Source organism: Diospyros lotus, chromosome 12 (genome assembly GCF_014633365.1).
Source record: "Diospyros lotus cultivar Yz01 chromosome 12, ASM1463336v1, whole genome shotgun sequence".
Lineage (NCBI taxonomy): Eukaryota > Viridiplantae > Streptophyta > Magnoliopsida > Ericales > Ebenaceae > Diospyros > Diospyros lotus.
Genome location: NC_068349.1, coordinates 20,623,109 through 20,695,197, shown reverse-complemented (window position 1 = coordinate 20,695,197; position 72,089 = coordinate 20,623,109). Strand labels below are relative to the sequence as shown.

The 72,089-nt window shown below is 38.4% G+C and overlaps 3 protein-coding genes across 5 annotated transcripts in view; 2 read left to right on the top strand and 1 right to left on the bottom strand.

The window, feature by feature from the left end:
• The window catches only part of LOC127787218 (uncharacterized), a 21,404-nt gene extending 12,946 nt beyond the window's left edge, over window positions 1-8,458 (bottom strand). For both annotated transcript variants that reach the window (XM_052315146.1, XM_052315147.1), the window contains exons 1-2: window positions 8,173-8,458; window positions 7,913-7,983 (exon numbers count right to left, since the gene is read on the bottom strand). In XM_052315146.1, coding sequence (XP_052171106.1) covers window positions 7,913-7,983; window positions 8,173-8,417 — 316 coding nt within the window. In that variant the 5' untranslated portion in view covers window positions 8,418-8,458. The remainder of the gene's footprint in view (window positions 1-7,912; window positions 7,984-8,172) is intronic.
• Window positions 8,459-16,249: 7,791 nt separating this feature from the next.
• On the top strand, window positions 16,250-24,814 carry LOC127786618 (pentatricopeptide repeat-containing protein At4g33170). 2 transcript variants are annotated; one of them, XM_052314126.1, is made up of 2 exons: window positions 16,250-19,688; window positions 22,094-24,814. In XM_052314126.1, exon 1 carries the CDS (start codon window positions 16,462-16,464, stop codon window positions 19,507-19,509), a length of 3,048 nt encoding a protein of 1,015 aa, XP_052170086.1. In that variant the 5' UTR covers window positions 16,250-16,461; the 3' UTR covers window positions 19,510-19,688; window positions 22,094-24,814. The 2 variants fall into 2 exon arrangements, with proteins under 2 accessions (XP_052170086.1, XP_052170085.1); XM_052314125.1 differs by having other exon boundaries at window positions 20,487-24,813.
• LOC127786619 (uncharacterized) lies at window positions 22,116-55,736 on the top strand. Its single transcript, XM_052314127.1, has 4 exons — window positions 22,116-22,142; window positions 31,185-31,239; window positions 50,106-51,243; window positions 54,981-55,736. Exons 3-4 carry the CDS (start codon window positions 50,245-50,247, stop codon window positions 55,314-55,316), a joined length of 1,335 nt encoding a protein of 444 aa, XP_052170087.1. The 5' UTR covers window positions 22,116-22,142; window positions 31,185-31,239; window positions 50,106-50,244; the 3' UTR covers window positions 55,317-55,736.
• The last annotated feature ends 16,353 nt before the right edge of the window (window positions 55,737-72,089 follow it).

The window sequence follows — 72,089 nt, the reverse complement described above, 5'->3', positions numbered from 1 at the left end:
CAATCCATGATTAGGCCTCGCCATAGCCCTTTTGCCTCTCTCGTCCTTTTGGTTAAAAAGAAATATGGGACATGGTGTTTTTGTGTTGATTATAAACAACTCAACGCCATCACCATCAAAGACAAGTTTCCAATCCCTATCATCAAAGACTTGCTAGATGAGCTCAAACATGCATCTGTATTCTCTAAATTGGACCTAAGGTATGGCTATCATCAGATTCGGATGAACCCACCTGATATACCAAAAACAGCCTTCAAGACATACCATGGCCACTATGAATTCACTGTGATGCCTTTTGGCCTAACCAACGCCCTAGCCACATTCCAAGCTCTCATGAACCATATATTTGAATCATACCTCAGAAAATTTGTATTAGTCTTCTTTGACAATATCCTAATCTATCCTTCATTTGACCAACACCTTGAGCATCTTAGGACTACTTTTGAGATCTTGAGATTCAATTAGTTGTACATCAAACGGTTAAAATGTGCCTTTGCACATAAACAAGTGGAATACCTTGGGCACATTATTTCCAAGGTAGGAGTTGGCACAGATCCTAAGAAGATTGAGGCGATAATTGCATGGCCTAAGCCCACCAACATCAAGGTACTAAGGGGATTCTTGGGGTTCACAGGCTATTATAGAAAATTTGTAAAGAATTATGAGCTGATTAGCAAGCCACTAACAAAACAATTGAAGAAGGATGGGTTCAAGTGGGACCACAAAGCAGAAGAGGCATTTGAACAGCTTAAGAAGGCAATGAGTGAGGTGCTTGTATTGGGATTACCAGACTTCAACAAACCTTTCACGTGGAGATAGATGCCAGCAACACAAGGGTAGGGGCAGCCCTATCACAGGATGACAAGCCATTGGCTTTCCTTATCCTTGCCCTAGCCCCAAGACACCAAGGGCTTAGCATCTATGATAAGGAGTTGATGGTAGTCCTAATAGCTGTGGATAAATGGCGGCATTACTTAGAAGGAGGACAATTCATCATCAAAATAGATCACGAAAGTCTCAAGTTTCTACTATAGCAGAGGTTGCATACCCACTTACAAAAGAAAGGGATAGCCAAATTAATGGGATTAGATTATGTGATACAATTCAGGAGAGGGAAGGAAAATGTGGCAGTAGACACATTGTCTCACTACAAGGAAGAAGGAATGACAGTTGCAATTACAACAGTAATACTGGATTGGTTCCAAGAAGTGACAGATAGCTATCAAAAAGGGGTGTGGGTAAAAGAGTTATTGGAGCAGTTGAGCATTGATGCTAGTAGCAGTCCAGACTATGCTTTGATCAATGGGTTGATAAGATACAAGGGCAAGCTGGTGATTGGGGATTGTGAGGTATTGAAGAACAAAATCCTTTAGTCATTGCATGGATCACCACTAAGAGGACACTCAGGCATACAAAATACTTATCGGAAGGTGAAGCAAGTTTTTTGTTGGCCACAACTGAAGAAGTGCACATGGGATTATGTGATGAATTGTGACGTTTGCAAACGATGCAAACATGAGACAGTGGCTCACCCAAGCCTCTTATAGCCCTCAGCCATTTCGGAGCATGCATGGACTAATGTGACCATGGATTTCATAGAAGGGTTACCAAAATCTGAAGGGAGGGATTGTATTCTGGTGGTGGTTGATCAATTTACTAAGTTTAGCCCTTTCTATGGCCTATCTCATCCTTTTATAGCACTGGAAGTTGCTAGATTTTTTTTAGATAATGAGGTGAAGTTGCATGGGGTACCACACTCCATAGTATCTAATAGAGACAAGGTGTTTACCAACCTATTTTGGAGAGAATTAGTACGATCTATGGGCACTAAACTACATATGCCCACCGCATATCACCGGGAGACAGAAGGTCAGTTGGAAAGGGTTAATCAGTGCTTAGAGTCCTACCTAAGATGTCTATGTTTCCTGCAGCCAAATAGATGGCATAAGTGGATATCAGTGGCTCAATGTTGGTACAATTCAAGTTACCACAATTCAATCAAAATGACGCTGTTTGAAGCCCTTTATGGATATAAACCAACCCTCTTACTAGCTATTGGGGGGCAATCCACAGTGGCAGCTATTGGGGTATATATACAACAAAGGCAGGATGTTCTACGATTGTTGAAGACAAAATTAGCTAAGGCACAAAATAGGATGAAGCAAATGGCAAATAAGAGGCGAAGTGAAAAGGAATTCTCAGTAGGGGAGGAAGTTTACATGAAATTGAGCCACCCACATCTTAGGGCCCTAACTTGCCAACCAATATCTAAATTGAGTCCCAAGTTCCATAGGCCCTTTCCAGTTCTTGCAAAGATACGACCAGTGGCCTATCGATTCCAATTACCTAAAGGATCACAAATCCATCCTGTATTTCACGCCTCCCTACTCAAGAAAGTTACTGGAACACAAGTAACCAGCCAAGCACTTCCTCCAATCCTCAGGGAGGAAATGGAACCAGTGATACCAACAACTATCCTAGACAAATAGGTTGCTTACAGGCAGGGAGCTCCTCTCACCCAAGTGCTTATTAAATGGTCTTCCCTCCACTTAGACAACAACACTTGGGAATACTTGCCAGATCTCCTAAGGTAGTTTCCCAACATTGCCAGCCTACTACACATTTCTTGAGAACAAGAAATGGCTAAAGGGGGGGAAAGGGGGGGGATGTCACGTACTTTGGCTATTAGGCCTTATGAATAAAATAGTATATTGCATAGCTAAAGGAATGTTCTAGCTTGGCAAGTGGTGCAAGTTGTATTAGATGGGTAACCACTTTGGCGCCTAATCTATTGTTGAGGATCAGTATAAAATGATATGACCTAGCAATACCAAAGCATGAAAGATCAATCAAAGAATTCAAATTCCCCCCCCCCCTCCCTCTCTCTCTCTCTCTCTCTCTCTCTCTCTCTCTCTCATCTTCCCTCTCAACTCTCTAGTTCTACCCCTCTCCCCCTCACTTTTCCTACCAAATTCATTCCCAAATAATGGAGAATTCTCTAATCAAATCTAGGATCTGACACAAAGGTCTTTCAAAACCAATTTGGTTTTATGCCTAATAGGTGAACAATGGAACCCATCAACTTATTAAGACATCTAATTGAAAGGTCTAAAGATAAACTAAAAGATTTGCAAATGGTATTTTATGGACTTGAAAAAAATCCTATGACAGAGCCCTCAGATAAGTGTCTTGGTTGTATGTTGTTTGTAGAGCTAATGAAGTACTCATTGTGTGCCTTTATGCAAAAGATCTCATTTATAATAGTAATGTGTTGGTTTGCTGTAAGTGTGTAAAAGTCTTAGGATTCATAAGTTTGAAATGAGGAATGAATTTTTTTTTTCTCAAAGAAAAGTGTGTAAACAATCTTCTTGAGAGGTTCATATTGAAAGAACAATTCTGAAGACTCCAAGAACAATAATAATGAATGATGGGGAAGAAAAGGTTGACGAGGTTATGTATAGGAGTTTGATAGGAAACTTGTTGTATGTTCTAGAGACTTGTTTTATGTTACAAACAACTAACTTGACATTTTGCAATCGGTTAGTCACCTATTACCATCAAGTACAAATTTCCCGTTCTAAGATTGGAAGATATTTTGGATATATTGGCTAGTTCTAGTTGGTTTTCCAAGACAGATTTGCGTAGTGGGTATCATCAGATTCTTAGCTGACCTGGAGATGAATGGAAAACTGCCTTTAAAACCTAGGATGGACTTTATGAATGGTTAGTTAAGCCCTTTGGCTTGTCCAATGCTCCTAGTACCTTCATGAGAATTATGACACAAGTACTCAAACCTTCCATAGGAAAATCCTTGGTAGTCTACTTTGATGACATCTTGATCTTTATCAAGTCCAAAATGAGTATCTAAACCACCTCAAACAAGTTTTCCTAACGCTTAGGTTTGCCAAATTGTATGTTAACCTTAAGAAGTGTTCCTTTCTACAACCTCAAGTGCTCTTCTTAGGCTTCATTATCTCTGCCAAGGGTGTAGCTATTGACCCTGAGAAAGTTCAAGCTATTAGAGAGTGGCCTAAACCTAGGATAGTGTTAGGGATTCATATTTTCCATAGCCTAGCTACTTTTTATAGGAAATTTATAAAGGGATTTAGTACTATCATGGCTCCAATTATAGATTGTTTGAAGAAAGGAGAGTTTTTGTGGCCTAGTCTAGCTGATAAACCTTTAAGGAAATCAAAGAAAGGGTGGCCACTACACCTGTCTTAGAACACCCTGATTTTAGAAAAGCTTTTCAGGTTGCTTGTGATGCATATGGCATTAGTGTTGGAGGTGTTAGCATTCTTTAGTAAGAAACTCAATGAAGCTAAACAAAAATATTCCACCTATGACAAAGAGTTCTTTGTTGTTGTGCAGTCTCTTCGCTATTAGAGGTACCATCTATTGCCACAAGAATTTGTTCTATGTTCTAATCATCAAGTATTAAGATACTTTAAGTCTCAAAAGAAGTTGAACTCTAGGCATGCTAAGTAAGGTAGAATTCCTTAATGAGTACACCTTTGTCCTTGAGCATTTTTATGGGGTTGACAACAAAGTAGTTGATGCCTTTAGCTGAATAGTTAGTCTTCTTCAAGTGATGAGTACAAAGGTTCTTGGTTTTGATAAGGTTAAGGACACTTACCCTAATTTCCAAAATTTTAGCTCTATTTACCTCAAGGTTAGTCAAGGTAATCATCGTCCCCTTGTTGATTTTGTCATTCATGATGGTTATCTTTTAAAGGAACTAAATTGTGCATTCCACGAACTTCATTTAGAGACTCTCATATGGGAAATGCATAAAGGGGGATTAGTTGGTCATTTTGGGAGATAAGACTATTGCACTTGTTGAGGATAGATTTTATTGGCCGTCTTTGAAAAGGGATGTCTCTAGAATTGTTTCATAGTGTTGCACATGTTAACTAGCTAAGACTAGGAAGAATAACATGGACTTGTACACTCATCTTCCTATCCCACATACCCCTTGGCAAGATGTGAGTATGGATTTCATTTTAGGTCTACCCAAGACTGTTAAGGAACATGACTCAATTCTAGTAGCAGTGGATAGGTTTTCTAAGATGGCACATTTTCTTCCTTATAGTAAGACAACATATGATTCCCATGTTGCTAAATTGCTCTTTAGATAAGTTGTTAAGTTGCATGGTTTGCCTTCTTCAATTGTATCTGGTAGAGATGCCAAATTTGTTAGTTATTTTTGGAAGACTCTATGGAAACTATTTGGAACAAGTTCAACATTCAATTTTTCCTTGCATCCCCAAACTAATGGACAAACTGAAGTTGTGAATCATAGTTTGGGAGACTTGCTTACATATCGAGAAGCTTGGAAATTGGGATTTGGTTTTGCCAAATGCTGAATTTGCTTATAACAACTCTGTTAATAAGTCCACTAGTAAAACTCATTTTGAGATTGTTCATGATTACTCACCTCGCACCCCTATTGATCTTATACCCTCACCCCATATGCCAAATTTTTGAGCCTGCTAAATATTTTGCCTAATACATCCAAGACTTACATGTTGAGATTAGAATGAAAATTGCAACGAGTAATGTTGACTATAAATTGGCTATGGATGTAAATCATAGGGCTTGAGAATTTAACAAAGGTGACTATGTCATGGTTCGTATTCGCCCCGAGCACTTCCCTAAGCATTCCTTCAAGAAACTACGTGCTCGAGCTAGTGGCCCCTTTCCTATCATTTGAAAACTTGAACCTAATGCTCATACACTTGACGTACCTAATAATATGAATATTAGTCTTGTTTTCAATGTGGAAGATGTAACTCCTTACCACAACATATTTGAGCCTCCTCTCTCTTGCCTACTAGTGTTCCTATAAGTCACTCGGTTCCTTATATCCCACACATACAGCAGCAAAAGGATGTTATTATGTCGTGCTTCATGATGAGATTGTGGTTTCTTATCATGGTGGTGGTTATCACCATTTTCTTGTCAAATGGAAAGATCAACCATATTCAAATAATAATTGTATCACTGAAGAGGATTTTCGAGTCCTAGATCCCGAGCTTTTGGAGTGGTACTAATAGTCCAACTCGTCGAAGCTAATTCTTTTCAATTAGGGGAGAATAATGAAGATCATGGAGACAAATATTTTGAGAAACAATATTGTTGGATCTTCAGTTTTCACAAATATTTTAGGCATAAAAGTAGAAATTGATATTGTTTTATTAGTTTCTTTATTTTAATTTATTTCCTAGTTTCTTTTAATTTCTTTTATTTCCTAAAATCCTAATTAGATTGGGATTACCTTTATAATAATAATTAGATTATATCAAGGAATCCTAGTTAGAATAGGTTTTTATCTATTAGTTATCTACAAATAATCCTATAGTGAAGTATTGAAGGACAAAATTTGATGAATAATATTGAATACTGATATTGGTTTTGAGTAGTTGGGATTACTCTTGTTTATTTGGTTTGGGTTCTGCATCACTAAGCAAGCTTCATTATGTTGTTGGAAGAAGAATTCTAAGATATGTAAAAGGAACAACCTCGTATGGAATTTGGTTTACTAAAACTAACAACTTATGTTGCATGATTTTTTTAGTGGCAATTGGGTAGGTTCAGTTGATAATTGAACAAGTATAAGCTATATTTTCTCTTTGGAATTAGGTGTTTTCTCTTGGTGAATCTGAAAAGCAACCACCAATTGCATTATCATCCTCAAAAGTTAAATATATGGCTATGACTGTAGCAGCTTGTAAAGCAACCAGGCTGAGAACAATACTGGAAGACATGAAGCTGAATCAGGTAGAAGCAACAACAATATATTATGATAATCAAACTACAATTGCAATGACAAAGAACTTAGTCTACCACAGCCACATAAGACACACAGAGACCCGAAATCACTTTGCAAGGGAGCTGGTAGAAAAGGAAGCATTTAGATGGCATATTGCAGTGCGACCTACTCTCTAAACCATTTCATTTGGGGGGGAAAATGTCTATCTAAGAGACATGCTGGGAGAGAGTTATAAATTCTGGCTTTAGTTGGGAAAGAGTTATAAAGAATTAGATTGTGATTTAGTCAAATGCCAGTGGATGCTCATGAACTAGTGGTTCCGTAGTTTTAGTTAAAATAGTTGTTCATGATTTAGTGTATGGTTTATGCATTAGTGGTTTGTTAAGTTGTACAATGGTCATGTTCATGGTCTAGTGGAGATGTAGGAGCTATTTTCCGGAGCTAGTAATGTGAATCTTATCTATTTAAGGGGCATTTAGAGTAATAAAGATATAGCATTTTTAGTCTTTCAATTCTTTATCTTTTCTATTTGACGAAGTGTTCTACCTCTTGGTCTTGAAACCATAGAGAAAAGGCTAGTTTGTCACATCGCAATTCCAACTTTTTTGGTGGTTGGTTTTATCAAGAAATACTAATCTTGTTGCACGTTACAACACAATTATAAGTGAACTTGTAATCAACTTTCCTTGGCCCAATAAGAGTGCTAGTTTGCTTAAAGATGAGTTTATATATTAATAGTAAAATGAAAATTATATATGAATGAGAATCAAACCACAAATTCTCACTATAATATAACCATATATTACATATATGGAGCATTAATTTAATGAATAAAAAAAATAGAACTGAAAATGCAATGAGAACTGAAATAACAGAAAACATGCCATGTCTAGCTATATATAGTTCCTAATTTGTGAACTTCTATTTTTTCGGTAAGTTTGATTATACTACTCCAGACCTAGTGAGGGAGCAATTGAGGTTCACAAGACCTGAACCCGAGACCTTAGGCTCACCACCTACAACTAGGATGGCCCATTGTATTGATCTATCCCATATTTGTTTTTCCACAACATTCTGTATTCCTAATTTATAAACTTCATCGATTACGAAAGAAGAAGAAAGCAATGGAGTTAACATTACCTAAGTCCTCAATTTGCAACTGCGTCAAAATAACAGCAGGCACATAAGCCTCGAGCGGATCAAGCTTCTTCCTAGCCAATACATCCGAAGAAAATAAGAATTCACAGAATTATAAATTACAGGAAAGCACGCACGCATTAGAAATTAGAAAACTATCGACTAATCGATAAAATCATGGGAAAATGCCGCAATATTAGCTCTCCGGTGGTCGAGTCGATTGCATAAACCGATGGCATAAATGAGTAATACTAGTGATTTACCTTTTGACGTACTTATCCAAGAAGCTGCCGGCAATGGCGGCGTCTGTGCACAGAGACACGGAGAGGGAAGAGAAGAAGGCAACCGAGATGGAGACCAATCTTCTACTGGTATTAGTAGTAGTATTTTCCGGCTTTCTCGGTGGAGCTGACGATGAAGCGCAGCAGCAGCAGCAGAAGGAAGGCTGTCGACGGGAGAAGATGATGGTATTGAATTGGGCAAAGTTGATGGGAGAGGCCATAGCCATTGCCCTTTCCCCACAATCCCAACACCGCCACCTTAGCGTTAACCCCCTCTCCTCATCTTATCCGTGGACAATGATTATTTCGAAATTGGAGGGACAAAACGGACATTTCACCGTCATGAAATCCGAATTCACCCTTGGAAAATTCTATTAGTAGCCACTTTTTTACCGTTGACAGCCACTTCCTAATATATCTAAAATACCCTTTTTTTTGAAAAATTATATTTACTCTTACTATTGCAGCCATTTTTTCCTTCAATTATCAATTAACTGCTCGACAATCATGGCGGTCCATTCACTCTAAAGACGATGCAGCAAAGAACAAAGAGTAGATGAAGATAAAAATAGAAGAACACATACACAAATAGACATATATGTATACATCCCTAAATACACACACATATATATATATGCACACATAGTGGAGTGCCATGGCGGCCATACCTGTCGACGGGGCCATGAAGGCCGCCCCTGAACCCTGGGGTTGGGAGGCGCCCATTTTTTGTTCTTGTTAATTGGTTCTACTTCTACTGCTATGCTATGCTGTGCTGCTTCATTCATTCATGCTTCCAATAAAGACATTTTTAGAAAGCTAGCTTTAATTGGGTGGTGGCAGTGGCGGAGCCACGTGTTGGCCAGTTGGGGCCTTAGCCCCAGCTGGTTTTTTTATTTTTTCAATTTTTTATATATATTAGTATGAATAATTATAATTTTTATAATTTGGCCAGGGAAGGCTCCAACTGGTTTTTTTATTTTTTCAATTTTTTATATATATTAGTATGAATAATTATAATTTTTATAATTTGGCCAGGGAATTTTTCAATTTTTTATATATATTAGTATGAATAATTATAATTTTTATAATTTGGCCAGGATTAAAATTAGCTCTCGACTCGAACTAAAATTCTTTCTTGGCTCCGCCACTGGATGGTGGTGTAGTGCAGGTGAATGAGTGGCCCCATATGCATCATATCCAATTGCCACCACCAGCAGCAGCTCCACCTCATCACTAACGCCCAAGCACAAATGTTATTCCCGCGTACACGCAAGTTTAGTAAATAATTTTCACCAACTCATGTAGTACAAATAATCACATACAACAGCAACTAAGCATGGCTCATACAATTGTAATTTGTACTTTTTTTAAGTATATAATAGTTAATTATAATACTTTTTAAAAGTATACGGCACCCCCGAACCCTAGGGTTCGGGGCGCCTTGAAGCCCCCGAACCCTGGGGTTCGGGGCGGCCTTCATGGCCCTGCCAGTAGGTATGGCCACCATGGCCACTCCACTGTGTGTGTATATATACATATGTATATATGTATATATATATGCGTATATGTGTATCTACTGTGTGTGTATATATATATATTTATGTGTATATCTGTGTGTGTGTCTACATTGTATGTGTGTCTATGTATGTATATATGTGTTTTTAATTTTGCAAACTTATTTTGTGAAGATTGTATTTGTGGATTGAAATTGTTGAGGTTTGAAAATGTGTTACGGAGATCAATGTGTGTGAATGGTTATAGCTGTGTAGAATAGGGTATTTTTGAAAAATATTGGCTGCAAAAAGTAAAAGAATAAAAATAAATTTTTAATGGTTAGGAAGAGCAAAAAAATAGTTGCGAATAGAATTTCCCTTCACCCTTTTCTTTCTGGATTATTTTAATAGAATATTTAATGTAAATTATTATTTAGTTATCCATTCTATCATTTAAGTAAACATCTTATGGCTCCAAAAGGATAAATTAAGTAGTCAAATAAATAATATGTAAATGTCAATTCGGTGGGTTGTGAGTTCGATCTTCGTCCTATGCAAGGACCAAAAATCGAATCTACAATTTAACTCTCCTGACATCATCAAGCATACAAACACCGAAAGACAGATAAGAACGATCATCCCAAATAAACATCTTATTATCCAAATGGCATTAGAAGACATTTAAATATTGATTGTGGCAATCAAACAAAATGGTTAAACGTGACCCTTTCTATAAAAATAGGAAAGTTTAGTTAATTATTTAAAAAATATATTAATCAATTTAATCCCAGAATAAATTATAGGGACCATCTTGACACCTTACCCATTCTTGTATCTCATTTACTAACTTAAAAGGGTTCATAAGGTTTTATTTCACAACTCTCATTATTTTAATTTATTTTTGAATATCAAAGTTATCTAGTTTGACCATTATATGTGACCTCCTATCATTGGAAATATATTTTGGCAATAAGTTCGCTTATAAAGGGTGAGATTTTTTTTTTCCCACTATGACTAATTCCCGACCCGTGGCTGCCTTGCGATGGCCTTGGGTGGCAAGAGATTACCCCTTGTAGAAGCCATCTCCTACTGTGGTCTCCTGTCACTAGCCTAGAGGGGTGCGACTTTCGCATAAGACCCTTGCAACTACTGTCAAATTATTATTTTTATTTATTATTATTGTTATTTTTAATTAATTTTTTCATGTTTTTTCAACATAATATATCGCATTTCCCAAATTGGGAAATATGGAAAAATAGGACTCCCAATACTAAAATTTGGAAAAATATAACACTTTGAAAATCTTTGCAAAACTAGGACTTTTGAACTTTCATCGGACAAAAATGTCCCCGCTTTTAATAACCCCGCTATAGGATTCTGTCTTATGGTCTTCTCTTCTCTCACTCACATTCTCATTCGACCGCCGTCAATCTCTCACGCTCGTCTTTTTCTATCTCCGTTTGACTATTGCTGTTTCTTCATCAATCATCTTATTCGCGCCCATTGTTGTTATTCCTTAAGCGCGTTGCTTTCACACATCAATCGGCTTCTCTTGATCTAGGTATTTAGTTATTTTTCAATCTTCGAGAAGAGCGTTGGTCAGCGAGTCTGAGTAGTTTGGGTGAGTTCAGGATAGTTTATCCTCTTTTCCAAAGTTATGAGTGAAAAACTATGCATTTCGCTAGTTTGGACATATATCGGTTGATATATCGACAATTTACGTCATGATATATTTCAACTGATATAGGTTTAAACACAAAAGCATCATGAAAATGATATATCGGTTTCATTATCGGCTTTGAAATGATGTGTATGTACCAACATCCTTTAGTATCATGTTATCAGTTGAGGTCTTATGTTAACTGATATATATTAACCGATATAACCTCTCACAACCGACATTTAGAACAGATATACCTTAGGAAAGCCGATATGTTTTTGTTTTTTTTTTTAATTTAGAAATCGTTTCAATGTATGTTACAGGAATGGAAGCTCGAAGACCTGTCTTTATTGTTGTGATGTATGGAGGTCAGTGGCAATATGATGTTGATGCAAAAGAATATAAATACATGATCGAAGAATATGGATCAATAATATGTGTGAAAGAACTTGCTCCAATATTTGAGAAGCCTAGATTTCGATATCTCTGTATAAATTACAATGTAAACAAAAACTTAATATTTCTTTGGCCGATATCATTTGCATATGGTATCTATGTATAAATTACAGAGTAAACAAAAACAACTTGGTTGCATCGGTTATGTTGTATCGGTTACCTATCGATAAATTGATTGATATAAATTTCATCTATAATAATACCTGAATATATTGAAAATTAAACGCACTTACTTGTAGGAATTCACCGATATCGTATTTGTTTTATCGATTTCAAACTGATATTAATTGACCGATATAAATTGCACTACTATCGTGATATCTCAATATTTTGAAATGTAAACAAATACTTACTGATGAGAATGAACCGATATTGTTTCCCAAACAATTTCATACAAAAACTTACCGTTAGGAATTCACCGATATTCTTTACAATAGAGATGACTTTCCATGGGTTCTCAGACACTAGGGCTTGTTCTATCACAGTTCGGATTCCAAGTACATTACCAATGCACTGCCAACCGATAGGTTCGATTATTTAAGGTCAGTAGTGCATTGGCAACATACTTGGAATTTAGACTAGCAATAGGACGCGGTGCAATCCAATATCTGAGAATGCCGAAAAAAGTGATATCTATTGATGGACTTGGTCTGGGATTCTTACAAATATTGTGAATGTAAAGAATGCGTACCAAGAGAAGCACAAAATAAAAGGCAAACCCATTGATGACTGGGTTTGCCTTTGTTTTGCACTTTGCTTGGAGGACGCTCATATGTTGTTGCTGCTACTCTCAGAATCCAATCTTTTTGTTTCTGATCTATATCGTATATATATAACGTGGGAGTGGTGGGTGGAATAAATTAGCTAGTAAATAAGGGATACCAAAAGTCGGGCAACTGAACGGTCACAAATCAAGAAAATATTATTGGTCGGTCGGTTACGTTATATCATTGGATACACATCTATACGTTTTTACCGATATTATGTATTGAAATAAATGAATTAATAAAGAAGGGATACCAAAAGTCACGTAACTAAACAGTCACAAATGACGAAAATATTATCGGTCGGTTCTGTTACGTTATATCAAATACATACTGATACATTTTACCGATATTATAGAGTGGAATAAATGAGGTAGTAAAGAAGGGATACCAAAAGTCAGGCAATCTAACAGTCACAAATGACGAAAATATTATCGGTCCGTCAGTTACATTATATCGGATACACACGGATACGTTTTACCGATATTATAGAATGGAATATATGAGATATTAAAGAAGGGATACCAAAAGTCGGGCAACCGAATGGTCACAATTCATGAAAATATTATCGGTTGATTATGCTATATCGGCTATACATCAATACATTTGATCGATATTATAGATTGGAAAAAATGAGGTAGTATCAGTTATGTTATATCGGCTATATACCGATATGTTTGACCGATATCATATAGTTGTAATAGTATCGGTCAAACATATCGGTTTGTATCTGATATAACGTAACAGATTGATAATATTTTCGTGATCAGCGACCGTTCGGTTGCCTGACTTTTGGTATCCTTTATTTACTACCTCATTTATTCCACTCTAGAATATCGGTCAAACATACAGTATGCCTTTCTAAGTTAGGCACCGACGGCTGGAGCATATTGCTCGAACTCAATAAAGTATTCATAAAATTCTGATTGTTGATATGCCTTCGCAGCCTTATAGAAAAGAGCATGCACGTTTTCCTTTTCGAATTTAGCCTTTACGTTCTGGCCAATATAATATATACATGAAACATGCAATGAGTTAGGGAACACAGTCGTGGCCGCCTTATGGATGCTCTTGTGCTGGTCAAACACAAATACCAAATCAAGTATCTCATCACCAAGTGCAGAGCGCAATTTATTGAAGAACCATTCCCATGAGGCATCATTCTCAGAATCTCCGACTCCCCACGCTATAGGATAAACATGATTGTTACTGTCTTTGCATGTGGCAACAAACAAACTACCAAGATACTTTCCCTAAGGAAGCAAGCGTCGACTGCAATGACAAGCCGCATCTTGCTATGAAATTTGACAAAGCATGCACCAATGGCTATGAAAAGGTACTTGAATCCGCTTCCACTGTTACTCTCGAATTCTACAATAGTCTCGGGGTTATTCAACTTCAACATGTACAGAAAAGATGGAAGCAACTGGAATGATTCTTCCGCATCCCCCCTGATCATGTCCAAAGCCGTTTCCCGCGATCTCCATGCCTTATCATAACTTATGTTGACCCCAAAGTCCTTGCGAATATCATGGGCAATGTTCTTAGGCTTATAAATACACTTAACATCCTTGAAACTGGTTTTTATATAAGAACCAATTATTCTGCTCTTCGCCTGACAATGATCGTGGCGCATTATTGAAGATGAACATGAATGAGTATTTATATATTTCCTAACTGTCCAACCAAAAGAAGTGCCAAGTGTAGCTGCCCTAAGCCGCCATTTACAATCACTGTGCTTACATTTCATGTAAACTACCTTCTTAGTTAACTTGACCACTTTTTACTCGTAATTATTCTTCAAAGCCAACAAACTCATTCGTTGATGCAATTCTAATTTTGACGAAATTTTTTTGTTCAACTCAACTTCTGACACGGATGATGATGTTCCCGCACTAACCCTTGATAATCTCGAAGATGGGAGAAAACTAGGCTACTCAACACAATCCCGTGAGTCTACATTGATATTATCCAAATTTTTAGCATTATCAACATTGAATACATCTTCAACCCCATGGCGAGCATCATCCCAATTAACAGCTTCAACCCCATGTCCAACATCATCCCATTTAACATCTTCAACACTATGTCCAACATCATCCCAATTAACATCTTCATAACCATTTCCATCCAAAGCATCATCACAATTAACCTTGTCTTTCAACGATGTTGGACTATCACTGCCCAAGCGTGTCACAGGAGAATTCTCTGCAACCACTTCCTTATGCCTAAAACCAGAATTAGGTTGTGTCTGCAGTAGTAATCTGTCCACAAAATCAACACACAATGGGCTTTTGAACTTTATCCGAGAGCATTCGAATAGAAAACACTCAACATCTGTATCATTATGTATTTCCAATGGAAGTGCGGATAGAACCGAGTGCTTATACTTGTACTTCAACACAACTAACTTTTCAGCCGTACTAATGCTGAACTTACTATGTAGGGAACTTACTAGTTAGTCGAATGTGCAATTTGGTTCCATACATATTACCGACACACATTCTTTGGTCACGTATTTATATTCTTTCGCATCAACATCATATTGCCACTGACCTCCATACATCACAACAACAAAGACAGGTTTTCGAGCTTCCATTCTTATAACATACATTGAAATGATTTCTAAATTAAAAAAAATATATATATATCGATTTTCCAAAGGTATATTGGTTTCTAAATGTCGGTTATGAAATGTCATATCGGTTAATATATATCAGTTAATATAAGACCTCAACCGATAACATGATACTAAAGGATGTCGGTACATACACATCATTTCAAAATCGATAATGAAACCGATAAATCATTTTCATGATGCTTCTGTGTTTAAACTTATATCGGTTGAAATATATCATGACGTAAATTGTCGATATATCAATCGATATATGTCCAAACTAGCGAAATGCATAATTTTTCACTCATAACTTTGGAAAAGAAGATAAACTATCCTAAACTCACACAAACTACTCAGACTCGTTGACTAACGCTCTTCTCGAAGATTGGAAAATAACTAAATACCTAGATCGAGAGAAGTCAATTGATGTGCGAAAGCAAAAATGCTTAAGGAATAACAACAATGGACGCGAATAAGACAATTGATGAAGAAGCAACAATAGTCAGACGGAGATAGAGAAAGACGAGCGTGAGAGATTGACGATAGCCGAGTGAGAATGTGAGTGAGAGAAGAGAAGACCATAAAACATGATCCTATAGCGGGGTTATTAAAAGCGGGAGCATTTTTGTCCGATAAAAGTTTAAAAGTCCTAATTTTGCAAAGATTTTCAAAATGTCCTATTTTTCCAAATTTCCCTTTCAAATTGATCATTACACACTCTTACCCTAGGTCGGGTTTGTCAAATTTAGATAAATAATTTTTTTTTAAAAAATTATAATATAAATAACATTAGATTATAGTGTCACAAACTGAAGTGAGATTTACATGGTAAATTTTATTTAAAATTCTATAACATGGATAGGAATTTTCAATAATGATTCGATGGTGACATATCTCACATAATAAGTATGAAGTTATGAATTTAAAACCCAGTTGCCTAAATGTCAGATTTTATTTAAAACATATAAAAATAAATTGGGAAATTTTGAAAAAGTTAGTTGCTTGGATCAAAATTTTATTATCCAACGATTTTTAGTAATAAAGTTTGATTGAAATAAAGAAGGAAGGAAAATTTCACAAGAGGAATAGTCCGTTCTTGTTGCAGACTTGTTCTCCATTGGCATGTTTTCTTTGCCGTTGGCCTCCAACTCAGCCGTAAAGTTGAAGTCTTGAAGCGAAAACAGAGGTGGAGGAGAGGATGCAAAGCTTCCAAATCGACACTGAGACTGAGGTTAAGGAGCGAAAGGAATCCTCATCTGCTTCCGCCGCTGCAGCTCCGGGATGCTGCCGCAACCATGGCGCCCCCGCCTTCAGTCCTGCTACCACCTTCTCTCTTTCAATGCCGCTACCAGTACAGCTGCTGCCGCTGTTGCAGATACTTCTTCTTCTTCTTCAACAGGGTTCTTCACTCTTCTCCGCGCCGCCATTTCCAGAGGCGACTTGCTCCTCACCAGGTGCGTCCATGCCCTCATCATGACCTCCGGCTGCATCCCCGCTGCCGGAGATGGCCGCTGTTGTTTCCTCACTAACAACCTCATCACCGCATATTCCAAGTGTGGCTGCCTCTCCTCGGCCCGCCACCTGTTCGACAAATGTCCCCAGAGGGACCTCGTCTCCTGGAACTCAATTCTCGCCGCCTATGCGCTGTCTGCTGGTGCCAATGCTGATATTGATGCTGGTCATTACCACCAGCAAGAAGGCTTCCGCCTTTTCCGTCTTCTTCTTCGGGTAGATCCTTCCCTTCCGGTTACTAAGCACACTCTAGCTCCCCTTTTGAAGTTGTGTCTCGTCACGGGCTCCCTGCCCACTGCGGAAGCCCTTCAAGGATATGCACTGAAAACTGGGTTGGATGGAGATGTGTTTATTTCCGGGGCACTCGTTAACATTTATTCCAAGTTCGGCCGAATATGGAATGCCCGAGCTTTGTTTGATTGCATTCCAGAAGTTGAAAAGGACGCCGTGTTATGGAATGTAATGCTTAAGGCATTTGTGCACCCGGGTCTCAAGCATGAAGCTTTTCTTCTTTTCTCCGAATTTCACCGGAGTGGGTTGCTTCCGGATGACCTGGCCGTTCGATGTGTCCTTGAGGGCCTGTTTTCCGGAACCATTACTGATGAAGACGACCACTTGTTTCTGGAGCAAGTTCAAGCTTATGCATCTAAACTGTTTCTGCGCAATGAAGATTCAGAAATACTATCATGGAATAAAAACATGACCCGGTATCACCAAGCCGGCAATAATTGTGCGGCTCTTGAATTCTTCATAGACATGAAGAGGTTGGGAGTGGGCTATGATTCTGTAACACTTGTAGTTGCTCTTGCTTCTGTAACAGGGATTAATGATTTGGAGTTGGGTCGGCAAATTCATGCTGTGGGAGTGAGATCGGGTTTAGACCTAGATGTTTCAGTTGCCAATAGTCTTATTAACATGTATTCAAAGACTGGATGCCTAAACTCTGCACGTAATATATTTTCTGGCATTGGGGAATTGGATTTAGTTTCATGGAACTCAATAATAATGGGCTGTGCACAAAGTGGTTTACAGGAGGAATGTACGATGCTATATCTAGATCTATTGCATAGCAGTTTCAGACCTGATCATTACACAATAGCGAGTGTTTTAAAGGCATGCTCTTTGTGTACTGCAGGGTTTTCTCTTTGTGAACAAATTCATGTTCAAGCATTGAAAATTGGGTTGATAGCAGACAATTTTGTTTTGACAACACTAATTGACATTTATACTCAGGCTGGAAAGATAGAAGAGGCGGAGTTCTTTCTTGAAAATAAAGAAGACTTCGATTTGGCATCTTGGAATGCTATGATGTTTGGGTACATAATATGTGGCAATACTCCTAAAGCATTAGAACTCTTGAATCTGATACACAAAAGTGGAGAGAGGTTGGATGAGATCACGTTAGCAACTAGTGTAAAAGCCTGCGGTTGCTTGGTAGCCCTACAACAAGGTAGGCAAATTCATGCTCACGCAATAAAACTTGGGCTCGGTTTGGAATTTTGTGTCAGTGGTGGTATTCTTGACATGTATGTTAAATGTGGAGAGATGAAGGATGCACACACAGTTTTCCAAGAAATCCCTTCGCCTGATGATGTTGCTTGGACTGCTATTATCTCAGGGTGTGTGGAAAACGGAGAAGAGAACCTTGCTCTTTCAATATACCATCAAATGAGGCAGTCTGGTATACCCCCCGATGAGTACACCTTTACAACACTCATCAAAGCCAGCTCTTGCTTAACAGCATTGGAACAAGGAAGACAAATCCATGCAAATGTGATCAAGTTGGATTGTGCTTCAGACTCTTATGTAGGGACTTCTCTTATTGACATGTATGCAAAGTGTGGTAACATAGAAGACTCGTATAAGTTATTCCAAAGAATGGATGTACGAAATATTGGCTTGTGGAATGCCATGTTGGTTGGTTTAGCTCAACATGGGCACGGCAAAGAAGCTCTCAAACTTTTCAAAAATATGAAACATCTTGGTGTTGAACCTGATAGAATCACCTTTATTGGAGTTCTTTCAGCTTGTAGCCATTCTGGGTTAATTTCTGAAGCTTACTCATACTTTGATTCAATGCAGCATGATTATGGGATTCAACCAGAGATTGAGCATTATTCATGTCTTGTTGATGTTCTTGGTCGTGCAGGACGTGTTCAAGAGGCAGAAAAATTGATTGCATCAATGCCCTTCAAAGCATCTGCTTCAATGTATAGAGCCCTGCTTGGTGCCTGCAGGGTTCAAGGTGACACAGAAACCGGAAAAAGGGTGGCTAGTCATCTCCTGGGTCTAGAGCCATTTGACTCTTCAGCTTATGTTCTCTTATCTAATCTCTACGCAGGTGCCCACCAATGGGATGAGATGAAGAAGGCTAGGAAAATGATGAAAACAAAAAATGTAAAGAAGGATCCGGGGTTTAGTTGGATAGACGTGAAAAATAAAATACATTTGTTTGTGGTGGATGATAGATCACATCCACAAGCTGATTTGATATATAATAAGGTGGAGGATTTGATAACAATGATAAAAAAGGAAGGTTATGTCCCTGATACAGACTATGTGCTTCTAGATGTGGAAGAAGAAGAAAAAGAGCATACTCTCTATTACCATAGTGAGAAGCTAGCTATAGCTTTTGGACTGATTATCACATCTCCATCTACAGTAATCCGGGTGATAAAAAACCTTCGAGTTTGTGGGGATTGCCATAATGCAATCAAATATATATCTAAGGCGTGTCAACGTACAATTGTGCTACGGGATGCAAATCGCTTCCATTTATTCAGGGATGGAACTTGTTCTTGTGGTGACTATTGGTAGAATGAAAATTGATAACTGTTTGATATACACGATTAAGATTCTACTAGTTGATCAATTAATACAGGGAAGGTGCAACAGATACTCGCTTCCTTCTATCTGTTGAATGTTGGGTTCAATGTTAATTGCAGAAAGCAATCCATATGCTGACTTCATTCTTGTGGAGAAAGTCTTCTGAACAGGTAATAGGGACTTGCCAGAAGATCTGTTGTCATAGTGAGGTTCTTACACTTAGATTTTGGGACCATCTAATCCTCATAATTTCTTTTTATCTTTATGCCTAGCTTGCCATTCTTTCAGTTTGATCTTACAAGGTGTAAACTTTCACAATAGTTAAGAGTAGCTTTCAAGAATTTTGTGGACTCTGATTTTATATCTTTTCTATTGGTTTCACAAGTAAAGAAGTTTTATGCAAAGACATTGGCTTCTGAACTATCTGATTCAATGGGTGTAGAAGGAAAATAAAAGAAAGTGCACATCTCTTCATGTTTGTGTATCTTAGAGGCTATTTTTGTCAATTTTGTATATGATTTGATACAGAGTTTTTCTGGTGATTTTTACTTTAAAAGAAATCAATTAGAAGCTGTTGTCTTTTAACTTTTCTGATTTTGGTTTTCTAAGTTTGTAAGCATTTCCTGCTATTTACTAATTGTTAGCAATACCTACGAGTCAAATCTGTTTCAAGTTAACGGGGAGTTTGGTATCCAGCTTAGTTAGAAATGAGATAAAATAATGATGGAAAAATATAGTGAAAGGAATAAATAATTCTTACCCATGTTTGGTACAAGGAGGTATTGCCTGATGTTATAGCTGTCATGTTAGGTATGCGAAAAAGTGAATAAGGTATTACTTGGTATTAAATGGCGAATGATTAAACTGTCCATTTTCTTTATATTTGTAATTATTATATTTTCATATGTACATAAATATATATTCATATAATTATATTTCCATATACTTAACCTGGAACCCTATTGCAGGGTTTTGACAAACCGAGAGAGAGGGGGAGGGAGGGAGAGAAGATGGCAATGGAGGTGTATGGTGGGCATGGTGGACAACTCTACTCGTTCTCCATGGGAGAAGCTTCTAAGTCTGGGAGCTGCCACTCCCATGGTGGATGATTCATCTGCGATGGTGGCAGTGTATGGCGGCCATGGTGGATGACTCTATTCTTTCGCCATGGAAGCTCCTGTATCTGGGAGCTACCACTCCCATGGAGGACGACTCATCTGCCATGGTGGAGGATGAGAGTTGCTGGCAACACCGATGGGTGTTGCTGAAGATTGGATGTTACAGGGAACAATGAAGAATGGCTGCGAGAAAGAGAGAGGAGAGAAGGGAGAGAAGAAAAGAGAAAATGAAGAAGAATGACTTTTAGATCAGTGTGAAAATGGTCCTAGATGCAAGGAAATTAATCACACCAAAGTAGGATTAATTTATCCCATGGGAAAGGTTTCATATTTAATCCCACTTGGGTGGGATTAAATAAGCAAGTATTAGTTTGTCCCCCCTAACATGGTATCTCAAACATGAGATTACCATTTAAGGTGATTTTACCCCCTACCAATACGTATACCAAATGTCCCGTTAAAGATTTGTGAGTCTTAGAATGGTGATCATTATGTGTGTCACTGCATACTTTATTGATCATAAAGAAAGTTTTAAAAGAGAATTTTAGTTACTAATTAGTGTGTGGGCAAGCTCATATATAAAGGAAAAAGTTCGAGAAATGAATTATCCCATGACTCGCGAATTATGAAACCTTCTGTTATGGTTTGGAATTTCAGTCTGATCATCAGGTAAGTTTGGAATCTCTTTGCCCTCTGTTATGGTTTCATTTTGCTTCCTTCTCTTCAAATTTGGACCCAGGAAAAAGCAATGTATGATCCCTATGCTTTTTGTTGCTTTTAATAAATTTTGTATGATCCCTAGCAATGTATATTTGTTGCTTTTTCTCTTCAAATTCCTGTATATTATTTTCCAAGTTAATCCATCTACTTCAGTTTTGATAAAAGGAATTTGATGCTACCTGCACAACCTTACTTGTTCTTCAATCACAATGGAAAAATTATTTTGTGGACATTAAAGGGAGTGCCTTCCAGCTGTGTCTATTTTTGTATGAATAGATAAAGGGAGACTCAGAAGGCTTGGGAGACGAGGATCTCATCTTCTCGCTACTGCATTTTCGGTCTTATCCAAGGAAAATTTGTACTCTAAATAACATGGCTTGCTCCCATCTATATAGTCAGATATCAAGTAGCAGGTCAATATTTTAATTTTCTTTGTTTATTTTTGTGTTTTGTTCTTCAAGAGTCAGCACAGGATGTTGAAATTCTGCCATTCTCATCAGTCAACCAAAACAAGAGGTGGGTATGTTGGTTCCTCAATTTCTCTATGTGCACGTGTATCTGGTTCATGTGAAGCATTCCTTTAACTGTTCGCTATTGCCATTATCGTTATCCTTATCCTGTGACACAACCTTATATCAGCTTCGTATCTCAGAGTTGCAGAGTTAGCAAATTAAGAGTAAATCTAACTTTAAATGATCAATATTTGAGTTTTTAATGAATTCATTTTGTATTTGTAGGAAGGGAAAAGATGAAGAAAGCCTCTGTGCTTCACCATTCCTTCTTCTGGTATGTTGAAGAATTGCTGTATATTCTTCTGTATTGCTTCTTCGTTGCATTTGGGTTTGGATTTGCTGAGGAAAAGGAACACTACAAATGAAACAGAAAAGATAAATATAATAAATGTAAAATTTAGTTTAGTATCTTATATTTTAACTGACTGTTATAAATAAACTCCAAATGATTTTATTTACAACTTTAAATTTTTAGACCATGTAAATATATTTGAAGTTTGGTAAAATTAGCATAAAGATTGATGCTCTCTATCTATGGCCATGGATATTGAAAGAAATATCATCGAAAGGCTGACATACAGGACCATACATTTGGTTGTAGAAATTGAATCTAGATGGGGTAGATGTAAATTAGATCAGTTCTTACTACTCGTCCTTTTAACTGCAGAAAACATCTTATATTTACATTTTAATAAAGCATAAATTAAGATAAAAAATTCATATATTCTCATAAAATTACGCAATCACATAATATTAATAAATTGCAGTACACGGCAATGAAGGGACAAAATACTCTTTTACTAAGGTTAGTGTTGTAACGAGCGGAAGACCCCAATAAACAGATTACAAACATTCACAGAATCCAAAACACATTGGCAGACGGAAACATACAAATACTTATGCAGAAGATAAAACGCAAGCAAACAAAGAAAGGAAAAACAGACCTCAGATAAGAGACACACAAGTTTATTGTGGTTCACCCCATAATAGGGTTATGTCCACGTTGAGCTTAGGAAGAAAGAGCTCACTGCACTATTTCGAGAAAAGTTACACCCTAGTTACATACAATCTGTTCATCAATGGTTCTTTTAACAAAATAGCTTCACAATCATCAAATATAGATTAGAAGCAAACCTAAGAACCAAAGATTACATGAGAACAAAAAGCTTCAAGAATGAAAACTTTGCTCACCAAAACGAAACAACCCTTCTATGATTGCTCTTCCCTCTTTCTCTTTCCTTTCCGTGATTTCTCTTCCTCTTACCATCTCGAGGCACTGTAGTATATATATGTATTTTGAGCGGCTGAGATTAGATCCAATAAAGGCAGAATCGATGGCCAAGAGATGATCGTATAACACGATTAACAGAAAGGGGCCAAAGGACATTCAAGAGGCGTTAGGGAGAGGCGAGGTCTTGATGGTTGCCAAGTGGCCATCCACCAGCCGTCCAAATTGGGCAACTGAGGTTGTCAACTCTACCCTCCATCAAGACGACACCGTATTGATGCTTCACTCACAACAATCTCCACCTTGAAGTATCAAGAGGAGGATGAACCCAATTCCCAGAAAATGGTGCAGCATGCTTCAATTTCCCACCATCGTAGCTCATGTTAGTTGATGGATCAACCGACTTCAATGTGCAGCCAAGTTCAAGCAGTTTGTTGAAATTAAATGAAGCTTCAACTGCACCGTTTTGGAGGGGGGGCTGGATGGTCATTTGGCAACCCTCATGGCTGCCCAAAATGTTGTCGTTTTGGGCCCATGAGCTGGACAGCCAAAATGGCAACCGTCCCCTGCCATTTTATCAAAGCGTACATTCGTTTGTCGTTTTGTCTGTCTCTTCCCCGATTGTTGATGCTGCCTTTATACGACTTCATCCCTACCGTTGCTTTCCTCTATTTATCTTCTACAGTGGCCTCGAGATCAGCAATTCACGACCTCCGATTTGTATTGCCTCAGTTAGGGTTTGGTTTCATTCTCTACAATTTACATTCTCTCTGTATAGATTTGATACGAAAGTTTTTTCTCTAGGGTTTTGCCTTTAATCTGTAAATTTGTGGTTATGGGGCTTCTTTGATTAGAGAGTTGTTTATTTTGTACAGTGAGTAATCGAGAGTGAGGTTTGTATATTGAGACTGTAATCATTTCTTTTCGATAGTGCAATGAGCTCTTTTTGTCGAAATTCAAAGTGGACGTAACCCTCATTAACGGGTGAACCATGGTAAAATTGCTTGTGTTCAGTTTATGCTTTATCTTTGCTATTCTATTCATATGCGTGTTTGAGTTTATTGAATGTTCTGTGTATGTTTTGACTCTATTTTTTATTTCTGTTTTTGAGTAGTGGCCGACACTTGTCTCGACCCAACACTTAAGTAACATAGACCAATATATAAATTAGATAGGTAGATGTAGCTAGGTGGATACTGAGACAAAATACTCTTTTACTAAGGTTAGTAAGATAAACCAATATATAGATTAGATAGGGAGATGTAGCTACGTGGATGCTCACACTCAGTGAACAATCTGAACAGAAACATAGGCACTAATCACAGCTTCGCATGAGGCTGTAGGGATTCACTGATTTGGACCTTTTCTATTCGGTGTTGGTGATATATATCCATGTATACTTACAGAAAAAGGAGAATTTTCCCCCCCATATTTGAATTCGTGTTAGGCAAAATAAATATTACCTCTAAATGGAGGCCACGGAAGGTAAGGCCTTCCTCCTAAGTTTTGATCCATTATTATTTTTTTTTTCAGATAAATTTGTTAAAAAGTTTAAGGTAAATTGACCATACACCCCTTGAACTTTTTATTTCACCAAATAGGTCATTAAACTTTTTCTAATTAGACATGACACTCCATCCCTCTGTTACTAATAGTGTTAAAGTGAATTGACCGCAAACCCCAAACTTTAGTCATTTGACCTAAACACCCCCTAAATTTTATTTTATTTTTTTGCTAAATCAGTCCTCGGACATTCCAACAATAGTTAGGTCACCCCTTCCATAAGAAACAATGGTAATTCAACTAAATTAAATAGAAATTAGGGATAATTTAACTTAAATTAATTTACAAAAAACTTAAATTAGTTTAATTTTGTTTAGTTAGCATTGTTTCTTATGGAATGGGTGAATTTTTAGAAAGTTTGATGACCAATTTGGGGGAAAATAAAATTCAGGGGGCATCTAGGCCTAATACCTAAACTGTTGCGGAAGGTGTGTGGCTACTTTAAAAAGTTAGGGACCTATTTGATGAAATATAAAGTTTAGAAGGTGTTTGAATCAAAAATTCAAAATTCAAGAGGTGTACGATGAATTTACTCATAACTTAATATATAAATTGCTAAGATTTATTTTGTTGAAATAAATTATTAAGAAGCTAAATTGCAACAATGACATAAAATGATCTTTTACTAAGATCAATTATTTATAAATTTTGTAGATTTAATATTTGTTGTTCTCTGAATACAACAATTGAGATTTGTTTGTTAAAGAAGCTTAGTAAGAAGACTATAGGGCTAAGCAAGATGGAGGAGGAAGGTTGTGGCTGAAGAAGTCTGCAATAGGATTGATCGAGGCAAGGCTCGATCCATTGTCCGAGAAAGCAAAGTGGCCCCAAGGAGTTGCCCGACATAGTGTATCTTGAAGGTGTGTCTCGAAGGATTTGCATCGAAGAAGTCTTCAGGGGGATTGGAGTACCCTGAAAGTGTTACTGGGAGGTTTTGTATAAAAGAAGTGATTCGGGCGAGTCTTCGTTGTCTGGGAGAGTTGATATATGCCCGAATGAGAAATCTGCAAGGCATAAGTAGGTTAAAAAACACACAGGGATTTCTTCCACACAAGCCATTCGATGCTTAAGTTAAGTGTGACGCCTCGTTCCCACCACGGGTGTCACTCGTGAATAATTAACCGGACTATTCACATAACAGGGCAATAATGAAGGGACATACTATGTTTTAAGGTGAAACGCCTTAGGTGAGAACTAGGCTTTATCATTTCTTTCAGTTCACTCGAGGATATAGGTATAGGAAACCCGAAATCCTAAATGGGTGTCACCTTCATTGGCTTCAACCAATGGCCTGAGGGTGACTCGCCCAGGATCCAATTGAAAATCACACTAACGAATTACTTCACATCCCTAAGATTGATTAACGACGACAAAGGTTTAAGGAATTTATGTACTTTTTATTTGGCCTCGATTCTATTGATTATAGTCTAACCATTGTCACTTGGGAAAAAAATCATTTTCGACTTTTCATTATAGCATATTGAGAATTACCAAAATAAGCCTTCAAATTATCCCCACATAAAATTTCCTTCTTGCCAAAATTTTCAAAATTTATCTAGCAAAGTTGCAAATTTTTTCCCAAGACTTCCCAATTTATTTCTCATAATTTAATGAAATTTTCGGCTCAAATACCATTTTCTTTCCTTTATATATATATATTTCTTTATCTTATATCCTTTCTTTTCTCCCCTTATCTTTTTTTTCTTTCCTTTTTTTTTTTTTTTCCAAAATTGGTCGGAGGGCATGGCGGAAATGGCGGTGGGCTGCGTCGCGCACTAGCCACGCGCCCCTCGCGACCGCGGGCTAAGCGTGCATCTCGCGACCACGAGCCGAGCGTGCCAACCGCACATCTGCGCACCCCCACGCGCTGCCGCTGCTGCCCCGTTGCCTGCTACACTGCTGCCACCTTCACCCCCATTTCTTTTTTTTATCCCAAAAATTTTCAAAAATTATTTTTGGAAAATATGCATAAAAAATCTCTTACTTTAGCCACCATACATCACAAGAAAAGCTTCATACACATCAAACCAACATAAAGTACAAACTTAACTTTACGTCGTAAACCAAAATACATAGACTACACAATTTTAGTCTTCCATATTCATAGCCATTAATCTTCCAAAATACCCTTTCCCTTGGAGTTTTCAACACCTACAAAGAGGTCCAAAATGACCTTATGAGCCATTGCTCAGTAAGGGTACAATGCATAACATGGGTAGTCATAAGTGGTCATGTAATGTAAGATGCAATGCATAACATGGGTAGTCATTCTTGCCTTCACAACCTTTCAAGGTAGAGGCTTCAACCAACCCCTTTTTCCACTCCTAGTCCTCCTTGTGGCTATAGGTCTACTAGATCACATACAAAATGCATAATACTTGCAACTACATAAAAACTCATAAAATATCACTTACAAAGCATGCAAGACCACCACCGATGAGGTCATCCCTTACCTTATCTCCTCTAGATCTTCAACAAACTTTAGCTTTTAAGACCCTTTGCTTTCAACCCTTAAAAAAATAAAGGGTCTTGATCATTAAAAGCTTTTTTGAATATTAGAAAATAAAAAAAACAAGAAGACTTTCCTTACTTTTACTTAGAATCAATTAGGTTAAGAGCTTACCTCTTATTGTTCTTTACTTCTTCCTCTCTTCTTCTTCTTTAAAAATGCATTCTCAGCTAAAGAAGTTTGGTCTTCTTCTCCTTCTTTTTATACTACCTCTTTTTTTTTTTATTTTTTAATTATTTCTATTCTAAGACTTAATCCAAGCTCTTGAATTTTAATAGATTGGGAGAATAAATCATAGCCCTCCATTACAAGCACAATTCATGTGCTTTGGGAGGCTTAAAATCATCCATTGATTTAATAAGATTTAATCTCCACCCTAGAGAGAAGCACAATCCTTGTCTTCATGGAAAATTTTATCTTGACCCTTGATTCTTACTCTAGAATGATCTCTACCATTCATTCTAATAATTTAAAATTAATTTCCATTTATGTTTGCAATCCATGCCAACTTTCAAAACTCATTTGTGGCCCTTAGATGAATTCCCATTTCAAGACCAAATCTTATTCATTGGATCCATCTTGAATTTCACACTTCTCCCATTTATTTTAGTGGGACTGTTTTCATGCTATCATCTTGAAAGACTAATTTCTATTTAGATTTCATTTACTTAATTCTTTCCATTTTTCACAATAAATGCATGACCATTTTTTATTTTATTTTATATTTTCTTTATTCAACATAATGATGGCCTTCATTAAATGTTTGAGAGACACTTTTCTTTTCCTTTTTAAATGAATTTTAATTCTTCATTCTTCCTTCACAAGATCTTACCAAGTGTCTCAACCACCCTTAATTAGCCAATTTCTTATTTATTTAATTTATCTTCATCTCCTTGCATAAGACTTTGCCAAGTGTCACAATCCACTCTTACTTGGCTCCAAATATTAAATCTTGGCCATCCTTTAATTTCTCCATAATTCAAAGCAAAAATAAAATTTTTTACATAAAATTTAAACAGACATTTATATATACATTTTTCACAAAATAATTTACCTTTATAGAGATATCGTCCAAATTACCAAATTGTCCTTCTTAAGACATCTTAAATTTATACACCCATATTTATCTAATTAAGGTAAATTTGAAAAAATTCTCCTACCTTCAATGTCAAACTTAACTTATTTAATACTTATACAACACAGGGTGTCACATCAGTTGGTATTAGAGCGTTGTGGTTTGTGTGATGAATTAAGAAAATGGGGCCAATTATGGGAGTTCGTTGGATTTGGTAATTTATGATGAGAGTTATGCTTATTGCTTTAGTTATTATGATTGGACTCTCATATGGTATGGTTTGGCTGGAGGAGTAATTATTTTGTGGTTTTTCCTATCTTTAGATATGGAGAGACCTCAACTGTTTTGCTCGATTTGGCTAGTAAATGACTATATACGGAGGCTAAAGGCCCAGTGGACTTTAGCACTCCCCGTGGTGAGATTTGGAGAGCCTATGTTTATTTTGTTCTAAACTTAATACTTGTAATTACTTGATCACCAATTACATGATTTGAGATTTCTTGTGATGGTAGATATAAATAAGTAAGCAATAGGTTTTTGGACAAAATAACATATGTTAATGGGGGAAGAGATTCACTTGATTAGATGTGCAATCTTTGATTATATTTGTAATGAATATTTTCATGTTATGAGTACTTATGTTTAATGCGTTTTCTAATTCTAATTCACATAGACATATAGTGAGTTAGGTTAGTTGAATAAACTTATTAGAACTAGACATAGGCTAATAAATAAATTAGAGTGCTTGATTGACATAGTTCATAACCTAATCAACCAAGATTGAAGTAATTCGATAAAATGGATTTGCTATGTGAATTTAGAAAACCCTAGGTTTTAATCAATTGAATTTTAATTCTTTAAAATTAAAGTGATTGTTAGTTGTTTAATTTTTTCTTTATAGTTACACAATTTAAGGTTTAATTTCTTTGAGTAATCGATTGTCCAAATATAGTTAGTTATGAGTAATTTTAGTAATTAAGAGATTTAGTTTTCAATCTCCGTGGTAACGATATTTACTCATTATTTTATTTATCTTAACTGTGTATACTTGTGTGTTATTCGTGGGTTACTTAAAATCATGAACGCATTTTTTATTATAAAACCAAGTGAGAAATATAGTACAAGATGTATTACTACAAGACTTCTCTTTGCTTTTGTCTTTTCAGGTAAGGGGTAGGGAAATTTGGAAAAATAGGACTCTCAGTACTAAACTTTGGAAAAATAGGACACAAAATCTTTGCAAAACTAGGACTTTTAAAAATTGATTGGACAAAAATGCCCCTACTTTAAATCAGTGATAGGATCTTGTCTTATTTTCTTCTTTTTTCATGAACATTCTCACTTGCTCGCCATCAATCTTTCTCACTCGTCTTTCTCTCTCTTTATCTGAGTGTTGTTGCTTTTTCAAAGCTATTGTTGTTCTTCTCTTTGCAAATCTAATAGCTTGTCTCCATACTAGACATGTATTCATTTTCTTATCTTTGAAAAACGTTGGCCAATGAGTCTTAGTAGCCTAAGTGATTTCATAGAATTTTATCATTTTCATCTGTTAGTTTTTGAATGAAAACATAAATGAACTTAGCTTTGGTTCTTCATTCAAAAGCTCGATTGAGTGAAGAGTATGCATTTCGCTTGTTTGAATATATATCAGTTGATATATTGACAATTTACGTCATGATATATTTCAACCGATATAGGTTCAAACACAGGAAGTTTCATGAAAAATGTTTTATATCGATTTCTATATCGGTAATGAAAAATGTATGTACTCATAATTTCTCAACTGATATATCGATAGCATGTTATCAATTGAGAATTTATGTAAATCGATATCTATTAACTGACATATGCTTACACAACCGATATTAAAAAACCAATAAAACCTTAAACAACTGATATATTTTTATATTTATAGAACTGATATGTTTGTATTTAATTTAGAAATGGATTCAATTTATATTATAGGAATGACAACTTCAAGACTTATTTTTGTACTTGTGATGTATGGAGGTCAGTGGCATTATGATGTTGATGCAAAAGAATATAAGTACGTGACCGATATATCTTTGTACGTGACTGATGTGAAGAGCAAGAACTTGCATGAGACAGGACATCAAAAGTTTAGTTTCTGCTGTGAGTTGTATCAGGTTGGAACCTTCAATATGAAAGTGTTGAATGTTCATAAGAGGGGTCAGAAATTTGTGGTTGTGGCAAAAGAGATGAAAGAAGATGAAATCGTAGTAGTTGTGGCAAAAGGGGCGAAAGAGGATGATGGGAGAGAAATGGTTGTAGGAGAAGAGATCGAAGACGAGAAAGATCGAGAAGTTGTTGCAGCAGTAGAAGAGATCAAAGACGAGAAAGGTGGGGAAGTTATTGTGATAGAAAAAGATGGAGATTTTGTTGCGTCACAAGAGATTCAGAAAGAAACAATGGACAATGTTGCCGATTAGGTTGGACATGATAAAGAGAAACTGATATCCTTTGCATCTGCTATCATTGGTTTACGTTTATATAATTGATATTTGTGTATAAATTGCAATGTAAATAGAAACTTAATAGAAATAGAAATATCAGTTCCATTGATATTGATTCGCACAAGATTTATATTAATAATGCAATGAGACCTTTTTTTTTTTTTTTTAAATTTGTCCTTTGCAGTTCTCAATGTCTGCATTGATATGACTTTTCATTTTCCTTTGAACAAAAATGCCATTCCCGCTCACTACATGTACCTTCGTAACTTTCTATTTGCCATGTTACTCTAGCTTCTTTACATTCTTTATCTCTCTAACTGCTTTATCTTCTCATTGCATAGAACTTGTCTCATTGCTCTCATTATCTTGCGTTTTTCAAATTTTTTCTTTGTAATCCTATCATTTCGTCGGTCCATATTACTAAAAATGACTCGCTTACGTCATGTATCGTTTGAGAATAACACAAGTGAGAAGAAGGCGAAGACGACGAATAACAGGAGCGAGAAGAAGACGACAAAGAAGGTTAGAACAATTTTTTTGTTATTTTTTCTTGTTTTAACAATGTTAGCAATGATTGGTTTGAAATAGAACCAAAAACTAAGTTAAGGTTTGCGACGAGATTAAGTAATAGGTGGGAAAACATGATTTGTCAACATATATAGGTGGAGTATCGATATGGGGTAACCCATATTGATTATATGATATCGGTAATTATCAAATACTTTGTAACCGACATGGCTTCTCCTCATCGATATAGCGAAGTTAAAACATTATAAGACATCCTATTTCTTGTTTGTTTAATTAATATTGTTTTCTCTATTTGCTACTTAGCTTAGATGATGAATTGGAGATCAAGAAGTTTTTCCACACTAGAATAATTAGACTTCATCATCTTGATACCACTGTTGATTTAATTAGGAAGGCACTGAAAAAGAAGCCTGCCATAAAGGACCAGTTTAAGAATTCTACTTTTGGCTAACTTGTCTACAGAGTAGAGGGAGTAACATGGAGCAATCAGTTAGTTCACAATCTACTATTAAGGCTGTTGAAGAAAGATGACAAGGACGAGTAAGACTCTTTGTGCTTCAAACTCTGTGGAAAAGAGGCAAAATTTGGGAGGAAGGAGTTTACTCTGATAACGGGGTTGAAGTTTGACAACAACGAATCAACAAAGAGAAAAATCAAGATGGTGGGAACTCCTACACTGTTTGTCAAGTTTTTCCTTGACTCTGACCTCAAGAAAGGTGTTTTAGGGGCCAGGTTGAGAGAATTCTTTAGGATGGACATTGCTAGCGGTAAGGTGGAAATTTCTGATGAAGATCTTCTCTCTTTGTCATATTTGATGATCATCAATGAAATCAACTCCAAGTCTTGTGCGACAAAGGTGGATATCATATATTTTCACCTAGCTTCTCATTGGGAAGAGGCCAACAGTTTCCCTTGGGCAAATGACTCCTTTATCTCCACCATAGATGGTGCCAAAATTCGCATTTTGAATGCGTTCAATTAGAAGCACGAGAACAAGAAGACATGACATGGGAGGTTTCCTAATTACCTTACAAGTATAATTTTATATATTAATGTATATTGGTGGAGCATTGGTTATGTTTCATTGGGAAAGATATCGGTTATATCATATCGGTATTTGGCCGATTCTTTAAACTGACATGTCTTCTCTGAATCGATATGTCTAAATTAAAACATTACAAGACATTTAATCTATTCTTTATTTTCTTAATTTTCACCAATATGCAGATTTTTATATTTGAGGTCATGTCACATTTAGTTGACCTTTGAGTTGTTGAAAGAAATAAAGAAGGCTCTCAAGCTCCAAGAATAAAGAAATTGACACTTTATGATTCAAAACTCACCCAAGAACAGATTTTGGAGATGTGAATTTTTTATAAGAAGAATAAATGGTATGTTATCCATATTGTGCTAATAGAAGAGGTGATGAGTGAAGATTATTACAAGAAGGCACATGGTGTGGTGGTAGAAGAAGAAGAAGAAGAAGAAGAAGAAGAACAAAAGAAAATTGAAGGTGAAGGGAAGGAAGAGGTGAAGATGTTATGGAGGTGGAGTCATTAAACCAAGTAGGAGTAAGGTGTGTTAAGCCGAAGAAAAAAAAATCTATAAGGAACTCTCTTGATTGTTTAATGACGAAAATTAGGGAAGTTGTGAAAAGGAAAGTTAGGAGGGAAGTGAGCAACGAGGTCGGTGACATTAAGTGTATGTTGAATCTAATCTGCCAGCAATTGTCAATCAAATCAACAGTTACTGAGGAGAAGAAAGAGAGAAACGAGGGCGAGGACAAGTGGGAGGGAGAGAGGATGGAGGAGACGAAGGAGGGCGAGGGAGAGAGGATGGAGGAGACGAAGGATGGTGAGGTAAAGAGGATGGAGGAGACGAGAGAGGTCGAGGGGGAAATGATAGAGGGGGGAGGTGGAGGGGGACCAAAAGCCCCAGACTCATTAAATATGTCATTAGAAGAAATAAAAGCAATAATTCCTGTTAAGAAAACATTCAAAAGGAGACGTACACAAAGGGGATAGAAAAGAAAAGAAGTCATGGAATCAATATTAAAGCCCCCTGGTGAAATTAAGGACGGAGGAGTACAAACATTTACATTCACCTCCACCTTTCTGAACCTGAATCCCCAAGGTGCTCCAAACGATCATTGGCCACAAGTGTACCAAAGTTTTCTCAAAAAGTCAAAGTATTATTGAAGCTACCTGTTGTGATATGGACAAGGAGTTTTTTGATCTCCTCTCCGCACCAGACAATTGGCTCTGATCTAATGTAAGTAATTCATTGATTGAATAAGTTTTGTTGTGTATTAGTTTATGTTTATGAGTTAAGAACCGATTACTAATTTATTTATATTGGCTTTTGAGGTATAGATATCGGTTAAGAAAAATGTCGGTTGCAATATAATTCAGTTGTATCATATTATATCGGTTAATGACTGTTATAAGTAACCAACATATTGTTCATTTTCTCGTATCGATTTCGTAAATCGAGTCTTACTCGATATAGGTAACGAATATATGATTGATTTTCCTGTATCAGTTTCGTATGTCAGTTACGAGCCGATATTTTTATCCGATGTATTTTATCTTTTTAGTTTGAATTTAATATTGCTTATTGAAGCTTGTTTAAATCCTTACAGCACATGGACAACTACGTGTACATGCTTCATGAATGGAAGAATCACGGACAACTAATGAGAAATTATCATTGGTTCCAAGCACATTTGCTGTAAGTTTCGAAACAATAAATATATGTCTAAATTATTATGTGGAATTGACTTTTTTAAAAAAATTAATCTTTTGTGATTTTGACCCCATATAATATAACAATCATTGCAAGGTTCGTGGTTCAAATTTTAGCAAGGTAATTAAAAGCCAATTGGAGAATTAGATTTACCATGCCAAATTTATTAGGGAAAGACACTTGGTTCCAACAAATTTTTGAACATGGACAGTGTGTTATGCCCTGCAAATATAAATAAGAAACATTGAGTTTTGGTAAGGGAAAATATGAACTCTCAGCTTGTTCATTTTCACACCTCTACTACACCCATAAACTATGAAACTAAGTTTTAGTATATGGTACATATGATTCCCGAACTTCTAATAAGTTGTGATTACTCCCAATTCAATCCTTGATTTATTTTGAGGGAGAAATGAGACTTTCAGGTTGAAGAAGGTCCACAACAACCAATGTTCACTGCTCCCCAAACTTCTTTCTCTTTCTCTTTTCTGACAACTTTTTCTTTTTCTCTTTTGGCAACAATCTTTCTTTTAGCAGTCTTACAATTTCAAAATCCTTTGCATCTATAACTGCAAAAGCATAAAGCTCCATGGCCATTTGAGTTCTGAAATGTACAGCTCTTTTCTAGGTCATCTTGTGTATTGAGATATCGTAGTTCATGAATTCCATCTATTTTAGAATAAAAATTTCACAATCACTAGCCCTGCCAATTGTAGGCAAATGACAAAAAATAATATGACTCATACTCAAAACAACTTTAATTAAAAATAAAAAAATAAATTATACTTTCCCAATTGCTGCGAACCTTCTTCAACCTGAAAGTCTCATTTCTCCCTCAAAATAAATCAAGATTTGAATGGGGGTAATTCAACTTATTAGAAGTTTGGGAATCATATGTACCATATACTGAAACTTAGTTTCATAGTTTATGGGTGTGGTAGAGGTGTCAACATGAACAAGTTGAGAGTTCATATCTAGCCTTACAAAAACTCAATGTTTATTATTTATATTTGCAAGGTATAGTACGCTATCCACGTTCAAAAATTCGTTGGAACCAAGGACCTCTCCCCAATAAATTTGGCATGGTAAATCTGGTGTCCGAACGGCTTCTAATTTCTTTACTGAAATTCGAACCACGAACCTTGCAATGATTGTTGTGTGGGGTCAAAATCACAAAGGATTATTTTAAAAAAAAAAAGTCAATTTCACGTAATAATTTAGACTTATATTTATTGTTTCGGAACTTACAGCAAATGTGCTTGGGACCAATGATAATTTCTCCTTGGTTGTTCGGAATTCTTTCATTCTTTTATTAAGCATGTACACGTAGCTGTCTATGTGTTGTAAGAATTTAAACAAACCTCAATAAGCAATATTAAATTCAAACTAAAAAGATGAAATACATCGAATAAAAATATCGGCTCGTAACCGACATACGAAACCGATAACAAGAAAATCAACCATACATCGATTACCTATATAATCGATACGAGAAAATGAACAATATGTCGGTTATCTATATCGATCCTTAACCGATATAATATGATACAATTGAATTATATTTCAAACATATATGTAATCAATATTTCTCTTAACCGACATCTATACAACAAAAGCTAATATAAATAAATTAGTTGTTCCTTAATAACCAAAGGGAGCGGTCAGAGACGGGATTGCAACGGCAAGGAGATGGCTCTGGCGACGGGTCTATCCGGGGGGCGGTTGACACTTGCAAGCACTCTGACGCTTGAGTGAATGAGAGAGTAAAGAAATGGCAGTGTACAACAGAACATATCTTGGCTCTAAAAAGAGTTGGTTGATATAGGAAGAGGAGATGTCCTCCTGTATGCATGCGTCGTGTATTTGCAGGTGATGGAATTGAGTATCCAGCGTCGGCGTGGGTTCCTAGGCGGCAGCATGGTGTCGACGGGACCCTCATTAATGTGGATGGAATCCACCATTAATGAGGATGAGATTTAAGTAGGCGCACAGATACCCAATATGGGGGCTACAATGATGTTGCTGTAGATCAGCGTAGAGCCAGGGCTAGGTCAAGATTGGGCCATGAGATATGGGTCAAATTGGGTCGAGATTGGGCCCGGACGGTCCACAGCCCCCCAGGTTGGATGCTTAAGAAGCGAGCATTCGAGCTAGAGAAAAGAAGTCTGGGTAATTTGCTACATACGTCAGTTTTGGAGAGTTAGATTGTCATTAGGACCTGGTCGAGATGGATGGTCGAGTTGACACATGGTCTCGTTTGAACAGATGTTGGTTCTAAAGGCATCTGGAGCCCACTTGGCTTTTCGCTGTGAAGCATTTCTCTTTATGTTTTGATTTGTGGAATGCGTAGTGGGTGTGGTTTTGAGATTTGAGGCGTTTTGCCCGGGAGGTGGGGTGTTATAGGCAGTAACTAATAACTCTTTAAATGTGTGACATGTGGCGATTTCATAGCAATAGATCTGTGGCAGATGGTTTTTGACCATAGGATGTGTCGTAAGCACTGTTCAACGATCTTTATAAGGATCCCTTTGGGGCTAGGATTTCTTTGGTTTCTTGCGATTTTTTCGAACTCTTGACGTCTTTGAGGCTTTTAGTTGAGGTTGTGTCCTTACAACCTCCCGATCTACATATTCTTTTTCGTAGGGCGAATGACATTTGTGTTTTGTAAGAAGGATATCAGGGAAAAGCTGGAGATACTTCGCAAGGAGGAAAATAAAGTTGTGTTAGGCTTTGTTCTGGCGGATAAAGTAGTTGGGAAGGCTTCAGTTGTGCCGGCATCGGGCTCCGTGCCAGCGGATAAGGCAACTGGGAAGTCCCTAGTTGCGCCGGCGTCGATTGCTCCTACCGCGCAGCCCCTTGCTATGGTTGTTGCCACCACGGCTTTAGGCCCTGGCTTTGAGGAGCCTACCATTTCCGAGGAGCTGCCCAGTGGTTCGAGTCCTGCTGGGAGTGGCAACTACTTAGTGTCGTTTTGGGACTCGAAGTTTCGGAGCGACCTTTTCATCGATGCCTATCTTAACCCGTTGTTGAACTGAAGGAGGTTACTAGGTTTTGGCTCATTAGTTGCGCTTCATCAGGTCAAGCACCAAGTACTTCAGTTTGCTGCGGATTGCTGCTTGCTTGAGGCGGGTATGGCGACTCGGCTTACCAAGATGAAGGAAGACCATGAAGAGGAATTGCATCGGGTTCGAGAATCAATAAGAGGGGAGGTTAAGAAGGTTGTGGAGGCGGTCACCGTCGAGGCTAAGAGGCGAGTTGATGAGGTCGATCGCACAATCGACGTTCTTCAAAGCTAGCTGGATGCTGCTAGCGCGAAGTTGAAAAAGTTGGAGGCAGAGGTGGCATTAGCTAGATCCGAGGTGACGGCGACTGAGATGAAAGCGAAGGCCAAGGTGGTAGTTACTCGGTATGAGATGGCCAGGGCGAAGACAGAAGCGGAGGAGTCGAAAAGGGAGGGGTATGAAGCGGCCTTATCTCACGTCCGAGCTATTTTTCCAGAGCTAGATCTTTCGGCCTTTGGCTTTTTCAAGGAGATTAAGGACGGCTGCCTTATAGACCCGACGGAGAAGAGTCGAGCCGTGATTTTGTGTGGTAGCATAGGTTTTGGCGTGAGTCTTGTAATCTTGTTGGGTACTCCTTAATAACAAATTGTTTCATTTTTTCCTTTCGCTGCTTTGCTTCTGTCGAAATTTTCGTGCGTATCCTGCTTGATCCCTGTGGTTTTAGTCCTTTGGCGGGCTTGTCATGCCTGAGATTTTGGTCTATGGGGCGAGGTCGAGTTGTCATTTTTTCGAGGGATTTGGTTTCTCGATTTTGGGTTGTCATTTTGGCTCATTTATTTGATTGTGCGGGGGATCCATGAGCTCCGGGAATCGAGGCGTCTGTCCGAGGATGTGAGGCACCGTCTGCAGGCATGGAGTGGCCTGCTGCCCTAGGTGGGGTAGGTTCGTCAAGGTGCTCATCATGAGACACGTGGCAGAATCTCGTTGGCCACTGGTAGCTCGTTGGGCGTCTCGTACGATGCCTATTAATATGTGTCATTTTCGTGTGTTCGCATTTTCTGTATTTGTTTTCGAACTATTCCCCTATCTTTTCTCATCCTTGCGTTCGATTAGTCTGGCTAATCGTCCTTCAAATCAGTTAAGAGTGGTGTGCCAGTCTACTTGTCGATGGCTGTCTCAATCTCGAGTTCCACTTGTGTTTGTGACTAGGTAAACGAAGAGGTTGCTCGGATTGCCTCAAGGTTCTCTACCGATTCGTCTTTGGGGGTGGTGAGGGAGAAGATTGCTTCCTAGATCGAAGATGGGGAGGATAAGGAGATTCAGTAGGAAAAATTTGTCTGCCATCCCTACAGCATGGAAGAGCATGTTTGCCATTCAATCCTGGACCCCGGGTTTCTTTATATGTACGAGGTGCTTTTTATGAAGCTACAGTTGCGGCTTCCTCTAACCGAGTTTCAAGGCTTGGTTTTGGAGGCGATGAATGTTGCTTCGATGCAGCTGCACCCAAACAGTTGGGGCTTCATCTGCAGCTTTGAAGTGCTGGCTAAGTTTCTTGGCTGCAAACCTACCAAGGCAGTCTTTTTTCACTGCTTCACTGGAAAGAGGTCTACCGAGGTGGTTGGATTTCTTTAACTGGCCGCACGGGGAAGTTGATGCTGCAGACTTTTACCTCATCTCTTAAACATGTTAAGGATGGCTTCTTCAAGGTGGGATCGAACGAGAATGAGCTTAACTTTTTCTTGGACGAGGGAGGTAAGGAGAAATACCCCCTGTGCTGACAGTCGGAACTGAACCCGCCTATGAAGGTGGAGTATTAAGGTCTCGATTTGAGGGATCGGGCCTTAGCAGATGATTTTGCTTTTTCTCCCTAGCTCGAGTCTACGAAACTCGTTGAATTCGGGATGGATCCTCGAGCTTTATCCGAATATATGGGTACGTTGTTGCTACGCGTCTTTGTTTTGGTTTTTGCTAATCGATAGCTCTTATTGGGACTTCGTGTTTCAGGGCGAATGGCGTCGGGTTTGACGACGGAAGAGATGGCCATGTGCGTAGCGGAAAAGAGCGCCGAGGTGTCCTCCGAGATGCCTTTGAGCCAGGGGAAGGCCGCTGCTACGAAGTTGAAGGGTCCTATTCGTGCTCGACTAATTTTCGCGATTGCTGCTGATACTCCCTCTCCGTCGACGGTTGAGGAGGTGCCTCTTCAGCGGAAAAGGCACCGGGTAGCCGATGAACCGGGGCCTTCAAGCCAAGCTCCTAATGCGCTGGGTTCTCTAAGCTCTAGGCCAGCTACTGTTGTTGCTGATTCCTTGGGCTTAATCTCAATTGTTGATGCTCCGGGCCCCTCAAGCTTAGCGCCCTCTCAAGCGATGCAAGGTTCGAGGCGAAGCTTGTGGGGTTGTGATGACGCCGAGTCCAATCCTCAAAGCCTCTGGAGCCACGCCTTCTGCTAGGGAGGTTTGTCGCGGATCATCTCTCCCTAGACGCTGATCAGAAGAGACTTGCCTCCTCAAGGGAGGAGGGGCTATATCGGTGGGTAGAAATGTTGCAATTGCGAGCTGCTAGTGCTACTCATTTGCTGCTGTCAAAGCTGAAGCTGCGAATGGTAAGGGCTAAGGAAGTCGAGGCAGATTTGAAAGTGGAGAAGTTACAAGCTGATAAGGCATTTGAAGTTGTGGAGGAGTGGGTCGAGGCACGATTAAGGGCCAAATCAGGCGGCCTTCTTGGGCGGAGTGCGTTGCTCGAGGTAGATACTATGTGAGCGAATTCTTGCCTTTTGCGAGTGGTCGACCAGAGGAATGAGGCTCGACAGAAATTAGATGAGCTAAGCGAAAAGGTTAAAGAGTTGGAGGCCGAACGAGATGCCTCTCATCAAGAAGTTGCCCGCCTGGAGGCTTGTGCAATGAGGGAAGCCCTTGTGCAATATCTTGAGGGCTTCAACACAACATTGACACATGCTCAATTACTTTGTTCGGAGGCGGATCTTACCGGCTGTGACCCTTTCAAGGAGGTAGCGGGCGGTCGTTTCGTAGACCTAGACTCTGAGGATCTGGTCGTTGAAGGCAAAAGCTTGGGGGGGCGCAGAAGGCGGTCGGTCAGTCAGGGGAGAGCGCAAAGCAAGCCGATGAGGCCCCTGTTTCCACCTAGGCGGATTAACCTGTCACTGGTCCCTAGAGTGGCCTCTGCTTCTTTTGCTTTTCGTGCAATGTAAATAGTTGAGATCGTCACCCTGACCCTATTATTTTAATAAAAGAGAAATTTCTAGACATGGCTCGGCTTTGTATTTCTTTCTTTTTATCTTGCTTGTCCTTGCTGTTGATTCGTTAAGGTCAGGATAGGCTCGGGGTCAGGGCGCCGAGGTTGATTGGTACTAATGGGTTAATGAGGTGTGAGGTGGCCGTGTCTTATCTTCGGTTTTTCTTGGGATGCCTAAATATAGTGGTCTGGGTGCCGTGTTTTGAGGACGTGTGTGACACGGAGTGGGGAGCGCGTGGCTACTAGGGTAAAGTAACGTTTGTCGATGCAGGACACGTCGCTTTCCCAGGAGGTGCGTTCAAACGGTGAGGGGATGTTTTCCCACGTGAGGTGCGTCGCTTCCCTAGGGCAGGGTATTAACTGCTTAGGTACGTGGCCCTATTTCAATGGTGGCTCTTTTGCTGCCAGATACGGGGCATTAATGTCGAGGGCAGGTGGCACGACCCTAGGTGGGGGTGGATGACGCTAGATGTTCCCCATTGTGGCTATAAAAATAAGCTTCTTTCTTCGTTTTGTGTATCCTGCAGTTTTGCGCTTAGGTGTCTTATTTTTCGTGGGAAGTTTGAGGGTTTGAGGATCTAGAATGTGGAATCCAACTGAGGCCTTGCCGGCCCACGATAGCGTCTCTGGCGTTGATGTTGCTGGTTTAGGTGATGCATCGATAGCTAGAGTAAGGCGTGATTGGTGGTTTTGGGTAAGTGCGTTATGAGGGTGGGCTTATTCCTTAGCCTGGAGAAGTTCACCCTTTACTGCCCTTGCTTTTCCTTCTTCCCTACAATTTCTAAGCCGCAGGCCTACGACCGTCACTCTGGGGGCTTTGCCCTTCTCTTCTGGAATTCCATAGCTTTGCTAGGGGGGAAAACAACAGTTGCTGCCTTCTCGCGGATCTACATCACTAAGATGTGGTCTATGGGTGGCTCCGTCGGTTGGGGCGTGACCGAGCGTCGTTTTAAACCCCTTTGTTTCCGAGATCATGTTGGTTGTACCTATAAGTGGGGTTATGTGGATGGTGAATGTTCAACAGTCGTGTAGGCCTTGTTGTGCTAAAACTTTATTAGGTGTGTTGGTTTTGTTGTGCTAAGACTTGTATCTTGTAGTATTGTAACTTGACCATCGAAAACGTATCGTCGTTATATGTTGTAATGAAATGAAGTAATAAAATGAGAATTTCTTCTGAGTACCTTGTAGCTTGTGCTTTCTTTATTTCGCGTTTAGGCGCTTTGGTTATGGCGAGTACCGAATAAATCGAGGTTGTTGGACCTGCCTGTTTTGGGGCGTGGCTTAGCAAGACCGAGGAGGCTCCTGGTCTACTGGCATTTATATATACCCAAGGCTTTTTAAGTAATAAAAAGGGAAAAATACTCAAGTACCTTGGAGCTTCCTTTATTGGGATTGGATTGAAATAACTCAAGGTTCGTTAGGGGGAGATCGAGAAGACTCGAGGTCTGGCGATGTCTGTCAGGCACGGGATATAGTAGGATAGGACCGAGATGACTCGAGGTCCATTAGGGCAAGGTCGAGAAGACTCAAGTTTGTCAATGCTTGTTTGATATAAGGCGTAACTTGGATAGGATCGAGATGACTCGAGATCTATCGATGCCTGTTTGATACAAAGCATAGCTTGGATGAGGGAATTCCCCGAGGTCTGCCCGCCGGGGTAGATCCAGGCACTTTAGGGCGAACTAACCAGTGCTTGTTTTGTTGCAAAACTTTGTTGGAGAGAGGCCGAGGTTACTCGAGGCCAAAGGCAGCAGACCGAGGTAACTTGAGATCCGTCGGTGTTTATTTGTTACAAAGCTTTGTTGGAGAGAGGCCGAGGTTACTCGAGACCAAAGGCAGCAAACCGAGATAACTCGAGGTCCACCGGTGCTTGTTGGTTACAAAGCTTTGTTGGAGAGAGGCCGAGGTTACTTGAGGCCAATGGCAGCAGATCGAGGTAACTTGAGGTCCGTCAGTGATTGTTTGTTACAAAGCTTTGTTGGAGAGAGGCCGAGGTTACTCGAGGCCAAAGGCAACAGACCAAGGTAACTCGAGGTCTGCCGGTGCTTGTTTGTTACAAAGCTTTGTTGGAGAGAGGCCGAAATTACTCGAGGCTAAAGGCAGCAAACCGAGGTGACTGGAGATCTGTGATAAAAGAAAAAGAAAAAAAAAAAGGAAGGAACATTTGTCTTTAAAGGAAGCATATTTATCTAAACAATACAAGGAAATAGTTGTTTATCTATAATATTTTCGCAGGCTGACCGTGTTCCATGATCTGGTCAAGGGTCTTCCTGAGAGATCGACCAAGTGGTAAGCTCTTTTGCCGAGGTTGTTGGTGACTCGGTAAGGGCCTTCCCAGTTGGCACCAAGTTTTCCTTGTGTGAGTTGTTTTCTTGGGCCTTCAATCTTCCTTCGGACCAAGTCCCCTTCTTGAAATCGTTTGGGCTTAACCTTTTTGTTGTATTTTCGAGCCACTCTTTGCTTGGCAAATTGTTCGTGAATTTGGGTCTGGTCTCGGATTTCCTGGATAAGATCGAGGCCGACTTGTTGTTCTTCATTGTTGGTGTCTTCTCGGAAATGCTGCCGCTTAGGGTTGGGTTCCTCAATCTCAACCGGGATCATGGCCTCTGACTTGTAAGTGAGGCGAAAGGGTATTTCTATGGTTAAGGTCTAAGTTGTGGTGTGGTATGACCATAATACCATGTGAAGTTCTTCTGGCCATGTGCCCTTGGCACCCTCGAGTCGTTTTTTTAGGCCTTGCCAAGATGACTTTGTTGGCGACTTTTGCTTGGTCGTTGGTCTGAGGGTGCTCGACCAAGGTGAAGACTGGGCGAATGCCGAGCTCTTGGCAGAAGTCTTGGAGCTTGCTGTTGGTGAACTGAGTGCCATTGTCTGAGCTCAGCACTCCAGGAAGGTCGCATCGGTAGATGATATTCTTCCAAATGAATCTTCGAATTCTTTCGACAGTGATAGTAGCCGGGGGCTTGGCCTCGATCCACTTGGTGAAGTAATCGACTGCTACCACCATAAACTTGAGTTGTCCTGCTACAGTCGGGAAGGGCCCGAGGATGCCTATCCCCCATTTGTAAAATGGCCAGGGGTTATCGAGATTATGGAGCTCATCTGACGAAGAATGATGTGCGTTTGCAAACCTTTAGCACTTATCGCAGCGTTTTATGTAGGCTAGGCAGTCGCTCCTCATTGTTAGCCAATAGTATCCAGCTCTTAGTACCTTTGTTGTCAGGGATTATCCACCGAGGTGGCCTCCACATACCCCTTTGTGTACCTCGATCATGATGTATGTGGATCGATCAAAGTTGACACACTTGAGGAGTGGTGTGGAATAGTCTCTTCTATACAGTTGGTTCTCGAGTAAGGGAAAGTAGCAAGCTGACCTTTTGAGCTTCTTGGCCTTTTCGGCATTGGCAGGGTTCTTCTTGTAGGAATTGGATGATAGGGGTTCCCCAGAATTTTGATGTTGCTTCCACCGCTTGTGTGTCAAGGAGGTCGACAGTGGGTAAGTCCAAGGCCTCCTGTATGACCGACTGGTTGTTCCCGGGTTTCTTGATGCTGGCAAGCTTTGAGAGCAGATCTGCTCACACGTTTTGTTCCCTGGGGATATATTCAATTTGAAAGTAGTCAAAGGATCCGGCTAAGGCTTTGACCTTGTTGAGGTATCGATTGAGCTGCAGTTCTTTATTTGGAATTTGCCCTTGACTTGGTTGGCTACCAGTTGAGAATTGCTCTTGGCAATCAACCGGGACGCTCCTACTTCCTTTGCTAAGTTTAACCCGGCTATGAGAGCCTTATACTCTGTTTGGTTGTTGGTTGCCTTGCAGTTGAAGCGAAGAGACTGTTCAAGTGTCAGCCCGTTAAGTCCTTCTAGAATGATCCCGACCCCACTTCCCTTAATGTTGAAGGCTCCATCGACGAACAATATCCAAGGGTTGGGTTTCAGGCTTGGATCAGAAGGAGAGAGCTCAACGCAGAAATCAGATAGTACTTGGGACTTGATGTGCTTGCGGGGCTGGTACTGTATGCCGAATTCGGAGAGTTCGACTGACCATGCGATCATTCTTCTTGAAAGCTCCAGCTTCTGAAGCACCTACCAGATTGGCTGATCTGTCTGGACTGTGATTTGATGGCTTTGGAAGTATAGCCTGAGTTTTCGAGCTGCCGTTACTAGTGCTAGTGTTAGTTTTTCGATCTTTTGGTAGCGCAACTCGGCTCCTTGAAAGGTTTTGTTGATGAAGTACACCAGCCGTTGCGACTTACCTTCCTCCCTGACTAATATTTCATTGAGGTCGTTATTGGTGACGGAGAGGTAAAGTGAGAGTTCTTCCTCGGGCTCCGGCCTTGAAAATTAGGGGGTGCTGCTAAGGTCTTCAGTTATTGGAAAGTGGCTTCACACTCTTCCGTCCATTGGAATTCAACTGACTTTTTAGGCATCGGAAGAATGGCTTTTCTCGGTCTGTCGATTTTGGGAGGAAACGGGATAAAGCTATTATCCGGCTTGTTAACTGTTGGACCTCCTTTACGCTGGCAGGGGAATGCATCGCGAGGATGGCTTCACATTTATCGAGGTTGGTCTCAATTCCCTAACTGGTTAACATGAAGTCTAGAAACTTGTCGGCTTTCACCCCGAAAGCACATTTATCAGGGTTAAGCCTCATGTTATTCTGTTGAAGTTGGTTTAAAATTTTGGTTAGGTCCGAGCAGTGGTCATGTTTTTCTAAAGTCTTCATCACCATATCATCTACATAAACTTTGATATTCCGGCCGATCTGCTTGGCAAATACCTTGTTTATCAGCCATTGATATGTCACACCTGTATTTTTCAATCCGAATGGCATGACCCGATAATAGAAGTTTGCATTCTTTGTGATGAATGCCGTTTTTTCTTCATCTTCGAGGTGCATCCGAATTTGGTTATAACCGGAGTAAACATCCATAAAGCTGAAATACTTATATCTGGAGCCTGCATCTACAAGTCGGTCAATGCTGGGTAGCGGGTATGAATCCTTTGGGCATGCCCTATTCAGGTCGGTGAAGTCGATGCACATTCTCCATTTACCTGAGGATTTTTTTAACATGATCACGTTGGCGAGCCACGTGTATGAGACTTCTCTAATGAACCCGGCTTTTAAGTGTTTTGTCGTTTCTTCAGCGGCTATGTGCCGTCTTTCTTCTCCTAGCTTTCTTTTTCTCTAGGTGACGGGTTTGGCCTTCGGATCTAGTGCCAGCCTGTGGTAAATGATGAGTAGATCTATCCCGGGCATGTCGGCGGGCGTTCAAGCGAAGAGGTCGGCGTTCTGCCAGAGTAAGCTAATGAGCATCTCTCTTAGTTCGCCTGACAATGTAAAACCAATACGGACGACCTGTTCTGGGTGAGAATCCAGGTTTACAAGATGAAACTCTTCTGTGGGCTAGGGATGCCTATCCAAGAGTTCACTTCGTGGGTCCAATTTGGCCGCATGCGCATAGTGATGTGGGCCCTGGCTTCGTTTCTCTTATCGCCCTTGCCAGGCTTGGGACTCCGGGCCTTGAGGTTATCATGGTAGCACTGTTGGGCCTCCTTTTGGTCGGCGTGAACTACCCAAACCTTGGTTTTTGACATCAACTTCTTCATGGCCAGGTGGGGGTGGATATTGTTGCACCCAAGATGTTGAGAGAGGGTCGGCCGAGGAACGCGTTGTATGGTGTCTTGCAATCCACGACTAGGTACCGAATGGTGATTATTTTGACAAAAGGGGGTCTCAAATGAAGTTAACAGGTTGAGGTAACCTCTGACGCTTGTTTGCTCTCCAGAAAAACCAATCAGGTTCCCGTGGAATAGCCTCAACTCCTTTTCGAGAATACCCATCTTTCTTAGAGTTGACAAGTATAATAGGTCGACCGAGCTGCCTTGGTCCATAAGGACTTTCTTTACCAAAAAGCTTGCGACGACGACCAAGATTATCACGGGATCGTCGAGGTTCTCATCAATGCCCTCGAAGTCCTTGCTCATGAAGCATATAACGTGGTGTTGGGCCATTCTTCTCGGCTTCTTCTTGGTATTGTCTATCGATAATACCGTGCGGAGGTGTCGTTTTTGCGTCAAGCTTGACTTTTCGCCCGTAAAACCTCCAGAGATGGTGTCAATGACCCCGCCTATTTAATTGGCTGGGGGGTTGGCCGGTGTGAGTAGGGGCGTGTGTGGCTGGATGGTGGTAGGTGTCGTTTGGCTCTTGGGTATGGGCGCTTCTGGTTCGCACCATGGTAAGGTGATGGGGTTGACTTGAAAGGCTCTAATGAGATTATGGGGTAGGTAAGTTTTACCAAGCCCTACGGTAGGCATCAGATGTTCCTTCCTGACTAAAGGGAGTGGTCAGAGATGGGATCGCAACGGTAGGAAGCGAGCTCTAGCGACGGGTCCGTTCGAGGAGCGACTGGCACCTGTAAGCACTCTGACGCTCGAGTGAGTAAGATAGTAAAGAAATGACAGTGTATCAGTAGGTTAGAAAGCAGAACATACCCTGCCTTTGAAAAAAACTGGTTAATATAAAAGGAGGAAACATCCTCCTGCATGCATGCGTCATGCATTTGCAGGTGATGGGACTGAGTATCTGGCACCAGTGGGGGTTCCCAGGTGGCAACATAGTGTCGACAGAACCCTCATTAATGTGGATGAGATCCGCTATTAATGAGGATGTGATTTAAGCAGGTGCGCAGATTTCCAATATGGGGGTTGCAATGATGCTACTATAGGCTGGCGTAGGGCCAGGGCCAAGCTGAGATTGGGCCCAGACAATCCATTAGTAATCAGTTCTTAACTCATAAATATAATCCAATACACAACATAACTTATACAATCAGAGAATTACTTACATCAAATCAAAGTCAATTGTCTGGTGTAGAGAGGAGATTAAAAAACTCCTTGTCCATATCACAGCAGATAGCTTCAATAATACTTGACTTTTTGAGAAAACTTTGGTACTCTTGCGGCCAATGACCGTTTGGAGCACATTGGGATTTAGCCTCGAAAGGGTGGAGGTGAATGTGAATATTTGTACTCCTCCGTCCTCTTTATTTTCACCAGAGGGCTTTATTATTGATTCCATGACTTCTTTTCTTTTCTACCCCCTTTGCATACGTTTTCTTTTGAATGTCTCCTTAATAGGAGTTATTGCTTTTATTTCTTCTAGTGACAAATTTATTGAGTCTGAGGCCTTTGTCTCCTCCTCCATCTTCTCCCCCTCCTCCTTATCCTCCATCTTCTCCCTCTCGACCTCCTTCGTCTCCTCCATCCTCTCTACTTCGCTCTCCTTCGTCTCCTCCATCCTGTCTCCCTCGTCCTCATTCGCCTCCTCCATCCTGTCTCCATCACCCTCCTTCGTCTTTTCCACCCTCCTACTTGCCGTCGCCTTCGTTTCTCTCTTCCTTCTCCTCAGTGACTATTGATTTGGTTGACAATTGGTGGCAGATTAGATTCAACATACGTTTAATGTCACCAAGCTCGTTGCTCACTTCCCTCCTAATTTCATAACTTTCCCAATTTTCGTCATTAAACAATCAAGATAGTTCTTTATAGATTTTTTTTTCTTCGGGTCAACACGCCTTGCTCCCACTTGGTTTAATAACTCCATCTCCATAACATTTTCACCTCTTCATTCGCTTTCACCTTCAATTTTCTTTTGTTCTTTCTTCTTCTTCTACCACCATACTATGTGCCTTCTTGTAATAATTTTCACGCATCTCATTTTCTATTAGCACAATATGGATAACATACAATTTATTCTTCTCATCGAAAATTCACATCTCCAAAATATGTTCTTGGGTGAATTTTGAATCATAAAGTGTCCATTTCTTTATTCTAATAGGGGCACGAACACAATGAACTCTGAGAAATGATGGTTGGGGGTGTATAGGGTTGAGGCAAGTGCAGTGGGGGCAGAGGTTGTTTCAGCTTGGTTGTGGTTGCTTCCTTCTGCATCATCGTCAACATACCCATTGCGCTGACTGCATAGTTGGTTGCAGGTCAATTCGACAACTTGGCTCTCGAGCTGCCAAATGGTTTGGAGAAGGATTGTCATGGTTGCAGGGTTTTCTGGTTGGTGAGGGTTGGTGTTTGGGTTTTCTTAGTTGGGGATTGTGTTATTTTGGCTTCTGGTTCTAGCCATAGTCGGCTTTCAAATGGGGTTATTGGGATGTTTCAGTGAGGTTATGGGGTAGGTAAGTTTTACCTATCCCACGGTGGACACCAAAATGTTCTTTCTGGCTCAAAGTGGTGGTCGGCCAGAGAACTTGAGGCAACAACAAGTTTGGTCTTGGCAGTCTGTGTGGCGGGGGTAGCACCTTTAAACACTCTGACACTCAAGTCAATGACGATTCAAGATGATAGTTTCTTTAAGGTTGAAAAGAACATATCTCAACTAGTGACAATGCGGGCTTATATGGGGGAGAGGGGGAGAGCCCAATCCCTGTGTAATCGCCGACTGTTACGGGAGGATGAGGAGCCGAGGATCTTGGCGTTAATAAGGATGAGGGCGAAGATGACGGGCCGAGAATCTCGGGGTCACTGAGGTCTATTGTGGGTGTGGAGATCTCGAACGGTATTGAAGGAATGAGGATGCTGTTGAACTGGCATGAGTTGAGGCCGAGTTTAGAGATCGGGCCCAGTGCTGGATTATGGACTTGACGTCGAGTTGGGCTTCTTGTGGTTAGTACGAACCATAACCCATTTTTATAAACGGTTTCATATTGTAAGAGTTGCTGAAAGGCATTAAAAGATTTCACTTTTAGAGAGAAATTTAGAGAAGCGAGTGAATGACAGACATCGGTAACACTGACCTATTTTTGGAGTACCCGCTTGGTTTCGAAAACAGTACAGAATTGGCTTTGAGTCAATGACAAATATCATCACTTGGGTCCCATTATGAATTTATTTTTCATTTTTGATATATTGTCTTGTTTACATTGTTATCTTCTAAGATGAAGAATAAAAGATTAACTATAGTAGGAAGCCAGTAATTAATATATAACAAGATGGTACGTCATGATCAATTTGCAATATTTTGGCTGGAAACCCAGTTTTTGTCATTATGTGCTTTCTTTCTTTATTTCCAGATTCTTTTTTGTCCTTTCTGTCTTATGCGTGTATACCCAGTAAAATAAATGACATTAATATTTCTAACATCGATCTAAGATATAGATAATCTTTAATAATTTGGCCCAGACAGATTTCATTAAATTCTTGACTCAATTGCTCAATTATTAACATGTGGATAATGTAAAACTTTGCTAAACTCACCCTTACAGGTACACATACATGCTGTAAGCATTAACCTCAGCTGGCCCCGAATGGATTTTTGTTTTGTTTATTAATTTGTTTATTTTACAAGAAAACAGCTTCTTTTTCTTTTCTTTTCTTTTTTTTTTTTTTTTGGGGGGGGGGGGGGGGGGGGGGGGGGTTCAAGTTCAAGTAAACAACTTGATACTTGTCTCGTTCTTATATATATTTATATATCCGATAATGCTTTTTAGAGATTATGAGAGAGAGAGAGAGAGAGAGAGAGAGAGAGAGATGGAATTTTTGTTCGGCTGCAAGCATGATTTCACCATACCTCTGAAAGAGAAGGGACGAAATCGATGTTGCATCTGTCACACAACCCGTCCCGAGAAGGGTTACAGATGTTCAAGTCCTGACTGCTTTGAATCGGCGCACGAATACTGTGCTGAGTTGGCTTCCGAAATAGAGCAGCATCCCATACACCCACACCCGCACCATGTTCTCGTCCTGCATCGGCTGCGGGCTTCTGATGATTATCATTGTAGTGTCTGTAAGTTTCAGTCAGTGGCCTTCGCGTATCTGTGTTCTAAATGCCGTTTTAATCTTTGTGTTAGATGCAGCTCGCTCCGACTACCCATCACCAAAGAAGAAGCCAGCCAAAGTGCAGTGGCTTCTTGCAACCGAGGGCATCCATTCTATTTGTGTGACACGGCCGGAGATCTGGCTTTTATTTGCTCTTACTGTGGCTCTCCCATGGACTCTCCCTTTTATGTTTGCATCAAATGCCATCTCATTCTACACCCCTTATGCTATGATATTCCAAGAGAAATTAGACACCCCGTTCACCAAATAGATCATTGTCTGCCCCTCCTGCCTGTTGTCGAGGGTATAAGCAATAATTGCTGTTGCATCTGCCGTTCATTTTTCTGCGACGTTTTCCCCGGCAATTCTTGGAGCACAGAAATGAAGAACTCCGCCTTCCAGTGTCGCAAATGTAGAGTTTATGTGTGTGTTCCTTGTGCTCTATCGGTGCCCACTAAACGGATTCAGCTATTCGGCCACCCCCATCCTTTGTTCATAATGGAGAATAGAAGAAACCACATGCTTCGCTGTCGTTTATGCCGAGTAAAGTCTAAAGACGACATCTTAATTTCTTGCTTCGAGTGCAAGCACATTTTTCACCTATCGTGTGGTCAGGACTTGGCTACAGAAATACCACTCCACCCTTATCATCCCCTCCCTAAACATCCACTCCAACTCCTCCACGAGTCAACTAAATCTAGTTCATCCAGGTATGAGATTTGCCCAGGATGTGACGAGCCCATCGACGCCTTTCATTATAGATGTCGCGAGTGTGGGTTCGCAATTGACGCTTACTGCGCCAAGCAAGTTCCTCGAAGCATCAAGTCGGAGACTCATGAGCACCCTTTATCTTGCTTCAATGAGAACATAAACGCAAACAAATGTAGCGATTGTGGTCAAGTCTGCTCTCCGCCTTACTTCAGATGTGTGACTTGTGGACATAACCTTCATGTTCGTTGTTTTCCAAACTTACCCCTAAAGGTCAAGAACGAACATCACGGGCATTTCCTTACGCTCACCAAGCACCAAGTCAAAGATCATCCCGAGGACGTTGATGAGACAGAGTTCTACTGTACAAGCTGTGAGAGACCTAGATATCTGCACGATCCCACTTACAGTTGTGACGAATGTCATAATTTTGTTTCCCATTTCCAATGCGTCAATCTCGAGGTAAGTCTACATATTAATCAATAATCATAGTACATGATATCCTTTTTGTTTTCTTTTTGTTTTCTTTTTGTTTGTTTCAATTAGACTTTTGTAATCTACCCCTCATATGTAGTGCAGCAGGTTAATTATGTAATTGGTGAGTACCAGGCAAGGTCAATAATAATATCATTAATTTAGGATATCCACAAAAACACAGATAGGGGCAAGTTGAAATTGGGGGCCTAGGAATGGCTGTTATCATAAAGCTAAGGGGCTAAATAAGTTAGTTTTTGCCTCTCAGATGAGGGTAGGAAAAGGTGACCTAAAAAGGCCTAAGTCGACACATAAAGCAAGAAGAACCAAGCCCACCAAACCTAGAGGACCCCAAAGACTCGCAACAAATACAACAAAATAACTTCGTTGCTAGATAAATATAAAACATACTCAATACAAAATTAAGAAAATAACATACAACTTGAGATAAAACACAGGGTTGGGTTAAGGATATCTGTGGTTATAATCAAGAGTTATTTTGGTAGATCTTTTATAATATAAATAAATATTAAAAATTATTAAAAATTTACTCTTTTTTGTTTTTGTTTTTTTGAGATGCAAAATCACTAATTAAATTTTGTATTCAAGTTTAGAAAATATTTTTTTTTAATTGACAATATAGACAAGAGGAAAAGATCTAGAAATGTCAGAGTTGAATAAGTAAAAAATGTGTAGAGTTCACAGTTAAATCTTGTAAATTAAAAAGTTATCAATTTATTTTTATTTTTTTTAATACCCAAATTAGTTTAGATTCCTTATATGAATTTTTTCATCCAAATGATCGTTTTATCAAATTGTCCTCTTAAAATAATGTCACTTTGTATCTTTTTTGTCCCATTGCGTTATTTGTTTACACTTCATTATTCATTGTTTTAATTTAAAAAATGATTTGTGGACTTGGGGAGCTGGAGAGCCTCCTCGTCTAAATAATATCTCACTATTCATTGACTAACACTGAAAGATGATTCGTAGACTTTGGGAGTTGGAGACTTTTTTGTCCAAATAGAATAACAAAATAAACAAAGCATGAATTTAAATAAAAAAATTATTACAAAATATAATTATGATTTTATACCTCAAAAAATAAAAAAAAATTAAATATATAAGTATTGATTAGATTTTGGGCCCCTCTTTTTTTTGGGCCTAGACATAGGCTAGCATATGCCTTGAGCTGGCACTAATAGAACATGGCCAAGAGCGGACCATAACCAAGTACTAGATTCCACCAGAAGTTCTACATCTATTTGGTGCAACAAGTTGTTTTGTTAGAGTTGAAATCGAAGACGAATTTTTTTTCATCTTTGTTCGTTTTTTGGTCCAAAGGTGAAATTAGAGATGGAATTTTTTTTTTTTTAGAACTAGAGAGGGAAATTTTTTTGTCTTTGAATTCTACTTGATATCAGAGACGGAAAAAATTTCGTAAAGTTTTTTTGGAATCAAAAACCAAAATCTTTTCATCTCTAAATTTCACCTGATATTAGAGATGGAAAAAATTTTGTTTCTAAATTTTTTTTCCAAAATTAGATATGAAAATATTTCCATCTCTAAATTTTTCCTAATATCAGGGACAAAAAAAAAATTATCTTTAAATTTTGCCTGATATCGGAGATAGCCCGATATCGGAGATAGAAAAAATTATGTCTCTAAAGGTTTTTAAAATTAGAGACAAGAATTTTTCCTTTTTTACATTTTTTTAGAATAGAGATGGAAATATTTCCGTCTCTGAATTTTGTTGTCTGTTCAAAATAGAGAGAAAAAATTCCGTCTCTAATTTGAATAGAGATAAAATTTGGAGACAAAATTTTTTGTCTCTAAATCTATCTATCTATCTATATATATATATATATCAATACTCTATTACCCAACAGTTGGATTTCATTATTTCATTATTTTTTGTCTCTAAATTTTTTTATTTATAGGCCATATCTATAAATAAAAAAAACTAATAAAAGATATTTTCATTATCTATAAAAACTAAGTTTGATTATGAGATAAAAACTATTAGTATTAGAGAAATAAGAGATAGTTCACTTCTAGATTAAAAAAAAATAAAAGATAGTGTTTATTTGAGAAGTATACTTGACATGAAATTCACTTACACTTTTGAGAAAAGGAAATTCTTGTTCTATCAATATTCTTCATGTTCTAATGATTTCTTCCATTATTTTTCATCATTTTTCTTTCTATCTTTCTTGTCCTCTCTCGTTTCTAATTTTTTTTTTTTTGTTATAATATTTATGAAAAGTATTACCTACAAGCTTTTAAGATTACAAAATATACCTTGTTCTTTTTTATTGTAGCACTAAAGAATTTAAAAATATTAAAAAAGTTAATTATTTCCTATTTTTGGTTACTTTAATTATGACTTCTCATTTTCTTTCTTTCCTTTTTTAATTGAACAACATTTCACACATTTCTGTGGGGTAGTCCAAATACTATGCCATCAATGTAATTTTTAAAGCTGGAGGGGCAATTGTCCCCTCTTACTTAGGGCTGACAATTTTGGACATGATTCGATTACACGATATGACACAAAGTTAAGTGGGTTAGGGTTGAAGTTAATCGGGTTCGAGTCATAAACGGATCAACTCATTTATGACATGATTATTTTCGTGTCTTAGGCGGGTCAACCCATCTAACCTGTTTAGACACGAAATGACACGTTTAATTAAACGTGTTAACAGATTATCTCGAACACGTTAACACGATTATTTACGAAATGACACGTTTAATTAAAAGGGTTAGTGGGTTGATCTGAACACGTTAACACGATTATACACGAAATAACACGTTTAAAACTAAATAACACGTTTAACAGGTGACACAACACAACCCGTTTAAATTAAATGGGTTAAACAGGTGACACGACACGTTTAGTTAAATGGGTTAAACTGGTCGTGTCGTGTTACACGTTTAATAAACGTGTTGTGTTCAAGTTTAAGAAATTTGATACGATTATTAAACGGGTTGTGTTTGGGTTAGCCTAATATATGTTATACGTGTGTCTCAACATGACACAATTACTACCCACCAACACAAATTGCCACCCCTACTCTTACCTCTATATGGCATTGCCAAAAGACTACACCAATGATGTTTTGTTCACCTGAAAAACAAAAGGAGTTCTTGTCACCGTTGAAGAAGAGACCCAACAGTTTTGGGTCACTGTTATTGTATGATCATGAATATTGGTTGGTTGAAACAAAACTATGTTAAGTTCTCTTTTAAATTCCATGTATATTATGTGGGATTTGTTCCTAATACATTTCTTTTTATCCTTTTCACATTGTCACTTTGTAAGCATAGGAATATAATAACTAGCTCTATTATGGAATACATAGTGCTCCTTCGAACATATCTTTTCTTTTCTTTCTGGTGAAAGGGTTTCCTTTAAAGAAAATACAGAAATATTATTTAAAGAAATCATATGTTACAGTTCTATAAAAATGAAATAATTCTTTCTTTCTTTCTAAGTTTTGAAAAGGAAACTTAGTATTCAACAATTTTTGGTGATGACAAAGTTAAAAAAAAAAAGGATATCTAAATCATGCATTTCTTATCACCTGGGCCTACAATTTGGAAAATATTCTTCAAACTTCATTTTGTATCAGACTTTTGTGAAGAAAATGTATATATTTCTAGTTCATTTTCAGTGCTTATTTGATTAATAATTTTTTGAGCATATAGATGTTGATTGTTATCAGATTTTTCGTGTATGGGAGGAAGATGGGACTTTGGCTTCCATAATTGATCAAAAGACAGACACATCAAGCAATGTGCTGGAGGAAGTGGAGAATGAAGTTAATATAACATTTGAGATAGGAGAAGTGTCAAGCTCAAACACTTCATTTGTGGGACAAGATCAATATATAAATGCACCACACAAGGAGTTAGAGGAACTGGAAACAAATATTGCAGATCTCCAGAGAGAGGAAATGGCGTTGAAAACAGAATTTGAGATCCTTTGCAAAAAGAGAGAAACATTAGCAGCACAACTCGAAGAAGCAAGAGCAAAGTCAACACACCTGGGAAGACATTGAGTAAGTAATTAACCTTTTTGTTATCTATCAAAAAATTGTGGGTCCTGTCCTTCCATTTCGATTATTCCTCTTAAAAGGTTTTCAATATTTGTTGTTTATCTAGCCAATTCAATATTTGATACATGACTCTCTCTCTCTCTCTCTCTCTCTACATGGGAAACCAATTTGGTTCTGAATTTCTCAATATGATATATATATATATATATATATATTCTTCAAGGTTTTATCTTGTGCCCACCATTTTAAATGATTTTTATAATACTTATTGTGTTTGATTTATCTTCATTGAATTCTCATAGTTTTTTTTTTTTCTGTAACTTTTTAATTCTTTGCATTTAGTTTGTATATATAAGACAAAGTTGTTTAAATTAAGGTTTTCAAATATGACTTGACTTTGCATAATTGATATATGGTAATTGTTCTTATTTCTTATTGTATCAGAGTTTAATCTCAAGTTCCCAATCCCTGACCACCCAAAGGTTGTCATCTTTATCATTGTTAGTGACATTTTGGGCCATTATTGCTACTATTTTCCAAGATCCAAGCGTGCCTGCAGTTCTGCCATTGTTGCTACCATTTTCCACTGTCACCCATAGTCATTGCAATATATTGCAATCTATTCAAGAATTCTTAATCCAAGTGATGTTCTATTTTAGTGTTTAAACATTACTTAATTTTTTTTTTTTTAGTTTTAAATCAATCCCTTGAGTAATTGTGGCTTTGAATCCATTTCACAATGGGTAAGTCTGAGTATGGTTGCTGGTTTTATTTATTTCTTTGAATATTTATAGTTTGGTAATGTTACTAGAACTAGTTCATCATCTCCCGTGGCGATGCATGAAAGTTTATATGTATTGAATTTATTTAAAATTGATAACCTCACAACTATAAATTTCATCTACAAATTTCAAGAATTACACATTTTTCACAAACTAATAACTAATTTAACATATGATAAATATAAATAGCTTATACAAAATAATAAATAATATGACAACATATAATAAATTAGTAACATAAATAATAAAAATATAAAACATAATAAAATTTTAAAAAAAAATATGACAACATATGATAAATATAAATAGCCTATACAAAATATTAATTTTGTCAAAATAATTTAAACGACTTATTTAAAATAATTCAATTTTTTCTAAATAACTAATTTAACATAACCTACAAACTAATTATTTTTCAAAATTAAGTAATAACATAAACATATATAAGATTTGTACTTTTTTTGCATGGTTCTGAAACTAATTAATAGTTTTAGAGTTTTGAGTGATGGCTTTATTGAGAGAGAATGAAAGGTAAATTATGAGAAATAAAATAAAAAATAAATTACTTGGTAGTTGGTATTTGGCGATATTGCTTGATATCTTAAGATTTTTCTCGATTTAAAAAAGTTTTATTTTTTTATAATTTATTTTAATGAAAATTTTATGTTAATATTTAAAAATTAAAAATATGGATTAGATCTTATATCTTCATATACTAGCATATTTACACATTCTCCAAACATTATTCAATAATGAAAAAAATCGTCTACAGACTCCAAAAATTACACGTTTTCACAAACTTAGCCTTAATTAATGACCTATAAAAATTTCATTTCGGGTAAGAAAAAAAATCATAAAATATCAAAATAGAAAGTGAAAATGAGCGGGAAAAAAATTTGATGGCTGTTTTGTTGTAATATATATATAGATTATTCATTAATGATGATTAAAACATAATAAGAATTACCCATTTTGTCACCATATATCCGTTGTAGAAGGAGAATTTAAGTGATAAAATTGAAGTTGGGTAATAGAAAATCAGTTTAAAGGCGATGATACTATTTTTGGTGTTAAATATTGTCTCTCCCAGGACCAAATAGTTAATTTTTGCATTTGTGACAAATTGATAGGTCATAACAAAAAATTACTAAATTAGTGATGCTAAATTTGTTACTAGTGTTGACATATTTGTCTCAACTCAATCCAATTCATCACCAAAATTTTAGCGCTCTCATTATTTATGTTGACAAAACCATATGCATTGAAAAAAAAACACATTTTTTGTGAGAAATGTGTCATCACAAAATATCATTATGTGAACAGAATTCGTGACAATTGTAATATTATTTCACATATAATGTCGTCAAAATAGCCATTTCTTGTCACAAAAAGAATTATTTCATCCTAAGTTATAATTTGTGACAATTTTTAATTAGTTTAACATTATTTGTGACAATAGTAAAATGTCATTTGTTTTAGTAATAAAAATTAATAGATTAGATGACAAAAGCAAATGTGTCATGAATACCTCTAACAATTGTTTGCCCTTAAATTTTTAATGATAAATGAAAAAAAAAACTAAATATTTTCAATATTAAGATATTATTAATATCTAACGCCACTTTTGTGACACCTCATTAGTTTTTAATATGTTCCTTGTCACCGAAAAATAGTATTTTTTTAAAATAATAATTAATTTATTTCAATAACCACAACCATGAATTGTTTCCTTACCTTCTTGATGAACTTTATTTAACCCTAAACATTCTCATTTAGGTTAAGTTTACTTGTCCAAATTCTAGTCAATAACATTCCCAATTTTATTTTAAATTAAGAAAAAATACTATTTAGCTTTCGAAAGCATGAGGATGAAATCTTAAATTTCAAACCAATGATTTTGATCCTCTTTGGTGCTTAAAATCACCATCTATGGTTATTCTAATTTGTTCCTAACCTTAATTGAGAGCCAACCTAATCGTGCATCAGTCCTGACTTCACCTCAATGAGCTTAGTTTTAGCATCACTATCCTAAAGCTCAGGGCTCGACCTCGAGTTACTTGGATTCACCCTCACTAACTTAAGGCTTTAACCTTAATTCGCCAAGGTTTGTCTTCAACTTCACTTGGGTGAATATTAGATTCACCTTTTGATGAAATACTAATCGAATGCGATTCAAGTTTAAAGTTACATTCACCACCATCTATAATTGTTATCATTCTTCGAGCTACATATGTTATTTTAGTCAACCATTAAGCTGTCTCTATTTTGAGTCTTCTAACTCGATGTTCTCAACAATATATAACATTAATTCCTTCGAACTTAGCAAAATGACAAGACACGCTAATTCATTAAGCCTTTTTTTCCCCTTAGGATGGTTAGTCTCCATATCCACACACACACACACATAAACATACACATTTATGCAAAAAAAATATATTTGGTGTTATTGTTGAAATACAACAATTAAAATTTATAATGCAAGAATAATTAGACTGAGGTAAAGTAGGGCAGAGAATAGACAAGTGAGCCCTAACCCGAGAAATGAGGATATGCTGTTGTCAAGGAGAGAGCTCTATGAGCTAATATGCTTTGAAGAAACAACTATAAGCTCAAACAAGTAATAGGTTGTCCTCAGGAGAGAAGCAAGAAGTTGTTTAGGAGAAATCTCCGTTGTTCTAGAAAGAATAGCTGCAAGGCAGATCATCTCAAAATAGGCTATCGAGATTAAACTACTAACAGGGAGGCTACATTGAGATTAGTCTATTTTCATTCCAAAATGAGGCATTGGGCAGGGGTAATTCAAGGGAGGTTCACACACACAAGATCACTTTGAGGTGAATGTAAGTGAGATTTGGACCAAGTAAAGGAGCACTATGCCATACAACTTCCTAGTGTGGTGTAAGCTTGGTCATTTGCTTGCTTTCCATGTGACGTTGCCTCACTACAAAACAAAGTAGTCAAGTAGAGCATATGTGTATGCATGTAATGGAAAGCAATAAATGTTAGTAGTATGCACCATGTGTATGCACACACCTCGTCCGCTAGCTTTCTTTTTATTGTACACTTGTTTTTATTTACATGGTTTAATGCATTTCACCTACATCCGTGAAGGTGCAATGGGAGTATGCAGGTTGCATGACACTCTATGAAGAAGCACATCAATGCCAAATAACACATCATTAAGCGCTCAGGATTCCCTGTTGCGGAAAGCACTTTCTCATTTTAACAACTGTGGTCTCTTATTCTTATCTCATGCAAGAGTGTTTTTTATGATGCAATTAGGTGTATCTTACGTACATTCATTAAGAGACATTCCATAAATAATACTTTTGCTTATGCAGTTTGTCATGTCTTTACCTACATCTACAATAAAGATTTTGTCATGATTTTGTTTGCATGGTTTGGGCCTGCCTAACATTGTAATAAGATAACGAGAATATGAAGATGGTGTGGAAGTAAAGATGTCATGTCGATGTGAGAAACAAGTAACCAAGCACTAGGGCTCCTTTGTGAAGAGATAATCCATAAATCTTTTTGTTAATACGGTTTGTCATGTCTCACCTAACATATGAGATCGATGAGAATACTAGCAGATGAAGCCGATGATAATAACAATACTTTTGTTAACGCAGTTCAGCACATTTTACCTACATCCTTATTTACATGCATATTACATAGGTATTATGTTTACATGGTTCAATGCATCTCACCTACATCCGTGATAATATATGAGTACAAATGAATCAATTTATTTAGGAAAATATCTGGAGCTTGTAAGATGCTCCTCTCTTTTAGCGACCACTCTCTTTGCTTTGCTTCCCTTGATTACTAGGATTGGGCATGGAAAGCTCGCTTTTGCTAACCTATCTTGTAATGCCCCATTTTTTCAAATTCACAATGATATCACATATAAGCTAACATCACTTACGGGCGCTATGGAAACCCTTAATCAACGGAAGCATTGGATCGAACCTGAAAGCTTAATCACAGCTAAACAAATGGGGTTTCTACTAGATTTCCTTTACAAGCATAATAAATGCACATGGCTTCCAATACGCAAAAAACACAACACACCACTATAGGTACAACTGTAGGACACCCATACACACCTCTTACAACTTTGAATATCCTAATTGCTATTTACAATACATCATTTGGATTACAAGGGTACATAATGGAATAAAACCCGAAGCTAGCTACAAAACCCAAAGCTAACCCAACTCCACTTCTTTGCCCTTGCTCGAACTGAAACCTGGAACACCTGACACTTCTGATATACTTGGAGCGTTGAATGTTTCAGAGGTATAAAATACCCGAAGTTAGATAATAACATCTAAGTGAGTGGTAAGAAAGAAATGAAATAGTGCATGCAAGAGCAAAAATGCAATATATCAAGAAGTCCCCCGAGCCTCCATCATTCTTGCCGGCACTTGTGTGAAACGCCTCAGCCCTACCTGTAGGCTAAGCCCCACCTGTAGGCACGTGCTCGGAGTCTAACTCCTCAGCCCCACCTATAGGCACGACCCCACTTGTAGGCACGAGATTGCCCCCCCATCACGTGACGATTCACCAACAAACGACCAATCATCATATACAAATTCTCGATCCACCAATAGCCATTGTCACCAAAAAAACATGTTGAAAACAAAGCAGAAGGAATATGTACAAACTAAGGAATATCAAGTAGGCACGGCCCTACCTGTAGGCACGGTGCACAAACTAAGGAAAATATGATGTGCAATCCACAAGCCACACGCGAGAGTAATCATGTTTAACCCTATTGACGAACCACAAAAACAAACTCCGTGGTGCAAGCAAAATAAGAAAGAAATGCTTGGAAGCAAGGAAACATGAGATGTAAGCCACCAACCCGACACAAATGAGATCAAGGATAATCAAGAAGAAGCAAGAAGCATGTGAAAATCACTCACCTTGAAGGTTTACTCTAAGAAGCACTGTTTACGACAAGGGGGGATGGTTTTCTAGTGGTTTTGACATCGTTTGGCACGATCTACTGTGACGGTCCCAAACTTTCCAGCTAGAAAGTTCTTTCCCCGTTCTTGGCAGAATTTTCTCCTTCCTTTGGTAGCATTTCCTTTCTCCAACTCCCTTCCTTTTCCTCTTGTTGAATACCCAAAAGAATACCCCCAAAGGCCTTATATTTATAGACTTCCCGGGCCAATCACACGTCGCCACCTTGCGAGGTCATCATGAGGCTTCAAATCCTATTTTGAAGTGGCCAATGAATGTTTTCCACGTGTAATTAAGGATAAGTTTTGGAGACTTTACCAAACTTGGAGGCTAAGTAAGGTTTTCTTGGCCAATTAGGCGATGCCACCTCAGGGGGGGTTATTATGAGCCATCATGTGATCTTATCTTCCAAGTGCCCAATAGTTGCTTTCCATGTGTCCTTGAGGATAAGGTTTGGAGACTTTGGAGGCTAAGCAAAAGATTTGGGGAAGACTTGGACTTTAAGCAAAGACTTAGACTTGGACTTTAAAATGATCCAAAGCTACATCTGATTGAAGTTTGAAATCCAAAAATATTTTAAAGTCCATATATTTTATACTAATTCTCAAGATTTTTGATCAATTGCACTTGTACCCAAATTTTCATAATTACAACCTTGCCCCTAGCTCAGAAAATGAACTTTTGTCTCAAGCATTACATTATATTTGATTCTAAAAAATCTTGGGTATTACATATCCTTAACCCCTCAGTTTAAGTTTAAGATTGTCTTGGATAGTCGAGGGTGAACTAATCAAGCTTTCCATTATTAAGAAAGCGGTTAACAAAGTTTTGTTAAAGATTTATGATAATATCATATTAATATTAAAAATAAATTGATTTTTGGTATATTAAAAATTTAACAATCTTTTGTTAACAATTAGATTAAATTCTTACATGTTTGAACCTCAAAAGAAGGTCATTGTAATTTCCTCAAAGGAAAATATGTCCATTACCCATAGGTTTTTGGGAAACGTAAGTGGTACTCTTAATGTTTGAGAGAATACATGTACCCTATGTTAATACCACATTGTAGTTTCCCCTTATCATTAGTTAATCACATTTAAATTTTAAAAATGACCAAAATGTCATTTAATCTTAAGGCCTTTTCACTTTCTCTCTCCCCCCTCAATTGAAAACCATAGTTGTCAACCAAATCCATCTCAATATCTCTCTCTCTTGGATACCATGGCAACGATTGCTCTCTTCCTTTCACCTTCTCTCTCTTTTTATATTTTTTTCTCTCACCTCCAATAATAGTCCTTGGAAACTATAAGAAATGATATACACCTAAGAGAGGGATGAATTGAATTTTCAAAAACTTTTCTTAATTTTAAATACTTTTTAAATAAACCAATTTAAAATTTTCAAACAATGAATTCCAATACTTTAAATATATTCTTGACAAAAACTGATATGAAATGGATGTAAGATAAATTTAATACAAAAGAACTTATCCTTTTTAACTTTTAGAAAGCTCTAGACGAAATATTAAAACTTATCTCAATTTTTGTTGAAAAATAACTCTTGCTGAAAGTAGAATGAAAGTGCTAAAATAAAAAGAAATGAAATAATGCAGCACACATAGAATTTATAGTGGTTCGGCTCAACCAGCCTACTCCACTCCCTTGGCTCCTCACCAAGGATTTAAACAATCCATTATAGTTTTTGTAGCTAAACTATAACCTTAGTTTTTGACAAATGTAGCTGTAACCTCTGCTTTTCACTGGCTCAACGTAACCAATTTGTTCAAGGCTCAACCGAAACCACTACATTATAAAAATAAGACGTGACCATTGCCTTTTCAAATGATCAGGCATAACTTCTTAGCTTTTAGGGATCAAGAGGAACCACAAAAAGATAAGAGAAGTTTACAATTTAAACACCATGAGAAGCTCTTATTAGATAAAGAACAAATTGGCTTCTCACAAAGAAAAAAGAAATAGAAAGAATATAAAAGATATAAGCACTCCTTCTCTCTTTTTTTAATTGAAAATGAAAACTGAAGGGACTTTCTTAGCTCAAGATCGTAACGGCCGAGGTCCACATAACAACGTATTGTCCGGTTCAGATCGCAACCAATCCCCGGTTTTATCGCTCTAGGATTTAATTCCAAAACGCGCTTCACTATGTAGAACACCCTCCACACTTATATGCCCAGTTCCCCTCCTTTGCATGGCCGATGTGAGATTCGCCTAAGGTGCTTACACGCACCCCCCCTTGGGACTCAGCGTCCTCGCTGAGGTTTGCCCCACCACCGCACTCAGAGGCTCGGGGGTCGGCTCTGATACCATTATGTAACGGCCGGGGTCCACATAGTAACGTATTGTCCGGTTCAGATCGCAACTAATCCCCGGTTTTATCGCTCTAGGATTTAATTCCAAAACACGCGTCACTATGTAGAACACCCTCCGCACTTATATGCCCAGTTCCCCCCATTTGCACGGCCGATGTGGGATTCGCCTAAGGTGCTTACAAAGATAGTGGTAGAAAATATTAAAATAGCAGCATTGTTCTTCATCTTCAATTCACTTTATACTTGCTGTCAAAATAATGAAATCTGCAAGTACAATATTCTTTTTTCCATAAAATAAACATTAGGATATTCAAATATCTAGATAAATGTCTGAGATAAAATTTAGAGTCATTTTCGAGCCTTAATGATCAAGACTGTGCATTAAAAACACTTGTAACGTTTCGTTTAACAGCTATAAAAATCAGCTCCAGCACTAATTTACTCAAGTTTGGCTTTTACTCGACTAACTTTGGTCTCTAGTCGAGTAAGTTTTTTCCTTACTTGAGTAAGCTTTAACTGCACTTAATACTCAATAGATACTTGATTATACTTGTTCAACTCACAACCAATAGAGAGATGCAAAAGATACTAGATTATTTCTCAAAGATAGTCAATTATACATCAATTTCATCAGTTTAATACCTCGGTACACAATAGTTGGCTGTTAGGGTAGCTCAAAATGGATTACTCTCCGCCGACAATCAACCTGAGCATAATATTTAAACAACCAATCCATGCCTAAGATTATATCGAAGTCTTTAATATCCAACAACTCTAAGTCTCCCAATAGTTCCTAGTCATGCACCACAATCTTGTAATCTTTATATATCTCACTACCCATAAATGTCACATCCCCAGGCGTGAACACAATCAAATAATATTTCAATGAAGTTCTTGGGGTCAAAACATGACATACAACCCAATGGGCAATAAAGGAATGGGTGGAACCTGTATCAAATAATACATGCACATCAATACCATATAAGGAGAGAATATCTTGAACAATGTCGTTCCCCCTCTCCACGTCCACTGCTATAACACCCCGCCTTCTAGGGCATTAATATATACTAGGATTTTTTATTTTTCTTAAAACATAGACTGGCAATAAATCCTCAACATAACTTTTATTTAATGACACTCCTAAACATAGTAAAGGAATTATACAATTTAAACATAAGCGGAAGCAAGATCAGAACCTGCATGAACCCTCGAAAACATAACCTAGGTTCATCAACATCATTTACCCAACACATTTATTTTAAATCTAATTAATATAGTTAAATGAAACATATGGTCTAGCCCTACATGGGACCCACAAAATTTCTGTCACAATCAAGCCTCAATCACCTCCTTGCCCTTTCGATCGCTTGCCTCGCCTGGAATGTGAAATATTTCAGGGACATAGTTCAATATTAAAAGATGAAATCTTCTAAGTGAGGGTTAGACAAACATAATGAATGAGTGATGCATGGACATTTATAGACAGATACCCTTAGTGTAACTTTCCTGGCCTACCAGCCTGGCACAGAACCTAGGCAAAATCCCGAACCTCTGCAGGATAACCCTAACGTTGTTTCATCAACTGCCATCGGGAATTATGGCTACACTCTTAGGGCGACATCCCAACCCCATGCATGAGTTTCAATATGATGATAATGGCCCTGTTTGTTACAGCTTAATTAAAGAAATTATAGGTTCTAGTTTCTTAGATTATAGCTTCTAAAACTTAGAATAAGTTGTGAACCTGTTTGTTGCAGCTTCTTAGAAGTTGTAGTTAAGTAGTTGTGGTGTTTGATATCATAAGCTGTAAAATAACTTATTTTTGTATAATTGTCCATAATACCCTTAGTAGTTATAGAATGATAATTTAAAAATTAATTAGTGTATATGTATAAGTTTCAAGTGTTATAAAAAAATTAATTAGAGTATATAGAGAGAGGAAGATGGTGAGAGAGAGGAAGAGATCTAAAAATAAAGATGGCGGTGGAGAAGAAAAACCCATGATTGCGTAGACAAGAGGGTAATTCTTTATTAAAAATAAGGGCAAAATTATCACAAAAATGTAATTATTTAAGCAGACTTGTAAAAGCTGCGGTACCCCAGTTTTGAAAAAGCCAGCTTCTACCCCTTCTAAAAGCTAGTAGAAGTTATAAGTTAGAATTCTATAAGTTAAAACAAACACTACATCCCAACTTTTTTAAAGCTAGAAGCTAGAGATGGCAAAATGGGCCCGGCCCGACGGGCTGGTCCAGGACCGGGCTAGGGCCAGCATTTTGCTGGCCCATTTAAGGCCGGGCCGATTTGGCCCGACCCGCTTAGCCCGGCGGGCCAAATGGTGGCGGGCCGAGCTGGCCAGCTAATCGGCCACAAACCCCCCCTCAGCCTCGCCTCTTGCCCTCGCCCTCACCTCGCCTTCTATCTCACCCTCGCCCTCTGTCTCGCCCTCGTCTCGCCCTCGCTCGCGCCCCTCGCTCTTGCCCTCGCTCGTCGTCGTCGTCACCCTCGCCCGCGCCCCTCGCTCGCCGCCCTCGCCCCTCAGTCGCCCTCGCTCGCCCGCGCCCTTTGCTCTCAGTCTCACCCCTCGCCCTCTCTCACTTACGTCGCCTGCCTCTGGGCCAAAAATGGTATTAAAAAAAAAAAATTTGGGCTGGCCCGTTTGGCCCGCGAGCCCGTGTAGGGCCGGGCTAGGGCTAGCAATCTGTTGGCCCGTTTTTAAGCGGGCCGATTTGGCCTGGCCCGCGGGCCACTTGGTGGTGGGCCGGGTTGGCCCAGCCCGGCCCGTTTGCCATCTCTACTAGAAGCTAAAAGTTGCAGCTTTTAAGCTGCAACAAACATGCCCAATATCATGCCATGTGAGCATCACAACTTTGCATGCAAGAGTATATGAACCAATATGACGAAATTGATCATAACATATGTAATTATCTTGCATAGAAATGTAATCATATCGAATATGGGTTATAGGGATAAAACCACTCACCTTTCACAATTATCGGGATACCTCGAAAAGCGCGCAAACTACCTGGATTTGCGTGCCAACTTTGAAATCCACACCAAATGTTTCACCTCAAGTCCAAAAACACCCCAGGCAAGATATTTATTCAAATAATTAATAAACACTATATTTCCTCTATTTTCTTGCCTTTTTCTCTACTTTTCTTTAATTATTTCTCTCTAAAAAACCAAATATATACCTACCTCACTTTTTTTTCTAAATCTTTTTTCACAAAAAATCCTAAAATAATTTTTCAAAAATATTAAAAAAAATTCAAAAATTAACAAGGTCCCACGCGCCCGCACGTGCCAGCGCGTGATAGGGCGAGTGAGACTGGCGCGTGAGCTTCACGCGCCGGTCATCTTCCCCGGCGACGGCACACCGGAAAAATGAGATTTTTTCACCTTATTAAACTACAGGTTGAATCGATCCTAGGGGTACCTGAATTGGCTTGAAAGGAGGTTCGGAAGTGCCTCAACTTGAAGCTCAAAATCTCAGCCAGGCGGACTGCCAAAGGTTCCGATGAGGCTTTGATTCTCCTTCGTTTCTACTCCGTTGCACACCAAATTCTCTAGAAATTCTCTCCAACTTATGGGCAACAAAAGCCCTCTATCCTTGCCTCTCAATTCGTTCAAAAACACCCTCGTTTTGAGCCTCCCATCTTTGAAATTTTTGGCCATCAAAAAGCTCTATTTATAAGCGATGTTGAAGCTCCAAATGGCCTTAGCCACCTTGCCCATTTCCTTAAGAGTCTTCACCGCCCCTAGATCAATCTAAAAGCATCGATATTTGCCTGCAAAAGCGAGTTGCAGGTCTCCCATTTTTTGCCAGCTTTTTTGGCCTATTTTCTCAAAATTTTGGCCACTCCGATGGCCATTGTCGACTCATCATCATCCCTAGCCCCTCCCTGACCATTGCCTATGCAATCCCAGAAGCTTTCGACGCCCCTTGTGGCCTGGTTGGTTTCCCATTGTTGCCATCTTTGAGTTTTTTACATTTTGGCCCCTCAATTTTTGGCCTTTATCTTTTTGGCCCTTTTTACTTAGCCCTGAACTTTCCAATATTGCATTTGAGACCCTCAAGTTCAAATCTTCCAATTTCCCTTTTGAAACTTTTGAAAAAATGACATTTTGACCCCCCTCGGGTAATTTTGAAAAATTACACTTAGGCCCGTTTCTTCGTTTTGACTCTAACCCTAATTGTTTCTTCCCGAAACCACTGAAGGGTTGTGCTTTATGAAAAATCAAAGCCCTCTTGAGCTTCCATTGACTCCCCGAAAGTCTTCTTTAAAGATTCAATTTTTGCAGTCTAAATGGCAACTGTATTTTGTTGTACCGAAAATTGTTCTCGATTCGATTTCTTTTGGTCTTAAAAATCCTGTCTCGATATGCTCATTAAAGGCATTCCTTTTTCCTTAGATATTTAAACTTCAGGGTCCTCCCTTCGGCTGATTCGATAAATTTTTTGGACTTTTCAAATACCTATTTTCCTCGAATTTCTATTTTTCCTTTAAATAATAAGCCAAAGTTCTTGGGTATTACAACTGCTATCAAAGCAAATTCCCTCCCCTGCACATGTGGTCAATCCGTAACAGCAGGGCGTTGTGGCTGAGGCAATACCAATTGGGGAGCTGATCCTTGTACCCTGGGTACCTCAGGCCTCTGACCAAGTCTCTGCCCTTGACCTCATGGCCTCTGTCTCTCGTACGGAGGCGACGTAGTGCAAGTACTAGATTTGTAGCCCGTTCGACCACATTGGAAATAGGTAGCATGGCGGGCGTCACATCTTGATTCTGAGGGAAATCCCTCTGTATGTGCCCCGCCTGCTCGCATAAAAAACATTCTCTCTTCTTAAAATGACAGGAGCCTTGATGCTTTTTACAACTATTGCACGATGGAAGTCCCGTTACATTCTTGGATGAACTTGCATCCCATCTCATTTTCTTATCATTTTGATGACTTTGAAATGATCCCGCTTCTTTCAGAGTTACTTGCCTTGTCCTCAACACATTTCTATCTCTTTCAATTGCATAGGCTCTCTGCACCACAATAGCATAGTTTGTAATCCTAGCACCAGCTAATGCATGCCAGATATTAACATGTAGGCCTCTTTGGAATTTAGGCCTTCTCTTATCCTCGATGGACACCAACTCCGGGGTAAATCTGGCTAAAGAAATAAACTTTGCTTCATATTGGGCCACTAACCTGTTCCCTTCCACCAATTCATGAATTCATACGTCTTTTGCTCCTGAACCCACACGGGAAAGTAGTTCCCATTGAATGCCTCCTAAAACTCTGCATAAGATGGCTTTCTGCCAATGAATCTTTGCTTGGCAGTCTCCCACCATCTTTCTGCGTTGCCCCTCAAAAGAAAAGTGGCCAATTATACCCTCCATGCATCATTGCTCCCCATAGTTTGAAAATGCTTTTATATTAACAACATCCAATTCTCTACTTCCAAGACGTCTACCTCTCCAAAGAATTCAGGAAATCTAAGGGCCATGAAATTCTTCAATAATTGGATCCTGACATTCCCATATGCCCCTTGAGCCTCTTAATTTGAAGTTTGTCCATCTCTTATTATGCCTGGCCTTGCCTCAACTAATTGGCAATGAGCATATCCACCACCCCTAATATACTTGCCAAGGTCCCCCGCATCTCATTCATCTCTTAGCATAAATCTCCAACAAACTCCTCCAAAGTATCAGGTGCAGGTGCAGGAAACGTAATAGCCCGACCTCGCCCTCAGCCTCGGGTCAGCAGTCTCCCTCTACAAGAGCACATTTTCCTATATGACCCAAACATTTACAATGTAAATCCTTATCTCACATCCGACTATCAAACATGACGCTTACCCTACCCGACATTACTATGTGTACAGAGACTTCTCTTATCCCAACCTTGCTCTAATACCAAAACTGTGAAGGCCCACTCCTGAAAATGCTGCTAGCATATGAATTCGAGATGAGGTCCTCGCAAAATTAGTACAGATAAAATCTAACATAATTACATTCCCAATTTTGTTAACTAACAATAGGAGCCAAAATAAATAATTACATCATATTTCATTTAACAATCTCTTTAGGGCTTAATCGCCCATACATTCAAAAAACAAAGGGCTATAAATTTTTAATTACAAAATAACTCTTCTCATCTGCCCTCAAAACGAACCCCCAATGACCTGTTTAGTTGGGACGACCTTGTACACATACTATCCAACAACTTTAGCTCCATTGGACTACGCCCCTTCCTTAGCCTTTCCTCTATCTGGAATGTCACAAAAACAACACTACAAGAAAACAGTTGTTTAGAGATGGATTTTGGTCCGTTACAAAAATGCTCCTCGCAAAATTTGAGAGAGATTTTTAAACGAATTTTTTCGTTTCAAATTTGAGACGGATTTTTCCATCTCAAAATTCGTCCCAATTTTGAGAGGGATTTTGAGAAGGATTTTTCCGTCACAAATTTGAAAGGGATTTAGAGATGATTTTTTTCGTCTCAAATTTGAGAGGGATTTAGAGACGGATTTTTTCGTCTCTAATTTGAGAGGGATTTTGAAATGGATTTTTTCTGTCTCAAATTTGAGAAGGACTTTAAGAGAATTTTTTCATCTCAAATTTGAGAAGGATTCTAAGATAGATTTTTTTTGTCTCAAATTTGGGATGGATTTTTTCACTCCGTCAATTTTTTCCTTAATTAGAGGGATTTTGAGATAGATTTTTTCGTCTCTAAATCTATCTCAAATTTAAATATAATTAAAAAAATTAATTTTATTTTATTTTAAAAAATTTTAAAATTCAACCTGATAAACACATATACAAACTGAAAAAAAAATAATAATTCTCTAGTAAAAACGAAGCAAATGCTCCAGCAAGAAGAAAAATGCTCCGGTAAGAAGAAAAATAATTCTCCAATTGCATAAATAATCCATATTAGCATAACTTGGAAATTTCTAAGACCCTAACAATCCCATTAAACAGTATCATATAATACCACAAATTAGCCATGTTTATTGCAACTTAAAAACTGCAATTTCTAGCTTCTAGCTTCAAAAAAGTTGGGATGTAGTATTTGTTTTAGCTTATAGAATTCTAACTTATAACTTCTACTAGCTTTTAGAAGGGGTAGAAGCTGGCTTTTTCAAAGCTGGGGTACCCCAGTTTTTACAACTTCTGCTTAAATAATTACATTTTTATAACAATTTTGCCCTTATTTTTAGTAAAGAATTACCCTCTTGTCTACGCAATCATGGGTTTTTCTTCTCCACTGCCATCTCCATTTTCAAATCTCTTCATCTCTCTCGTCATCTTCCTCTCTCTCTATACTTTAATTAATTTTTTTATAACACTTGAAACTTATACATATACACTAATTAATTTTTAAATTATCATTCTATAAAGACTAAGGTTATTATGGACAATTATACAAAAATAAGTTATTTTACAGCTTATGGTATCAAACACCACAACTACTTAACTACAACTTCTAAGAAGTTGCAGCAAACAGGTTCACAACTTATTCTAAGTTTTAGAAGCTATAATCTAAGAAACTATAAGCTATAATTTCTTTAATTAAGCTACAACAAACGGGGCCATTAACTCATTAGAGAGAATAGAGGAAGCGGCATCAATCCCCGTGCCACACCATTCTCATCTTTTTGTCTCTTATGTTTCTCTTCATCTCCAGATACTTTTATCTTCTCCTCCCTTCTACCTCCATGTCTTTAATTATATTCTTTTTTTTTTTTTACCCCCAGTGCCTGGTGTAAAATGTCCATACTGTCCTTCCCTGTCAAGTGCATTCCGTCCATGTCCTCCACCTGCAAGTTCACCTCCCTCACCTGTATTTCCCCCCCTTCCAATCCGCCACAAGTCACCACTATCCCGCATTACATCTAATGTCGATAACAGGACAATCGACTTCTAAAAGTCAGTTTAACAACAAAGTTTTCTAAGATAAAAGTCTACCAAATCCATGGATAAATGCTATTTAAGATTGAGATAGCTAAATTAGCTAAATAAACCTAATAAAGGAAGAATGCTAATTAATTTGGATTACTGTCAACAACCTGGACCTCGCCGCTCAGCCAGTGGTGCTGGACAGAGACGGGTTTCTGGCTAGAGAGGTTTGCAGCCCGCTGGTTCAACAGATCGATCAAAACCCAGCTTAGAGTCATCTCCTCGGCGAGCTCTGCGCAGCCGCAGTCGCTATCCGGATGGCAGAAAGCGGTGGCGACGGTGTCTTTGAGGTCTAAGAGGTTGACTCTGAACGGGGAGCACCAGAACCAACTGGTTGGGGTCTCAGTCTCCTGGACTTTGCTAAAGATGAGCTTGTTCTTGTAGTGAATGTCAACGACAAAGATTAACTTCTTTGCTATAAAAGGTGAAATCCTTCACCTTAAGGGCCCCCCACACACTGCTTCATGTATATGGGAGAGGTTAATCATGGTACACGACAACGCATCAAGTAAGAGATATAGTGCATGGTGCTCACAAGGAGCCACCCCCACAGGAGGGTGAAACTCCTACATTGCGGCTGTCATGACTCGAACCTGCATCATTGGATGTAATTTGCTACTTGAGAACCAACCATGTTATGCCCATAGAGACGACAAACATTAGCTTCTTCTTGTAGAGAATGGAGGAACAAGTTGTTGGTAAGGATCTTTTAGTATATATATATGTTTTTGTATGATTT

Bases quoted from the DNA above. Each gene is read 5' to 3' on its own strand.
- LOC127786618 (XM_052314126.1), top strand. From the start codon at position 16,462: ATGCTGCCGCAACCATGGCGCCCCCGCCTTCAGTCCTGCTACCACCTT.
- LOC127786619 (XM_052314127.1), top strand. From the start codon at position 50,245: ATGGACTCTCCCTTTTATGTTTGCATCAAATGCCATCTCATTCTACAC. The intron at 51,244-54,980 runs GTAAGTCTACAT...GATTGTTATCAG, and splicing joins TCCAATGCGTCAATCTCGAG to ATTTTTCGTGTATGGGAGGA.